This window comes from Lactuca virosa, chromosome 4, assembly GCF_052849685.1.
Source record: "Lactuca virosa cultivar CGN04683 chromosome 4, Lactuca_virosa_CGN04683_v6, whole genome shotgun sequence".
NCBI classification, from domain to species: domain Eukaryota; kingdom Viridiplantae; phylum Streptophyta; class Magnoliopsida; order Asterales; family Asteraceae; genus Lactuca; species Lactuca virosa.
In genome coordinates, this window is record NC_136429.1 from 49,744,352 (window position 1) to 49,816,440 (window position 72,089).

Sequence of the window (72,089 nt, forward strand, 5' to 3'; positions counted from 1 at the left end):
TCAAGGCAAAAGCAAATCAAATTTCTTTTTTTTTTCCTTATTGTTTTTGTTTATGATTTGTATTTCTGAATTCCGATATGTTTCTTATTTCTATTTTTCATAAGATTCTCGAAAATATGATGATTGAAAGGACATACAAATCAGTTTTGAAAATCAGAAAGCCAAAAGTTACAATGAAATCAATTTCTGCTTTTTTAAGGTATACGAAAATCATATTCTGTTTCATTCTATTTTTGTTTTTTTATGATTTATATTTATGATAATTTCTTATATGTACTTCTGATAACCAATAAGCTAACCAGATTCTCTTTTTTTCCTTATTTTGTTTGTTTATGATTTGCATTTCTGATATGTTTCTTATTTCTATTTCTCATAAGATTCTCAAAAATATGATTATTAAAAGGACATACAAATCTTTGAAAATCAGAAAGACCAAAGTTACAAAGAAAATCGTTTTTGGTTTTTTAAGGTACACGAAAATCAGATTTTGTTTCATTATTTCTTTTTTATTTATGATTTGTATTTGCTTTTGATTTTAATTTTGGTTAATGTTATATAACTTGTAGATTTCATTTATATTTTTGTTTTACAGTTTTGTTATACTTTACTACTTGAGTTTAAGAATCAATGTAACATCCTAAAAATTTAAGACTAGGTTCTTAAATTTATAAAGTAAATAATTAAAAAATATTTATATAGTTAAATCATCAATGGATAATTATATCATTAGTTGATATGAAAGTTTAGAAGGTTAGAAGTGAAAATAATGATATTTTAAAAGTTAACGGACCAAAAATGTCAAAACGAAAAAGTGAGTTAACCAAAGGGTTGCCTCATTTAATGGGATGGACTAATAAAGTTACATAGTGGATGGAGGAAGGACTTATTATGTCAAAACTAAAGTTTAAATCACAAAATATGAGTTTATGGTGGAAATTGACAAAATGAGAAAACTTGAGGGACCAAATGGTAAACTTTTGGTGTAAAACTCAGAATCCAGAAGGCTAATTAAGAAAATAAAACCTTGATCAAGAGGGCAACTCGTCGAGTTCAAGGGTGAGAACTCGACGTGTAGGAATAATTGAGCATGCGGAAATTTAAAGGCCAACTCGACGAGTTGGACATGGTTTGGGAAACCCTAGATCCGAGATTTTGCACCCTATTTAAACATCTTATGCTTTAGGGTTTGGCCTCATTTCCAGCCTCCACTGTCCTAACCCTAGATCTCGAAACCCTAATGCTATTGTGAGTGATTGTGAGCCATTTTGAGTGTTCTTGTGGGTGGTTGAAGCTCTTGGAAGGAAGGAAAGTTTGAAGGAACAAGGAAGAGTTGCTAGATCCAGAAACCTCACTCCATTTTCGTCACTTTTTGGTAATCAAGTATCAAACTTTCCTAATAGTTGATTAGATCTCCTTTTTAACACCTTTTGCTTGTTTTTGGTCCAAATGATATGGTCCTTGAGAGTTGAACGTCCCAAATGGAAAGCACTTCAGATCTAGAGTCTTGAAGGACTTTCATAGCATAAAGATGCCAACTTTATGGGCAAGGAAGTCCCATGCAACCTTTAAGCCATCATTTTGGCCTTTAAGCTTCTAATGGCCATACATGTAGAGAAAGCTGGGAACTTTACGTGATATTTTGGTTCTTATGGTCCAGATCTATGACCTCATGGTCTACCTTGTAGTATTGGTGGTTTTGGATTAAGACCTTGGCCCTTTTGGGTTAGGGTTTTAGCTTATTCTCTTTAGGAAGGGAATTATGGGTAAAGTTGGAAACTTTAACCTTCTAAAAGGTATTTCCAGTCTAGATCTAGAGTATTGGGTTTAGATCTGAAGAGAAATGGCTTAATGCATTAAGAAGGAGTGCACAGGCTGAACCACTCGACGAGTTCATGAAGGAACTCGGCGAGTTGATGTGAGTATGACCCGATTCTGTTGAAAATAGAACTCGACGAGTTAAGGGAGAACTCGACGAGTTGATTCGTAGTATCACGATTCTGTGATTTATGGGAACTCGTCGAGTTGAAGGGCAACTCGACGAGTTGAGTCAACTCGGAGCGTTGACTTCGACCACGAATTGGATGTTGACTTTGACCTTGACTTGACTTTGACCAAGGTTGACCCTGGAGGGTTATGAAGTATGGATTGGGTTCAAAACAGTTGTTCCATTTGAGGAGTTGGGCTCAATTTAGAAAATTGGGCCATTGGTGGGCCATTCATGGGCTTTCATTGATTTTATAGTTTGGGGCTTGATTGGTTTTGAGTTTGAGCCAAGGGTGAAACGGTCATTTCACCCCAAGTAAGGACTATGGATTCTGGTTTGGGACCAATTGCTAGATAGGTGATATGTTGGTATTTCCAGCTCGGGGAGTCGGCAGGGCTGCAGCTAAGGATTTCTTACAGTGAGCTTCAGCAATCGAGGTTAGTTTCCCTTTGTGTAAACGGGTCTAAGGCACCAATGCCGGCCCGTATTTATGTTATGTGTTTCCGGATTACGATCTGATGCTGGGCGGTGCCTGAGGAATGTTGGTATGCTTGATGTCTTCGTGATTCCTACATGTGTCTGTATTGTATGATTCAGATTACGGTGCGATGTCGGGCGAGGCCCAAGGAATGTTTGTATGCTTTCCGGATTACGGTCGGCGGGGCCCGAGGAATGTTTATATGTATGTTTCCAGACTACGGTTCGATGTCGGGTGGTACCCGATGAATGTATGCATGTTTAGTTATACTTGTTGTCTTTGTGATACTTGTATGTGCCTGGTAGGGAGGTGAGTGTGGGCGGGGTCCCGTATCTCATCACTAGTTGAGTGTGGATGGGGTTCCATATCTCATCATTAGCAGAGTAAGGGCGGAGCCCATGATAGGCGAGGCCTTAGGACTGGAACATATAGTACTGTGTATGATTCTTTATGTGCTAGCATGATTATACTATATTGTTTGTATGTGTATAGCGGGCGAGGCCCAGTGACAGGTGGGGCCTTGGAGAAACAGATCTGTATACCGAGCGGGGCTCGATGCCAGGCGGGGCCTGATGCCGGGCGGGGCCCGATGAAGGGGTGGGGGCCCAATATATGTGATTATGTGTATGGTATATGGTAGGTTGGGGAACTCACTAAGCTTCATTCTTACGGTTTTCAGTTTTGGTTTTAGGTACTTCCAGTTGCAAAGAGAAGGACTCGGGATGACTGCATTGCACACACCATGATGTTTAGCCTAGGATGTTTACTCTGATGTTTTGATTTAGAAACTCTGGTAATAATGTTTTGAAATACTTTGACTCATATTTGATGAAATGGTTTGATAATTATGGTTTTATGTAATGGTTAAAACGAAATTTTTGGTCATGAATTTGGGATGTTTCAAGTTGGTATCAGAGCCTTGGTTTGAGGGATTCGGGCACACTCTCGTGAGTGTCTGAACTCAAACTGAGGACTTGGTATGAAAATTTTCAAACGAAAATCATTTTTATAAAAAGGATTTCAAAAAGAGAAAAGGGTGTGGTGCATGCAATCAGCCGAGCTCAAGTAAGTTCTCCAAAATTACCCATACACGTTTATGTTACGATATGAATTGTGAATATGTGAATCACATGCTAGATTAGAGCTAAGGATGTAGGAGATATGCCTTTGTATGCTTGTATGAGCTTGTAGATTTGCATCCTAGAATTGATCAGCCAGTGGTAGGATAACCTGTTTAGGTTATGCCTGATTGTATGAGCCTTCGAATTGCATGCTAGTACATATTCCTGATTAGAGAATAGAATGGTTTGATTGGAGTATGTTGGTTAGATTTTCCATTGTCTGAATGTTGCTTTCTTTGTGCTTTGTGGGACTCTTGGCGATGTGAGTTAGCTACTAAGTGAATATGCTAAGTCACATGGGGCACAGGCCGGATAATCTCAGAGTGATGGACTTGACCCTATTGCGCAACTCTTGTCTGAGTCCAACTGTTCTAGGGATGATTATTTTACTCGAAGGACTGGGTTGGTCGGAGATTACCCTAGGGCAAGGCTAGGATGAGATTAGTGGTGCGAGCTGTATTAGGGAAAATGACTTGGTGGAGTCAAGGCAATTCTTGAGGAAAGTACGAATAGATGTGGAACGTAGTATGGGCCGTACTACTGAAATCAGAGGATCCGTACTCGATTCAAGGAGGGCTGAGATAAAACCGGGAAACTTGTAGTGCATGTGTGATCTCTCGACAGTGATGAGTATTCTGATGGTTATTATGATATGTTGCAGCATGTTGACGCTTTGTATTAGACCAATTGGCAGTTCTGGTGCCGACGAGGATCAGGCTTGGGCTCTGGAGCCGGACAGCTTGATGATCAGATGAGAGAGTTCATTTCAGCTGAGGTTATGCGTAGTATCATTAACCAGACTCCTGTGATCTTCGGTACGGTCAAGGAAGGTATATTGGAGATTCTTGATGAGAGGCTGAGTGCGTTCCACACTGAGATGACAACTATGATGAGGGCGCGTACGTTGACATTCCGGGAGTTTAGAGCTTGTGGAGCTCCAGAATATCATGGGGCTAAGGACCCCATTGATGGCAGTCGATGGTTGGAAGATGTCGCCAACGCTTTTCGTACTAACCGGTGTCCCGAAGGGGGACAAGGTCCGACTTGCCTCCTTTCTTCTGAAGGACAGAGCACGTGATTGGTTGGAGGAGGTTGGACATGCAATTAGAGACGGTGCCTCTATTGATGCGATGGCATGGAGTGACTTCTCGGCCATGTTCAGGGCCGAGTTTGCACAAGTGATTGAGGTGCAGCAGCTTGCGCATGAGTTCCAGGATCTCCAGGAGACGACTGAGACGGTGACTGAGATCACCGCCAAGTTCAAGGAGAGGGCCCTTCTTGTTCCGCAGTATGTGGCGAACGAGGAGATGAAAAAGGCCTGGTACCATAAGATGCTGAGGAGCGACATCAGACTGTTTGTGATCCGGTCCAGCTGCAAGACGCTGGAGGATATGATAGCGAGGGCTCGGGAGAGGGAGCTGGATTTGGAGATGGAGAGAAAGAGGAAGCCAGACGAGGTTCAGACATCCTCGGGATCGGGCAAGAGGCCCGAGGTATCAGATTCTAGATTGACGGGTCATCAGGACCGTAGCCACTGTGGCAAGTGCGACAGGACACACGAGGGTGCGTGTAGGAGTGGCAGTGGTGGTGATTATGGCTGCTTCAAGTGCGGCCGGATCGGTCATTATAGCAGGGATTGTCTAGGGGTGAGCGCGGTGCGGTTCGGTGCGGTTATTGGATAAAATCCTCACCACTAACCGCAAATTCGATTAATCCATTTCAAAAACCGATTGGTGCTGTTATTTTACGGTGCGGTTAGGCGGTTATTTTCGTGGTGCGGTTTTGTTTTTTTTGTGTTTCGGTTATTAATCGTATGGACTTGATGCGGCTATTTTGTGTGGTTTTCAACCGCCGTTTAGAGTTCAAACGGTTTTAAGAGTTCAAACATATTACTTGTAATAATAATAAAAAACCATAAGGTATAAAACAATTAACTTAAATCACAAACAACTAATATCTTAAAAACGTCAAATCACTATTAATTAACAATAAATATCTTAAAATTGTCAAATTTCACTTTTTTCCAAAGTTAATCATATAAAAAAACAACAATTTTGTCTTATAGAATTTTATCCTTCTTTAATCCATGAAATTTGTCTTATTTTTAATATTGAATATATTAATAATTAATAAAAAAAATTGTATATAATATATGTGGTGCGGTGCAGGTTTTCTTGTGGTTTTTGAAAACTAATAACCGCACCGCACTGCAAATTTGTAGTTTTTGAAAAACAGAAAACCTCACCATCGGTTTTTATTGCGGTTGCGGTTTATAGGTTGCGGGTTATGCGGTTTTTGCGGTTAATTTTAGTTGCGGTGCGATTTTTGCTCATCCCTAGATTGTATAGCTACCACCACCCAGGGATCAGACGTGATCTGCTTTCATTGCAATCAGCGGGGCCACAAGAAGGCCCAATGTCCGAGTTTGGCTGCAGTGGGACAGGTGATGGCACCTACCCCTGCAATATTGAGGATCACCGAAGGCCGTCAGGGCCGGGCAGAGGCGCCTGCGGCGAGGAGCAGGGCTTTCCAGCTGACTACAAAGGAGGCGCGAGTGGCTTCCGATGTTGCAGGTGTATATCTTTTGCTTTCCTATCAGTTTTTATTTATGATTTTATTGCTATTGTCTTGCATCAGTATGAGTAAGTGTATCTTAGAGTTATATTTTCTGCTTATGTTTGGGTTATATGCCATCTGCATACCATGAATCTTAGAGTAGTAGTGTGAGGTCGTCTCCTTATATAGAAGGTTCCCAGGATGCGGTAACTATAGCAAGTGGGATTGGAACTCGGGAAGTGTTTCGTTAGTCTTCAAAAAGTTGTACTGTTTTGGTATTGGTTGGTTTTGGAACACTAACAGTGGTAAGCGTTGGTTTCCAGCAGATTGATCATTGGATGGTAAGAAGGATTGGGAATCATTCCAGTCTTGTGTGTTGTAAGGTGTTAGTTGAATCAAAGTGGGGGAGAATCGTTCAGGTATCCAGGAACAGAAATAGAGGCGAAACTAGGATGAGTTCGCATTCCCGATGGGGAGGAAGACGACCCAAGTGGCTGTTTGGGTCGAGGAGTGTGTGAGTTGGGAGTTTGGGAAACTTCCCAACGTTGGTTTCGCGTCTTATTGGTGTTGATAGTGTTGGGTTTTGTATACTACAACATCCTATGGTGCACATACAACCCTAATTGCTTTGGATCTATGTTTTCTCTAATTATACATGCAATATTGTTTCCAAAGCATGAAGCCTACAACTAGCATACAATTGACATAAACAACATAGAATTGAGTTATAGAATTACGTCTTTGTTGTAGCTTGTAGTTTTGGCCTTTAAGAACTTAGCACCTCCAATGTGATGCCTCAAATGGTTCACAAACACCATGAACAAAGGAGGACTTGAGAGAGAGGTTTCTTATGCTTCAAAATCGGCACTTATGAACTCTTAGAGCACTTGTGGAAATCGATTTTAGCTATGGGGTGTCATATATATAGTATAGGATTCTAAGAGTCATGGTTAAACCCTAATCCATACCTTTGGGCTTATTCTCCATGATCCATGATCCATATGTCATGTGGGCTAACTCTTCATGGATACTTACATAAACTTAGCCCATCATGGATCAATAGCCCAAACAATATATATCACTGATTTACATAATCAGTCCCCGTTAATTTAATTAGTCTCTTTTGATCACTAAATTAATTCCAAATTAATTCTTGATCAATACTAATTAAATAACATGATTTCATATTAATATATTAGAACTTATAATATATTAATAAATCATAAATAACCTCTTCTCAAAAGTCCATCCTATCAAATTGCTATGGTGAAGACAATCCAAATGGACCATGCTACTCTCGGGTCAAGTACATAATAATTATAGTTATGGGCTTAGACACCTAATCCAACAGTCTCCCACTTGGATAAGTCTAATAACTATTATTGCAAGTACGACTCCAAAATCCCGACTAGCAATCGTAGCTCTTAAAAGCCGTTGTCGAACTCTGACCATGTCAATGACGCGTCCATTAAATAAGGGATCATATATTCCTCCATTCTTCAAGATATCATATGGACTGAGACATGGATTATAATCATTCTCTCTGTCCATCTGTTGTTTCCCGATTTCCGAATTATGATGACTGACTAATTGAACAAATCAAATCAGTCCAGACTTGGCCAAGCGCTTAGGGTGTCATCACTAAATCATCGAGGAGCCCACATATATCGCTTTTATCCCTCTAAGGGTAAAAGGAATGGATAAACTTTGATTCATATGCTTGCTATATTTACTCATCAAATCACACACAACAATGCGTTTTATAACACCAAGTTACTGGTGCGTTTACGCATCATCAATGTGCAACCGATTTGTAAGCTACAACTCACACGTCTCTGTTTTAAGAATATAAGATATTATCGTCTCACAATCACTCGTGATAAAATCCATGAAATGATTCAAGTGAGCGTGGGTTTAATCCAATACTCAAATCTTATTACAGGAGTACTCATGAACACTGCAGCAAACTTGTGCTATGTCTAAGCGCCTTTAGACAATCTACAGACCCATTCATGACAGTCTAGCTTCAATACCTACTTCCAAAGTATGATCGACTGTGGATGGTTTGAATAACCTAGTTATTCGGGAAGTCAAAACATGCAAAGTGAAGCACAAAAATAATCGAATCCAATATGGTCTCAAAACTTTTGAATATAAATAAAACACCTTTTATTTAATCACCATATTGATTACACATTATTCATTGTATAATGTTTCGATTTAATCAACTTAATACTTGAATTGAAACAATAGTCATCCCATGCTCCAAGCGTGCACACTATGTTTACCTATGGTCTTTACTTTGTGAAATAGATCAATTGTAAACATTTCCAATGACACTCATTTCACAATTCTTATCGTAAGTGTAAGAATACCAAGTCCTTGCCACTTACTGTAATCTATTAGATTGTAAGCTTATATGTCGTGATCCTTTTGTAACGACTATGCACACAAGTTACAGAGACTTTGCCAATTAAAAAACTTTCCATTAGAGATTGTTACAAAACAATTCCATAGATACGAAGTCTCATATTCAATGCACGTTTCTTTAAACATCCTTCTTGCATAAAAGTTTCTAACTTACTCATAGATTCTTGATATCCAATGTGATATCCCCAAATTTCTCGGCCAAAAAAAAGGACCGATTTAGTTTATGCTTTTTAAAATAAAATCAGAGTAATCTTTAAAAGATGTTGTGGAATTTGTCCCCAAAACAAAACATGATAAAAATTTATCAAAACATTTCTTATAGAAATATAGTTTTTCATTATATTTCAAAACCTCGGGATGTCATGTTCCAATACAGACCAAAAGCATAAACAGTATATTATAAGTCTTACAACAGATATTTACATCTACTGGCCTATAATCCAAAAATCCATCGTCATCGTCCAACTATGATCTTGTTTCACTACCTGTAATATAAAAAGCTGAGTGGGTCAGACTTGGGAGCCTGGTGAGCATATAGGGTTTTCAACCCACAATAAATAAATTTATTATGTTTAAACTTCAAACAATCAACCAAATTTCCCAACCCCGTTATCTTATTTATTCATAAAGATCTTAAGAATCATTTGTGCTCCATTCATTCATTCCTAAGGATTATCCTAAGGAATATGCACGAAGTCCATCGCCGCCCGAGATTTATACAAGAAACACTAAGTCCATAGTTGCCAAGGTACTAAATCCATAGCTACCAATGTTCATCTATACGGTACTAAATCCATAGCTACCACCATCTATTCATTATCCTGAGGAATAGGCACGAAGTCCATCACTGCCCGAAATTTATACAACAAGCACTAAGTCCACAGCTGCCAATGTTCATCTATATCACCTTTCTTCTCATCATCCAACTTATTTTTCATCACACATCAACTATTTCATCTACCCATGTTTTACCCAACATATTTGTAGATATAAAATACATATACAGTTCAAAACCTGTATAAAACATTCATTCAACATCCATCTTAAATAAACAAACAACATATATACACATAGCACGTGTTTTATATAAAATACTTCATATCTATGTGTAAGATGAAAGTGACTATACACTCACCTTATTTAACGATAATCGGGCAGCACTTCGTTTCTCAAAACGATCGTTTCCGATAAAACCGGGATGTTTTCTTAAAAACCGGGCTCCACGCGGGCAGAGTTTCGACTCGACAAACTCTTTTTCTTGGAGACTTCGGGGCTTCGGGCTTGCTTCGGGTGCTAGGGGTGTTCCCGAGGCTTCGGGGGGTGTAGGATAGGCTAAAAGGGAGTAGAGAGTGAAAGAGAGAAGGATTTTGTAACAATACTTCGGTTGGCTTCCGATCCTATTTATAGGAGGCTGATGCCTCGGATTACGTTTGGCGTAATCTTCACGTACACGGGGCTTACTCCCTTGCGAGCCACTACGCTGGGCGTAACTTCGTACGCTGGGCGTACAAAGGGATCAGCTCAGATGCGTCAAGGCTACGACACGTGTCTTTCATGCGAAGGAGTAGGGAGGGTGACTGACTCCGGATCACTTACACGAGTACGTTGGGCGTACTCTGAATTTTCAAACTTCAAAAATTCGTAACTTTCGCATACGAGCTTCGTTTTTGACGTTCTTTATATCCACGCGTAGGTGAGACTGATGCTCTACAACTTTCATTTAGACTCTGTCGGCTAATTTTGACTTTATTTTTAAAGTTATATTTTTAACAGGCCGGGACAGGAAAAGTCCGTTAAAAATTCATAACTTCTTCATCCGACGTCCGTTTTTGTCTGTCTTTTTACCGTTGAACTACTATCAACAAGATTTTCGATTTTTGTTTAGGTTGTTTTGGCTAAAAATCACTCGATCTAAAATTCGAGTTTCGGGTTGCACACTGCTAAGCCAAAACTTAGAAAAATCATAACTTCCTCATACGAAGTCAGATTTGGACGTTCTTTTTATGCACGCTCTCGGTTTAACGAACACTCCGACTTTCATTTAGATCACTAATGCTAAAAAGCACTTTATCATAAATTCACTTTTTACGTCACACAACGTCGTGCCGGTTCTGTCGCGAAACTTCGACATGTCATAACTTCTTCGTTATAACTCGGATTTCGGTATTCTTTATATCTCTGGAATCCTTGTTCCAACCACTACAACTTTCTTCATAGATATCGGTTATATCTAACATTTTACTTTCGACGCTTATTTTTATCCTTAATTTATTATATTATCATAATTAAATATAAGGCACATAAATTCACATAATTCATTCTTATTACTTCAACACACGTTACAATAGTTGATCTAGACTATTACCTCGTCTTTAATGCTTAGCCCAGAAACACGAGTGTTACATCCAACTCCCATTATGGAAACTTTTCCATAATTGCCATATGACTATCCATTCTTAATAGAATCCTATCTATTCAAAATCATATCAATATGGTCCATTCATTACTATACTTCCAACTGTCCTTAAGCAACCAATCCTTAGCGAACCTCAGATCGTCCTTGACAGTTGTTTAATAACTTAAGTCATATCCGGTTCTAGTCCTTTTTCCCTCTTAATGCCCTAGGCATTTGGAAAAATTAGAACATTAGAATATTATAGCACATGCAATCGATCCTATATCCGAAGCATATGGGACACGACTCATAATGTCTTACATACAGACCTGATACTTTACTGGTCTCTTGCTATAACATTTCCATATATAGAATTTCCTTATGTCGAATCTTTTCAACATAACATTCATATATGTCCTTGACTAAATTTGATTAAAATCTCAATCTAAACTTTTAGAATTGAAATGAAGTATGAATTCCTCTCCCTTAATTATAGCAAAACAACTTTTCAAACCCTGCAACTTTGCGAATTGAAACCTTTGTTTTCTATAATTAACATTGCTAACTCGCAATACTCACTATAATAATTATGCTCCCACTAGCATAATAATTATTATCTTACTAGCACAACACTTATGCTCCCACTAGCTTTGACATGTACCCAGAAATAAGCTGGACTTCTAGAAATCAATACTTGTTGAATTTCTTACCAAAGTTCAATTTTCTGATACAATACGCTTCGATAAGACTTTATTAGGCTTCTCAAACTTATACATATTTCCTTAGATAGCTCACATGTGTGTCTTAAACAAATTTAGAACTTACAGCAATAAGTCTCAAATGTTTAGACCTTTTGCCATTTCTCACAATTCGAACTATGAAGAGGGATTCCGTAATCATAATCAAATTTGAGAATGCAAATATCACAAATGCTATTTGCTTAAAATCTACTTAGTGAAAGCGTTTCCTCACAATCATTTTCATGAATTGGAGAGAAACCTTATGACACTTAGATTTTATGGTGTATGTGTTCCTATCCATGTGAATTTGGCATAACCATAATCATAAGACAAGGTTAGTGACAAATCCAAACTCATATGGACTGAACTTGTTCAATCTTAATTTCTTGCCACCTGGTAGCTCAAGGGCCTACCATTGCTTCCAAGTTGTTATGCAAACAATTGAGCACTTATAAAACTTACATGCATAGTCAACTTTAACTGGAATAGGCAGAGAAATAAGAATATGTCAACACGATAGGTTACAAACCTCAAGTCATGTGCTAGTGATTAATTACAGGTTTATTCTTGATTAGTTTTTGAAACTTTTCAAGATATTTAAGACTCCCACTGGCCTCTTGACATATAATACTCTCTTGTTAAGAACATTACTTGACAAACAAATATTCAAGAGTTAGTGCAGTTTCTTATCAAGACAAAACCTTCACACAATTGGTCTTATTTGGTCTTTGTCTTATCCAAGACATCACAACTTACAAATTTCAAATATACAAGAGCAAGAACATTTTACTATACATTTGATAAGTGTTATAAACCTTTCTTACGATTATGTCACTCAAGTTACAATCTTGGAGTATGACTCTAAGACTTGGTTTTGGAAGGAAGTATGATTCACCTTTTGATTTAACTATTTCAACAATTTACGATTCCTCTTCTTAGCCATACAAGTGCACTAAGGTGTTCTTAGAGGATCAATTGTGATATGGTTCCATAATCACTAAGATGATCATAAACACGATACTCAAGTACTCTCCCTTCCTTTCAGATTGGAGAAACTTTTATCTTTCTGCCTAATTTGATTCTTCTTATTCGTTTTGCTATACATTGAAACCTTTTCAATGGCTCAGAATTACACTTAAACTTGTAAGCACAACCATATTTACTAAACTTTTAGTAAATCATAACGAATAGTCTTATCGTTCTTTGTGGTGGACCTGACCAGTGCACAACCAAGTGTACCCGATCCCCTAGTCCTTCACTTGACTCACATATACATGTGAACAAGGAATTAGTCTTAATTTCCCAAAGACGAAGGTTCTCATTCATCGTACAATACAAGTTGCATGATTCCAAGTTTCTATCCAATTGAGACTTGGTGATGATAATCTTTCCTTATTTGGTAAATTTAGACACTACCACAAACAAAAGAATCAAATCCAATTTCAATATTGCTAATAATATATAAACACCAATTTTCACAAATGTCATTGCAAGGAAATATAAAACAAGATAAAATTCAAAATTTATCTTTATTTATAAAATACGGATAAATTTGTCCTTACAATGCAATTACAAATGAAAACTATGTTCCAAAATATTTCTAAGCAATCTATCATAACTCCTAAGCAGCGGCTCAAAATTCTGAACATCGAACTTTGCGATCGAAATCCATCTCTTCGCGATCAGAATCATCTTACTCTTCTTTCAAGCTTCCTTTCTCTTATTTGATCCTACAAAACATCAAAATGCAATCTTATCACATCATGTATTAAAAATCTATAAGTAAGAACTTAATGGAGTTAGATAGTGAACTTACCTGAAGCAGAGTCAAACCTTTTGACTTTACCATTCTTGTGGTCCTTCAGGTAGATACAACAGCTTCGCAACCAATGCCCCTTCTCTTGGCAATAGAAGCAAATGGACTCTTTTGGAATGGTACATGGGACAATCTCAGACTTAGCCTTTCCCTTTCACTTGGAAAAATAAATCTTTTCTGGACTTCCAATGTTTCCATGATCAATGTCCATGGAGGTTTGGAAAGTAGATCTTCCAATCAAATTTGCATTACCAGTGCGCCAAATATTTTCTGATTCAACAGCAATTAGCAAATAGGTAAGATCGATAAGGGACATGTCGTGGTCTGTCATATAGTAATCTTTAATGAACTCACCATATGACTTAGGAAGTGATTGAAGAACCAAGTCAACAGCCAAGTTCCTCGACACAATGACTCCTAACATTCCCAGCCTGTCAATGTGTGACTTCATCTCCAAGACATGTGCACACACAGACCTTCCATCTTGGTGTTTACTAGCCAATAGGGCTTGAGTGGCCTTGAACTTTTCAAGTCTTTGAACTTGTGGGTTAGGGAGAATAATTGGATGAGGTGTAGAAAGAGAAGTATGATTTTCGGGAACATCATCTTCATGAGGAAAGCTTTTTCCATAAGATTCGGGAAGACCGTAGTTGTCTGACCTAGACATCTATAATGGGAGAAATTCAAGTTAGTTGATTTAAATCCTTAATATAACACCCAAAGTGAAATATTAAGGCTAGGACCCAACACAATATTCTACAATTCGGAAGAGGTATGCCGTAATCTAATTGTAAAATATTTGAAGGTAGCTAAATGACGATTTACCAATTTCCACCATGAAAAACGAAAAATGAATTTTAGGTTTTAAATGAATTGAAATTTCTAGATTCTTTGAGATTCATTGAACTTTTCAATGGCATGTTTAAATCTCGATTATGCCATTCAAGTTTGTGACTGGGATGTCGAGGATCACAAACAATGTGTGAATAACCATGCAAATTAGCTTGGTACACTTAATGTTACAAATCACCCAATCAATGTGTCGGTTAACCACACATGCTCCATTGATCCATGATTAACATCAAGCTACCCATTTCCATCCTTCATTAGTCTCATATTAGTGTGCCGGTTAACCACACACGCTCCACTAACGACTAATAATGTGCAATGTGCATTTTCATGGGTTAGCACCAAATTCACATTTTTCCTAAGTAACTAAGATTGGGAATTTATAAAGGTATTTAGTTACTTAGTATTTCATTATACTTTTAATGAAAATTAATGTCCTATCCTACCCGTTCGGCTAACGACCCTCCACCAGTCAAAGAAATAGTGGGTGAGAGTGGACACCCATTAAACCACCATTTTATAGGCAGTAACCTTATACCCCCTTATAGACCGGCTTCGTAAATGAGGCCTATTAACAGTAAGACTGACCTTTTACTTATACATATAATATATTAAACTTTTAATTTTATATAGTATAAAGGTATATTTTAAACATTAAAATACTAGGTGGTTTAAACTATTAATAAATTATACTCTTAATTTAATTAATCTTAAACCATGTTATTATGGATTTATTAAACTTCTCTTTTAATTAAACACTTTAATTAATTTAATAAAGTCCACAAGGTGTAATTTGAACTATTCAAAAACATCAAGGTTCTAAATAAGAAAAAATTCAAAATTAAAAACTATTTAATTAATTTTTAATTTATGAACTAAAGAGTTACACCTTTTAATTACAAGAGTTTCTTAATTTGAGACTTTTCAAATACCAAAACTTGAGGGCAAGTTTTGTAACTCTTGAAAACTTTTGGTTTTCCATAACTTATGAGTTAATGTGGTTTTTATGAAAAAACTTTTCATGATCCATAACTTGAGGACAAGTTACGAAAGACTTTAAAAAACATTTAAGATCAATTTTACCAAGCAAAATTATCATATAATTTTCATGGTCTAAATTAACTCATATAGCAAGACAATTCATATCAAACAATACAAATAATTATCTTATTATCTTAAAATTTGACAATTGTCGTTTTAATTAGATGAGGATCATCATTACCAAATCAGAAAATACAATTTTTATGATTACAAAACAGTTTGTGGTAATGATCCTAGTCCAATTCTGGAGAAAAACTTGAAATTCTGCAACCAGAAGCACCAACTCGATGAGTGCATGAACCTGGCTCGTCGAGTTGGCCTTTTACTGAGTGGACTCGTCGATTCAGCCAGTGGACTCAGCGAGTTCTTCAGTCAGAAGCCAGAAAATCGATTTTTTGAACTTTGAAAATTAATAAGCATCAAGTATAACAGAAAACAATCCTAGACTCTGATACCACTGTTGGGTTTTGTATACTACAACATCCTATGGTGCACATACAACCCTAATTGCTTTGGATCTATTTTTTTTCTAATTATACATGCAATATTGTTTCCAAATCATGAAGCCTACAACTAGCATACAATTGGCATAAACAACATATAATTGAGTTATAGAATTACCTCTTTGTTGTAGCTTGTAGTTTTGGCCTTTAAGAACTTAGCACCTCAAATGTGATGCCTCAAATGATTCACAAACACCATGAACAAAGGAGAACTTGAGAGAGAGGTTTCTTATGCTTCAAAATCGGCTCTTATGAACTCTTAGAACACTTGTAACAACCGATTTTAGCTATGGGGTGTCACATATATAATATAGGATTCTAAGAGTCATGGTTAAACCCTAATCCATACCCTTGGGCTTATTCTCCATGATCCATGATCCATATGTCATGTGGGATAACTCTTCATGGATACTTACATAAATTTAGCCCATCATGGATCAATAGCCTAAACAATATATATCACTATTTTACATAATCAGTCCCCGTTAATTTAATTAGTCTCTTTTGATCACTAAATTAATTCCAAATTAATTCTTGATTAATACTAATTAAATAACATGATTTCATATTAATATATTAGAACTTATAATATATTAATAAATCATAAATAACCTCTTCTCAAAAGTCCATCCTATCAAATTGCTCTAGTGAAGGCAACCCAAATGGACCATGCTACTCTCGGGTCAAGTACATACCAATTATAGTTATGGGCTTAGACACCTAATCCAACAGATAGCTGGTGTTGGGAATCAGGTTGGGAATTCCCATCAGGATGCGAGTTCAGTCAGGATGTTAGACCGCGTGAGTGCTCGACATTAGAGGTGTTCAGATTGGTAATCATCGGTAAGACCATGGTCAGCAGTTGAATTAGTGTGGGAAGTGTTGTAAGACTGCAGGATAGCCGTAACATTCACCAACAGCCAGATATCATGGAAAGTATAGTATGAATGTGGGGCAGCCGTAGCATTCTTCATGTGGCCAGATAGTGTGGAAGAGTGTTGTTAGACTGCAGAATAAATCGTAGTATTCACAGATTCATTCAGATAAGTTAGGACAGGGTGGGTCAGTTCGTAGGATAGTGGAAAGGCCACAGCAGGATCAGAATCAGGAAATGATAGGTCGTTGGGATTTGAGGTGGAGCTGGGCCTATGTAGCCCTAGATAGGTGGGACATGTGAGCAAGGCCGCTCCGTGATATAGTTTGGGTGGGACCCATGGGAAAGGCCCATGTGCTTATAGCAATATAGGTGGGACCTGGTAGAGACCGTAGGGTCGAGGTATTGAATCGGGGATTCCAGAATTTATGGAGCCGAAAGTGGCAATGTGGATATGGTAGTTTTCGATATCCGAAGTTTTCTTCAGAAATCGTTGGGACCGACTGAGAGGGTGTTCTTTGGTTCAGCGACCGGGTGAGAATCCGGTATTCCAGATAGTTGGCAGATAAGTTGGGACCAGGGAGGTCTCAATTCATTCGGAAAGGCGATAAGAGGTAGTATGATGTTCAGGTAAAAGTAGTGATGTGAGGATTCTTGTATGAGGAGTAGCTTGTTGATCGAAGGTGCTAAGTCACTTACAAATGGATTAAATAATCTCAGAGTAATTTATTTGACCCTGTTGTGCAGCTCTCGTCTGAGTCTAACCGTTTGAGGGATGAATCTTCTATTCGAAGGATTATCTGAGCCTTCTGTCAAGTATAAGTATTCTACAGCTGGTTATGGACATGGATTTTGTTTCTGATGGTAGCATCAAGATAATCAGGATTGGAAGTGTGCGTTTGGTCGGTCATGTAAGGAGGACTAAACATGGTAAAGCCTAACGTGGGTGGTCTGTCAAGAAGTCATACCAATACGCGTTCCAGTTTAGGGAGGTAAAGCTGGTTTCTTCCGAAAGGCTCAGGGTTGGGTATCTCCAGATTGTGGTTTTGATTGGGATGTTAGTAAGGAACAATTTTGAGGACGAAATCTAATTTAAGTGGGGGAGAGTTGTAACACCCGGAATCCAGAAGGCAAAATAAGGAAAGAAAACCTTGATCAAGAGGGCAACTCCTCAAGTTCAAGGGTGAGAACTCGACGTGTAGGAATAATTGAGCATGCGAAAATTTAAAGGCCAACTCGACGAGTTGGGGAGGACCAACTCGATGAGTTGGATAGGGTTTGGGAAACCCTAGATCCGGGATTTTGCACCCTATTTAAACACCTTATGCTATAGGGTTTGGCCTCATTTCCAGCCTCCACTGTCCTAACCCTAGATCTCGAAACCCTAATGCTATTGTGAGTGATTGTGAGCCATTTTGAGTGTTCTTGTGGGTGATTGAATCTCTTGGAAGGAAGGAAAGTTTGAAGGAACAAGGAAGTGTTGCTAGATCCAGAAACCTCACTCCATTTTCGTCACTTTCTGGTAATCAAGTCTTAAACTTGCCTAATAGTTTATTAGATCTCCTTCTTAACACCTTTTGCTTGTTTTTGGTCCAAATGATATGGTCCTTGAGAGTTGAACGTCCCAAATGGAAAGAACTTCAGATCTAGAGTCTTAAAGCACTTTCATGGCATAAAGATGCCAATTTATGGCCAAGGAAGTCCCATGCAACCTTTAAGCCATCATTTTGGCCTTTAAGCTTCTAGTGGCCATGAATGTAGAGAAAGCTGGGAACTTTACGTGATATTTTGGATCTTATGGTCCAGATCTATGACCTCATGGTCTACCTTATACTATTGGTGGTTTTGGATTAAGAGCTTGGCCCTTTTGGGTTAGGGTTTGAGCTTATTCTCTTTAGGAATGGATTAATGGGTAAAGTTAGAAACTTTACCCTTCTAAAAGGTATTTCCAGTCTAGATCTAGAGTATTGGGATTAGATCTGAAGAGAAATGGCTTAATGCATTAAGAAGGACTGCACAGACTGAAGAACTCGACGAGTTCATGAAGGAACTCGGCGAGTTGATGTGAGTATAACCCGATTCTGTTGAAAAGAGAACTCGACGATTTAAGGGAGAACTCGACGAGTTGATTTGTAGTATCACGATTATGTGATTTATGGGAACTCGTCGAGTTGAAGGACAACTCGACGAGTTGAGTCAACTCGGAGCTTTGACTTTGACCATGACTTGGGTGTTGACTTTGACCAAGGTTGACCCTAGAGGGTTATGAAGTATGGATTGGGTTCAAAAGGGTTGTTCCATTTGAGGAGTTGGGCTCAATTTAGAAAATTGGGCCATTAATGGGCTTTCATGGATTTTATAGTTTGGGGCTTGATTGGTTTTGAGTTTGAGCCAAGGGTGAAACGGTCATTTCACCCCAAGTAAGGACTATGGATTCTGGTTTGGGACCAATTGCTAGATAGGTGATATGTTGGTATTTCCAGCTCGGGGAGTCGGCAGGGCTGCAGCTAAGGATTTCTTACAGTGAGCTTCAGCAATCGAGGTTAGTTTCCCTTTGTGTAAACGGGTCTAAGGCACCAATGTCGGCCCGTATTTATGTTATGTGTTTCCGGATTACGATCTGATGTCGGGCGGTGCCTGAGGAATGTTGGTATGCTTGATGTCTTCGTGATTCCTGCATGTGTCTATATTGTATGATTCCGGATTACGGTCCGATGTCGGGCAAGGCCCAAGGAATGTCTGTATGCTTTCCGGATTACGGTCTGATGCCAGGCGGGGCCCGATGAATGTTTATATGTATGTTTCCGGACTACGGTTTAATTTCGGGTGGTACCCGATGAATGTATGCATGTTTAGTTATACTTATTGTCTTTGTGATACTTGTATGTGCCTGGTAGGGAGGTGAGTGTGGGTTGGGTCCCGCATCTCATCACTAGCTGAGTGTGGACGGGGTTCCATATTTCATCATTAGCAGAGTAAGGTCGGGGACCATGATAGACGAGGCCTTAGGACTGGAACATATAGTACTGTGTATGATTCTTTATGTGCTAGCATGATTATATTATATTGTTGGTATGTGTATAGCGGGTTTAGGCCTAGTAACAGGCGGGGCCTGGGAGAAACAGATCTGTATACCGAGCTGGGCTCGATGTTAGGCGGGGCCTGATGTCGTGCGGGGCCTGATGAAGGGGCGGGGGCCCAGTATATGTGATTATGTGTATGGTATGTGGTAGGTTGGGGAAGTCACTAAGATTTGTGCTTACGATTTTCAGTTTTGGTTTCAGGTACTTCCAGTTGCAAAGAGAAAGGGCTCGGGATGACTGCATTGCACACACCATGATGTTTAGCCTAGGATGTTTACTCTGATGTTTTGATTTGGAAACTCTAATAATAATGTTTTGAAATACTTTGACTCATATTTGATGAAATGGTTTGATAATTATGGTTTTATCTAATGGTTAAAACGAAATTTTTGGTCATGAATTTAGGATGTTTTATTTGGAAAATAAGATGCATCATCCTTCCCCTTATTCATGAGAACTTGTTTTTGCAAGAAATAGGAAGTGAAATGGCAATTCAAGATCAAGAGAAACCCTATGAGTCGATCTCAAGTCTTCTTGGTTCATTTGGTGTAAGTTGTGAAGAAATCAAGTGGTTCAAGGTATACTTTCTTCCCCCCTTAATGTAGAATTCGAGTTTCATTTATGGATTGGGAGTTATATACGATTTTCATCTCATTTAAGGATTAGCGTTTGGTTTCCCTTGAGTTGTTTTGATGATCCCAATCTCAATCCAATTATCACATTAATGGATTTGAGGATTTTGGTGAAAACCCTCATGAACTAAATGTGTACAAAAATATTAAGGACTAAATGTGTACAAAGTAAGAAATATATTACTCTATTAAGTCATTTTTACCGGCTAACCCGGAGTAGCCGGTCATAAGGACCGAATGTGTACAGTTTAACAAGTTGAAGGGGTAAATGTAGACGAAAAAAAACTCAGTGACCAAATGTATACAAATCGACAAATATATTACCCTTTTAAGTCATTATCCCTTATCATATTCCTACCGAACGTCTTACTTTTCTTACCTCAAATTCATGAAATTCACTTAAAATGATTGCTACATTAGTACATTTTTGACTTTTGTTGTTAATTTTTGAGATAATGCTTGCATCGACCATTTTAGGTTGGAGTGAGTGGTGTCACACTCAGTCATTTTGCCACACTCAAATACCATACACGAATAATAGTATATCATGAAAAGAGGAAAGAGAAAGAAAAGAGGGAGGAAGAGTGAAAAAGAAAGGAGCACGACAATAAAGTGTTGCACACCCAAACCACATAGGAGAGATGGTGTTCACTACGGTAAAACATGTCACATAGGCTTTTACCGCACTTCAATCACTCTAGTCTTATAACCTAACATTTAATAAACTGATATGTTTATATACAAAAATAATCATTATTTTTGCAATTAGTCTAAGTTATGTCCAATACAAAAAATAATAGAAAAAACTTTTATTCAAAATTGCTAGGACAATTTAAAGTTTACTTGAACAATTTAGCAATTTTAAAAGAGATTGTTTTGATTTTTTTAATGTTTTTTTAGTAACTAACAATTTAGATTTTTTTTTTCATTTATAATTTTACAATTAACCGGTTTCAAAATTGATAATCATTTTACATTATTTGTCTAAAAGGATGTTCATTCATTAACTATCATTGTCGTAAATAATTTTTCAAAGTATTTGTTTTTGACAATTTATTAAAGGGATTTTCTAATATATATATATATATATATATATATATATATATATATATATATATATATATATACCAGCATGTTTTGCTGAATTTTAAGAGGTACAAGGCTTATTGCAATATTTACAATCAGTTTATGCGATATGTACAATGAATGTAAGCATTGCAATCTTATCTGGTCTATATATTCTATCCAAAAATCAAGCAAGTCAACGAGGGAATACCCATTCAAATGAGAATTCCCCAAATTTTTGCTAAAAGTACGATTGACTGATTCATATTAGGAGACTCATTCAACAAGTAAAAAAAGTCAAGAACCTCTTATCACCTTTGTGTTTTTCCCTGAGATAAGTTTCAGACTATTATTTTGACCAATTCATTCCCATATCTCGGCAGACTTTGACCAATTCATTCCCATATGCTTCCTTATCTCTCGCAGACTTTGACTCAATCCTTTAATCTTTGATGAAGTCGTCTTCAACCCGAGATTCGGGCAAAAATCTTTGAATTTTGGCATGCCCTCTCCTTATATCAGGTGCTCTTCTCCTTCGCTATATCATTTTCCATTTCTATTTATATGAAACAGATTTTCTTCCTCTCTCAGTTAAAAAGCCCTAACACCACTTGCCACCTCCGTTTACCCCTGCCATCACCGAACCACCAACGTACAAATGGACAACTTGCTACTCTATCCCGACTAAAAAGAGGTAAAACACCCTGATTACAATTTCTATCTCTCTTTATTTATGTGTGTTTTCAAAAACAGGACCAAACCTATTTGATTTCGGATTTCATGGATCGAGAGGTGGCTTATTTTCCCAAGGGTTGATCTTTATGATTTGGTTATCTGAAATGGCCTCCGACCTCTTGTCTTGACTTCTTCATCGGTGCAACAGTTATGAAAATTACCTCCTACTATTATTTCTTGCTGCATTTCTATTTCTATTTTTGAATTTGTTTGTTTGAAAGATTTCTGTTTTTTGGGTTTTTGACGAATCATGATGGCTAAAAAGAGGTTATATTTAGAAATTATGTTTTCAAAGGTTAGAGTCTACTTCAACCTTTTCGATTATAATGTTTGTTTGTTTCATTTTCATGTTTAAAGGTTTGGAATTCTCGAAAATAAAGGTGTTCAAACTGATGTGTTAAATGACATTATTGAAGATGATACAATGAATGGATTATAAGGTAAATATCCATACCTAATTCTACTGAGAGACATTGACTTTGGATGTTTTTTGGGCAGATGTTTCTAACTCTAATCCATACCTTAGATGCTTTATTATGATTTCGTTTTAAAAGATCAATGGTTGAAGTTATCATTCTAGAGGTACATTGTTTGTTTTTATGATTTTATGTTCTTTTATCACTGTATCATGTGTTGAGTGGTGAAGCCACTTGTTTAGTGGCAGACAAAAGTAAAGGCAGAAAACATGCAAGAAATCATGGCACCATGTTTCACGGATCATGATTAGCAGCTACTTTTGACAACTTGCAATTTCAATCTCTATATATAGTAATCATATGTATTTGTAAACTGTGTACCAAGATCAATAGAATATATTCCCAGTTACCAAGAGTGGACGTAGGTCAGAAATTCGACCGAACCACTATAAATCATTGTGTTCTTGTTTTTCTATAATTTGTGAGCTGAGAGAGAGAGTTTCGTGTTAGTGTCTCGATCCTAACAAGTGGTATCAGAGCGTTGGTTTAGCTCCAGAAGGTGATTTTCAGTTTTTTGGTCGAAATTTGTTTTCGTCAAAAACGATTTTGGTGTATACCGTTGGAAAGGTCTCGTTCTGAAGATTCCGAAAATATTCTTTTCTGAATTTTTTGACCACCGGAAGACGTCCAAATCGCCGGTCAAAGGTTGCCGAAATAGTTACCGGAAAAACCAGTTTCGCCGGAGAAGACGACACTGTAGCACCGAAGTTCCGCCGGAGAAGACGACACTGTAGCACCGAAGTTCCGCCGGAGAAGACGACACTGTAGCACCGGAGTTCTGCCGGAGAAGACGACACTGTAGCAGGCACTGTAGCACGACGTCAGCGGTGACGTCAACAGAAACTGTAGCAAGCACTGTAGCACGACGTCAGCGGTGACGTCAGCAGGCACTGTAGCAACACTGTAGCAGATTTGAAAAATTGCAGTTTAGCCCCTGAACTTTCAGAAAATTGCAGTTTAGCCCCTGAACTTTCAGAAAATTGCAGTTTAGCCCCTAATCTTTCAGAAAATGGCAGAAAACAGTAAGCTTCAGATTGAGAAGTTTGATGGGAAAGATTTTGGTTGGTGGAAGATGCAAATTGAAGATTTGCTCGTGCAGAAAGACTTGGACGCAGTTTTAGGTGAAAAACCGAAGGCGATAACACAGGCAAACTGGGAGATTTTGGATAAGAAGGCCAAGGCATTTATTAGACTGACGTTGTCAAAGGATGTTGCCTTCAACATTTTGAAGGAGACCTCGGCAAAGGGAATCATGGAGGCATTGTCTAATATGTACGAGAAGTCGTCGGCAGCAAATAAAGTCTTCCTGATTCGGGAGCTAGTCAACACGAGGATGAGGGAAGGAAGTTCAGTTACAGTACACATCAACAATTTGAACTCGATTTTATCCAGACTTGGGTCAGTGGGAATAAAATTTGAGGACGAAGTTCAAGCTTTACTACTGTTATCATCATTACCTGACAGTTGGTCCGGAACAGTTACAGCCGTTACTAGTTCCTCAGGATCGAAAGAGCTCACTTTTGAGGGAATTCGGGATTTAATTCTAGGCGAAGACGTCAGACGAAGAAATTCTGGGGAATCATCAAGTGAACAATTGAATGCGGTCAGAGGTAGAAAAAATAACAGAGGTAGTGGGAGCGGGAACAGGAGAAGGAGTCAGTCGAGGACTCGAAATGATGTGACTTGTTGGAACTGTAAAGAGGTTGGACATTTCAGGAATCAATGTCCAAAAGACAAGAAAGAAGTTAACGCTGCAGTAGACCATTCAGATGATGATGTTTTGATCTGTAGTGTGGAGAGCAATGTGGATTCCTGGGTTATGGATTCGGGTGCTTCATTTCACGCTACCCACAGCCGTGAAGCACTGCAGAATCTAAAAGAAGGAGATTTTGGTAAGGTAAGACTGGCGAACGATGAGGTTCTTGATGTGACGAGCATAGGTGACTTAGTTTTGAAGACTCCAGTTGGTCCATGGACTTTGAAGGATGTCCGGGTAATTCCAAGTCTGAAGAAACAATTGATTTCTGTTGGGCAGTTGGATGAACAGGGACACGAGGTTAAGTTCAGGAATGGGCAGTGGAAGGTTGTCAAAGGAAATCTTGTGATAGCTCGTGGACATAAGAAGGGTTCATTATATATGGTCAGATTACCATCTGAGGGAGTAACCGTCCCAGTTCAGAAGAAAAACAAAATCCGGTTCATAGAGTCTCGTGGACAGAAGAAGGTTTGCTTTGCAGATGGCAAACCCAGAGTCACAGGTCAGATTCAGGTTGAACGTGTTTGGAACGGTTCAGAAAAACCAGTCAAGGGCATTCATAGCAGTGGGAGCAAGGGTTGTGCTTCAGCTAGAATACCCAGAACACAGTGGGTTAAGAGAACCAGTATTCCATCTGTAAAAGTCTCTCCAGATTATCTGCTTCATATGGAGAGTGTCGTTTGTTCTCAAGATGTTCCAGGATCGGGCAGTTCATTTCAGTGGGAGCCGGTGGAGACAGAGAACAGGTCAGTGGCAGACTTAGTCATGACTGATGTGTTGGAGCTAACGGAAGCTTCAACTGGCCTTCAGGATAATTGAAGAGAAGGCCGGGTAATTAGGATGGAGTCAAGGTCAAAATCGTTTTACAGAAATACAGATGCACAGTTGAAGCACAGGTGAAAACTGTTTCGTGGCTTCAAGTGGGAGATTGTTGAGTGGTGAAGCCACTTGTTTAGTGGCAGACAAAAGTAAAGGCAAAAAACATGCAAGAAATCATGGCACCATGTTTCACGGATCATGATTAGCAGCTACTTTTGACAACTTGCAATTTCAATCTCTATATATAGTAATCATATGTATTTGTAAACTGTGTACCAAGATCAATAGAATATATTCCCAGTTACCAAGAGTGGACGTAGGTCAGAAATTCGACCGAACCACTATAAATCATTGTGTTCTTGTTTTTCTATAATTTGTGAGCTGAGAGAGAGAGTTTCGTGTTAGTGTCTCGATCCTAACATCACGTGTTATATGATGTATTATGAGTTGCAGGTCCAACATTGGCTCCTTTGAAAATAGATGAAAGGTAAACATATTAACCGTGTAAAATTCGGATAAATAAATGAAAAATATTACATGTGACAATTCTTTGTAAAATATGGATTGTGTGTATGTGCAAAATCCGTGTTAGTATGAAAAAGGTTCAACATGCTCCACTTGATAAAAAAAGGGAAAACATAACTGTGTAAAATATGGATATTGTGTGTGTATAAAACCTGGATATAATAAAGCTAATTTAGATTTAAAGAGGAGTAACCAGAAAACTAACATGAATTTATACAATTTTGTTGTTTCTTACACTGCTATTTCTTATATTTTGTCCATGTTTAAGGTTAAGAAGTTAAAATGTTTCATTTTGGTTTTGTAGAAATCAACTTCGCAGGGTTTTAGCAAGAACAATGATGAAATTAACATGACAGATTGACAGGTACATGTGGCATTTTATGCAATTTTTAATGGGTAAACTTAATATACGATGTCTAACTATGTATAATTAGAATGGTTTTTCTAATTCAGAGGAAGTAAGTTGCTATTACTTGCAGCTAACCTCTCTCTCTCTCTCTCTCACACATAAAGGGGTAAAGCGCCCATTTTACTCTCTCTATGTGTGTGCAATGGCTATTATTTTATTTATTTCAAAAAAACTAATGAATTTTTTATCCATATACATAAACAAATTTGGTAGGAAGGATAAAATCTTCAGTTTTTATTGTGATGTCATGATGCCGTTTTATGCTTTTTATTGTCACTTTTCTTTGTGATGCAAATGTATTAAAAAGCGATCCAACATCCAGGCCTGCAAGATTGACCATTAACAAGCACGATTAATGATTATCAAATTGGTTTTAATATATGTTTGGATGATAACAGATTAGTAGAGTACTGTACTTTATTATTTAATGAGTTGCAACTTTTTTTTTTGACAATAATAGACATGTTAAGGGTGTTATTTAACGGTTGAAACTTTTGTTTTAATAGGGTTATGTTTATATGATGTGCCGAATTAATTTTTGAAAACCAGATACAGTAGACAAACACTGGATTTTTCAGGGAAAAACACAAATAACATTGATAATATTATGTATTAACCGACAATGATAAATATTATTATAATATCTAAACTTAAAGAAATGATTAAAGGGGAAAATCAAACATTCATTGGAATTAAACAATACTTATCAAATATAAAATAAATCATTCTTAACTTTTTTAATCGAAAAAAGTCTTCAAGAAAATTATTTTAAGTATTAAAGGACTCTATATTTTTTTAAAATTGAATAATTGATACTAAATAATATTTTAAATCCATAAGTTTTTTAAAATGATTCAAATGGTGGAACACTGGAACTACACTTTTACTATGAACTAGGGAAGGGTTGCCCCCGCTCTGCGGGGGTCAATTGGTATCATAAATTTTTTTTCTAATTTTGTTGTATTGTTATGTTAATAATAGAACGTAAAGAAGAAACAAAACATATATACTACCAACTTATTTATGATCAAGAATAATTACATAGAAACATTCAGCTGTCTTTGGTGTTGATGTTATTTAAAGCTGCTTCTAGCATCTGAATTTTTTTTTGTGTGTATGAGTGTAGTTATTTGTGTGTTAGTCTGACGATTTGGAATGAAGGCTTATTCTAATTTATGGTCGTTTAATTTTACGTGGCAGGTTAGAGAAGTAATGATAACATTTAAATCTTGTTTATGTTTATTTCAATTTCTGACGTTTGAATGATCTTCGGGTTTGATATGGTGGTTCACAAAAGTTAATGAGGCATGTCTATGCTTTTAGGGTGGCGTTTCTTTAAGCAACTTTTTATTATTTACTATATATTACATGCGCTTATAGGTAAAAACGAAAGACTTAGACATCTGTGAACTTCTTCATCAACTGCTTGTATTTGCCAATTCGTTTGTGAATTGACCCCAGCATAAATGATGTATTGTCTTGCATGGATAGGTTTTCGGTATTTGCATCTTCAAGAAGGTCTTTTATGATTTTGTAATTGCTACTATTTTCTTCTATAGAGAGATTGCTGTTAAAATCGTCATGGATTTTGGCTCCTTCTTCAATTGTTATTTGAACCGCCTCCATCATGTCACTGACCTCTCGTAGATGAGTAATCAGTTGTTGTAAAATTTCTCGAACTTGGACGTCTTTCATATTTGTGTAGTGTAGTATATGTTTTACTGTGTGTATGTCAAGTCATGCTTTGGTTCTTATATAAGTGATTCATATGGAGTTTTACTGTGCTTTTGTAATTCGTGGCATGATATGTAGTCTCATAGTCACATCAGTGTTATGACATGTATGCTTCAATTAACAATTTCGTGGCAATACTATATCTATTTTAGGTGAGTAGGTTATAGGATATGAAACGATGAACGCATATTAGAAAAGGTTTTTTTCTTGTTTTTTTTTATGTTATTTTTAATAACCATCCAACTTTCATTATTTTCATTGTAAGTCCATTAAAAGGATTGAAGAAACAGTTTATTATTTAATTAGATTTTGATATTAAGTGATAAAGACGTATAAAAACATGTTGTTTGTTTTTTTTTATTTGTTATCTAATTTCGTTGTAAGTACTTTTTGTATTTGAAATTTGAATTTAATGGTGTCAGTTTTGGTTATTGAAGCGTTGACATATTATTAAGACTGTGGTAATGACATGTGTGATTAAAGTGACAGTTAGGTGGCGATACTATGGCTATCTAGGATGTATAGGTTACAAAGATCAATTACCTTCTGGTGTATGTAAAAGGAAATTTAATCTTATCGGAATTCATGATTAAATATCTTTTTAAAAAAAAATACTATATAAGGAACTTTTTATATTGATATGTAATGTTATGTATTTGAATAATATACATATTAACATTTAATTATAACAGTGGTTATTTAATTATACAGTATTGTAATATTTTTCGTAAAGGATGCATATATTATTTTATTGGAACATATAATGATCTAAATGTCCTTGTCATGATTTTTATTTTATAAAAGAATTATGAGCTGATGACAAATACTTTTATTAATACGACTGCTTAAAAATAACTTTTTAAAGAAAAATATGAGTTATAAGTAAAGTAATTTTTTTCATTGTATATAATTTATAGGTTCAACAACTGTTAACTCATTTTAATATTGTATCATATTATTGTATCTTATATAAGTCTTATTAATTATCATCACGATATACTAATATAGTACAAAACATTTTAGTCATGGTTTTTTGTTGTTGGTTCATATTATTGCATTTTACTAATGACAAATACTTTTATTAATAAGGATTAACCTATTTTAATATAATATATGTATGACCGTTTTATTATAATACTGAAATTTACAGAGACAGTAATTTTTTTTTATAGTAATTCATTTTATATAACTGCTATTCTCATCATATACTAATAATATAGCACAAAAGATTTTACCTGTGTTTTTCTGTTACTGTTTTCATACAAAATGTGTATTACTTATTCTATTGTACTACAGTGCAAATAACAAAAAAAAAAGTCGGAATGATCATTGGATTACGTTGTTGTTTACTGCACTCTACGTCCTCGCTTTTGTTGTTTTTTTGGTGCAGATTCAGCTGTATATGAATAAAAGGATAGTTAGTTGCCTTTTTTTTATTTTATTTTCTTATGTGAATAGAATGTATATGTAAGTACCGGTAGTGTCATATGATAGTTTCCTTGATGCATGTGGTGTTTCAGCGGTTGTGGAAGTTGTTTCGAGGTTAGGATTGATCTGAACATTTGAAGATTGTGGAAGTTGTATTGGACTGAGTGGTGTTGCTGTGTTTGTAGGTGCCAAAATTTGTGTTGGTGTAACTGGTGTAAGTGTCTTATTTGGTGCGGTGATTTCATGCACATCAACAATTATAAAACGGATGTTTTTGGTGGTAGATCCTCTTAACATTTGAATTGACATAATTTTTGATGTGTCTTTGTGATTCATGATCATTGGTGGCAAGAACTTTCTATCACTTACATGGTCATCGGTTATTATTTTTTCCGGTGGACTGCCAATTAGTTTTCGGGCTGAGGCATCAGTCATTAGGGCAGATATGGAGCCTGTTGGATCCGTTAGATCTATAACTATTTTGTACCTGTATAGAGGTAAGCTATATTAGTAAGAGTGAATGCAGATTGGTTGTTTAGTCATTATAATTCTTTTATTATAATCATACTTACAGGAAAGTAGGCAACTCTGTTTTTCCATGAGCACTACAAAACCAGTAGTTGCCTTTCCTGAAAATTGGATCCTTGCATGTTGGGCACAATACTTGGAACCAGTAATCTTTGAATGTGATTTTTGACAACACGCCTTTTACACAGAATGTTTTATCCTACGGTTTTAGATCATCATAGTGTTATAACTGTGTTAATCATGTGTTAGGAAGTTGTTATTGAAGTATATAACCTACCAGTAGGTCGTTATGATTTTTATTAATCAATTCATGCACTGCTATCAGTGGTCCGGAGAGTGTCGGAGTTGGTGGTGTAGGACCAGTAAACCTGCAGTCAGATTTTAGAAGTAAATTTTTTTATTAACATTTACTAAATATTTTTTAATAACCATAATGGACCTGTCGATTAAAAGTGTTGTCTCCTGTACTGGTGGATTAACATAGACGTGTGTGGCAGGTGATGATCCAAATCTTAGAGTTCCTGTAAAATGTGTGAACAATGTATGTCAATAGTTTTAAAGAGGATAATGTAATTATTTATATAATTGTTATTAAACTGCAAATACTGTTTGGTTATTGTTACCAGCAATTATTGAACTCTTTATATTTGTAATTGCAACAATTGTTGTTGCAGGAGGAGGTGCCAACTGTTCACGTTTTAATTTTTCAGGAACATTAATACATTCTTTCCATAAACTGATTGCTGTTTCATCACCACTGAGTTTTATGTATAAGGGAACCATTAGAACCAGTAAAAATAATTTAAGAAACGATTAATGATGTATAAGTATATATTATGTACCTTTCATCTGCAAGAATTACAAGAATGAATTCCTCTCTATCAGCCTTTGTGCAATTTCTGATTTTTTTTAGCACACCAATGAAATCTGTTGTTTAAAATAAATTTTGGTTACAAATAACGTCTATATTAATATAACATCTTTTCTATAAATACCTGGATAATATGGAGGGTTTTCACCTAGGTCAATCAGATCAGTTTTAGAAACAAATCGAAACCAGGTTGTAGGGATTGTAATAGTGTCAGGAAAGGGAACAATTACAGACGCAAGGCCAACATCAATATAGATTTCATTTTCTAGAATTTTCTGATACTCTGCTAGATAGGGACATGTATATTCTGATATTGTATAGCAGTTGTGAATATGAAGAACTGATTCAATGTATCATTGGTTGCTTCTTTGTCCCAAAATCTGTATTGCATCTCCCTAACGCATTAAAATGTGGGTACATCTTAGTAACAGTAAATAATTTTAGTGTATTGTTTTTATGTGAATTTGTGTGTACTCACATATCTGTCTACAGCAAGATACCATGTTTCATACCGACGGTAGTCTGATTTCCATTTTTGCAAGATCCGCACCTGTAATGGACCTCCTTCGCATGCATACTTTAAGTCAGATATGTTAGTCATAATGCTGTCAAATAAAACAACAAACCATTAGCTGTTTATTATATAAAATAATTATAATACACAAATAATAATTAGTAATGATGTTATGAACCTCATTACTGTTAACTCTGGATAAAAATTCTTTAAATACAACGTTTTTTGTTTGATTCTGGCATGTATTTTCATCATTGTTTATCAGAATTTTTAGTGAACAGGGAGATGTTGCTCTCGATAATGCAACGTACAGTTGACCATGTGTGAATACAGGCTGTGGCAAATAAATACCAATTTTCTTTAATGACTGACCCTGACTTTTATTTATCGTCATGGCATAACAAATTTTAATGGGGAACTGTTTGCGTTCAAAGGCAAATGGTAAGTCAGGAGGTTTGTGAATGAATTTTATGCGGGGTATGTATACACGCTTACCAATGCATGTTCCTGTTATTATTATTGCTTCTACTACAGTTGGAAGTAGTTGTGAAACAATTAACCGTGTACCATTACACAAACCTTCCCTCTGGTTAATGTTTCTTAATAACATTACAGGAGCTTTTACTTTCAGCCTGAGGGCGTGAGGCGGGATCCCTGCAAAAGTTAACTGGTTTAGATATTCAGTTGGATATAAATCTTCCAACTCTGATGTATACTTGCCATTTGGTTGCATAGTGTCTGTGCTTTTATAAACCCTTTCTTGGGTCGTCATCATATCTAGAACTGTTGTATTTAAGGCATTGGCAGTCTCATTTGTGGGACAGACAATAGCTCTTACAGACAAATCAGATGGTGATGGATTGTGCAGCAGATCATTTCCATATACAAAGAGTATTAATGTTTTTAAAGAGTCACTATCTTGAGGTATCAAAAGTGAATCTGGTATTTCTACCCAGCTTGTACTATGTGGATCATCTGTAGCGGGAATTCCTAAAGTCCCATTTCCAATATTAAGTAACCATTCTGCAAAAGCGGATATAGATAAGCCGTTAGTTACATCAGTTTCACAACCTGCTAAACGCATGTTCTGATGCAATTTACAAATCTTAAAACACGACCACAGATACGAATTTGGAAGAGTTAATGCAATGATGTGAGTCCGAGTACTTTTTGGGGAAACTGGAAGTGTCTGACGGAAGTCTCCGCCAAGGAGGACAGAAATACCACCAAAAGGCCGGTTTTCACAATCCAGAACATCTCTAAGAGAGCGATCAAGATATTCAAAACAGCGTCGATCATTCATAGGTGCTTCATCCCATATAATGAGTGATGTCTGTTTTAGTAGATCTGCAAGTATTGTTCTTTTTTTTATGTTACAGGAGGTTTTTTCAGCCAGGTCAATGGGGATATTAAACCTTGAATGCGCAGTTCTTCCGGAAGGTAAAAGAAGGGACGCAATCCCAGAAGCAGCAACCGCAAGTACAATTTTCCCAATAGACCGGAAATATGCAAGCAAAGTAGTCCACAAAAATGTTTTCCCTGTCCCACCATGACCATACACAAAAAGTAACACCTGCTTTTTATTTTGTTCAGATACCACAACAGTGTTATAAACATACATTTGATCTTCATTCAGTTGTAAAACCATTTGTGAATGTTGTTGCTGCAAAGATTCCTTGTCATAACTTGATTCTTCTAACAAAAGTCGATTCTGTAGGATAGCAACAGTAGCTGGATTTGGCATGGGTAAATGGAAATCACCTAATGATTTTGAAGGTGTAGAAGACCTAAGCATGTTCTCCAACTCAAAAAGCAGCTGTTGTTGTACTACATCATCAGCTATGTGATACACTTTATCTGGGAAGTCAATTTTTAATTTCAACATGTAGTCGTCCATCATTTTGCACCATGCATTTTCCCAAAGTAGTTGTGGATTACTTACTTCACAAAACAGCAGCAAATGGCAGAAAAGAGAACGTAATTGTGAAGAAGTAGCCCATAATGAAGCCTCTCCAAAAGCCGTTAACCATTCCATGTCTTCACCTATCAAACCTAATGCATTACATGCACTTCGAAAAGTTGGATGAAGATGACCAGAGACTGTACGAACATCTTCATAAGACTGACATCCCATCTGATGACAGAGCAACATACGAAAATAGAATAACTCTCCTGAAGATGGATGTACAAATACAAGTCTACCTATAGTTTTTGAAGATTCCAAAACTCTTTGTTCCCATTTTTTAAATTGAGGATCCCATGTATATCTGTTGGGGTAGTCAATATAAGTAAGATCACGACCCTTTGGATCTGTTATATTATTATCAAACCATCCAAGTAGTGGTGTCTTAGCAAAATCAGGAATACGAAGAACATCCTCTACTCTACCACTTTCCTTGAATACCACATGCTGCATATTTAGTAAGTGAACAGGCAATGTCATGACAGGGGGATGCCGTCGATGAATGAAAAAGTTTAATATTCTCCATGCAGCTTCATGTGGGCAAATGTAACGTGCATCTAAGAAATTATGAACCTCATTTACAAGTGCGACTTGTGAATCAGAAGTACCAGTAACAGCTGCCTCACTTTTCTGAACAACGAACCTAACACGTTCAACTCCTTTTGAAATATATTTAAACAGATATTTGATCATCATATTCCATCCACAATACTCAACATTTATGTGTGCATTAAACCGACTACACAATCTCTTGTTGTATGGTACTGAATATCCATTATCAATCATAGTGCCACTTTGCATTATGTGATGTGCAATTGAGTTCCTTTTGTAGTGTGCGTACCCTTCTTTATCAAAACTTGTAGCATCATGAAAAGGTTTAGGAAAGTGCTTACTACATTTCCCATCCTTCATACAAGGAGCCTTATAATTCAGTGGACCACATGGGCCATGAATCATACACGTCGTTACCGTGTGATAGAGGGACGCTTCCAAGACAGGATCTGGAAGTTCTGCACTTATAAAGTTATCAATGTCAGCAGGCTGCCGAATACTATCTGATTTGGATACCCATAAAAGCGTGTGGCAATGCGGTAAACCTCTTTTTTGAAATTCTATAGTATACAAATCTGAAATATATAAAAAAAAATATAAATAATTAAAAATCATAAACACAAAATAGAAGTAAAAAAAAAAAAAAAAAAAGAACACACTTACGTGCTTCAACTTTGCCAAAAGTTTTGTCCTCTTTAAGAAATGAAATGAAGGCCTTGACTTTCATTTCAAAAACTCTAGCTATCACATCAGCTCTACTATGAACATCATGTTGACTATAAGTTTCCATATACCGTGTTATTTCCGGCCACTTTACATTACATGTAAATGTAATAAAGTATTGTGGATTTCCATATACTATATCGACAATGCATCTTGATAATGACTATACATATAACGGGGGCCACCAATAAACGATGCAGGTAAGAAAACCCGTTTACCAACAAATTTATTCTCTCTATCCCCTTTAGACAGAGCATCATAAAGACCAGATAGATAGTCAGACCTTAAATGTTCCTGGTTATTCAAAATAAACTGTAAACGATCTGCTTCAATACAGGTATAAGCATCAACCAGGTACTGCTAGAAAAGTCGACCCGAGTTAAGGATAAGAGAGTATATATCCCGACGCGCATGAATCTGATAACTATAATACATGTTTACTGTTAGGTTTCTAATACGCGCAGCTGCATCACCCCGTAATTTCAAACGTGGACACCAGCCGTCCTCACCAAACGGAAACAGCAAAGGATATTGTAATGGCATATAACTGGGATGTAGTTTACTCACTCGTTGAGGACGACCGGATTTAGAGTGAACAATAATATCATAGTTGGCTGAATTACTATCATCACCAGTAACAATACAACCTAAAGTGCCAGGAGCTGGTGAACCGTATCTACGATCATGAATGTTATTATATAAACGAACTGCATAAGACTCCATATTCATAACCTCAGCCATCTCCTTAGCTGTTTTAAATGTCTTAACATATTGATTGTGATTAGAAAGGGATTCCATCAGAACACGCACAATACCAGCATCCTAATCTTTCCTAGCAGGATCATGAAAGGCCTTTAATCGATTGGAAACCTCATTAGCAGTATCAACAACATACAACTGCAAAAATCTTGGACCTTTAGAATCATCAGGACATAAAGACCCTATCCAGTGATAAACCTGACCTGAAACCTTAAAAACATAAGGGCCGCGACCATTATTAATATCCTTATCAACAACAGCTCCAAAAGATGTCATGGAAAACATACTATTATAACCTCTTATATCAGTAAAAAACTGAATATCTTCATAAAGTTTAGAAATTTCAAAAGGAGGCGTTAACGAAAGAGGCAAAACAATAGAACCCCCCTTACAACAGTGATTATACTTAGGATGATTGGTTTCATAACGATTTCTAAGTCTTTCCACAAACCAGAAAAGAGCTCCACAAAATTCACAAACACAAACACAATCACCACAGTCATAGTATGTAGGAAGACCACCATAAGAAATAAGTCGGGACCGTTTACTTGTACGCATAACAGGAGTAGCAGACACAGAGCACTCCCCAGACTCAATAATGCTACGCTTCTGACCCTTACGCATATGAACCAAGAAACGAAAGAAACAGCAAAAGATAATGAACCGCAGTGAAGGGAAGCAAACAAAAACCCTAACAGAGGAAATACCAAAAACCGGGAAAAGGAGAAGCAGAAGTAAATTACCTGGAGCAAAAGATGAGGAAAAGGGAAAAGAAAGAAGGTCGGCTAATATATTCAAGGAAGAAAAAGAAAAAGAAACGTAAGTTTGAGTCAAAGCAAGGGAATATGATGGAAATAAAGTGGTCAAAGTAAAAAAAAAACCCAAAAAAGTACCCTGGAGCAAAAGATGAGTAAAAGGGAAAAGAAAGAAGGTCGGCTAATAAAGAAACGTAACTTTGAGTCAAAAGAAGGCAACATGATGGAAATAAAGTGGCGAAAGTAAAAAAACCCAAAAAAGTACTGTAGACAAGTCTCCCCACTTTTAAGTTTATATATAATGTGGTGATTGCAATTATTAAAATATGTTGGGTACATTATTAAATGATAAAAAAAAATTGTTTCATGAGTTCATTAAAATAAGCTAAAAAATAAAAGAAAAGAAAAACCGTATATCTAAAGAAGAATGGAATTATGTGGGTCTTTGTTATTATTGATAATATATAGTTGTAACCACACCATCCAATATCAAATAATGTCATACATTTATATTTATGTAAGATTTAAATATAATGTAATATTACAATCGCATAGTATCAAATAAGCGCACTTATTTTTCTAAGAATACAAGTATTTGTATTGGAAAGTTATTTATAAATGAAAACCAATTTTAATTATTTATCCATGGTAACTAATTTTTACATATTACAAAAAATAAGATTAGATTGTCAAAAAATTTTATTAATTTTTTTTTTTTTTTTTTTTTTTTTTTTTTTTTTTTTTTAAGAATGGACTACTATGAGAGATAAACATTTTTAGACCACTTCACCGAATTAACTACTCGCCAAATGTGATGTATAGAGAACTGTTGTACGATTAATAATACACAATCAATCATGTGCTCATGTACATTTGTAAATAATCTTAATTTTTCATTTTTAATTCCGATTGATTTTGTTTCTGCAAGCATAACTCTTATTGATAATTGTCCAGATGTAGAAAACTATTTGCGCAAAAAAAACCTAATCGTTTCTTGAAATTAATTTCTGAATGAAATTATTCGCACCCGTTTGCAAGATTTCAAGACAAAGTGGTACTGCTAAACTACTTCGGACTGTAAAAGTAATCATTTGGGATGAAGCGTCTATGGCTAAAAGACATGCATTGGAGGAGGTTGACCGTACAATGAAAGATATCACTGGGGTAATGCTCCCGTTTGGTGGAAAGATAATGGTTTTGGGAGGTGATTTCAGACAAGTGTTGCCGGTGGTTAGACGTGGAACACAAGCAGACTGTGGATTCTAGCATACGAATGTCGCCTCTTTGGTCTGCGATTATCAAGTTGCGGTTAACTATAAATATGAGATCACTATCTGATCCATGGTTCTCAGACTTTCTATTACGTGTCGGTGATGGAGTTGAAGAAACGATGCACGGAAACTTTATTCGCATCCTTGATAATATGGTAATTCCCTTCACTGAAAAAGAAAAGTCATTGCATGCTTTGATTGATGCAATCTTTCCATCCTTTGAAATTAATAGATCTGAACCAGATTATATTATTTCGCATGCAATACTATCCACAAGAAAAGATAGTGTCGATGAGATTAATGATTATTTGATCGGCCGATTCCATGGAGAAGAGAGAATTTACTATAGTTTTGATGAAGCCGTGGACGATATAAATAACTTCTATCCCGTGGAATTCTTGAACACGCTCAGTGTTAGTGGTTTGCCCCCTCATTACTTAAGACTGGAAGTTGGATGCCCGATAATACTGTTGCGGAATCTCGACCCGTCAAATGGATTATGTAACGACACCCGATTGATATGTAAAAGTTTTCAGCACAATGTCATTGATGCCGAAATAGCTGTTGGTCAACATGCTGGAAAGAGGGTATTTTTGCCAAGGATTCCTCTAAGTCCGTCTGAAGATGACCTGTTCCCGTTCAAGCTTAAGAGAAAGCAATTTCCAATTCGATTATGTTTTGCAATGACAATAAACAAAGCTCAGGGACAAACAATTCCAAATGTAGAAATTTATCTTCCAGAATCGATTTTCTTGCATGGCCAACTATACGTGGCATTATCCAGAGGGATATCACGTGCCACTACAAAAGTATTGGTGAATCCCGATGAACAATTCAACGGCAGTGAAGTCTATACGTCAAATGTCGTGTATAAAGAAGTGTTGTGCGATCAATATTGATCAGCCAATCATGTGTTCGTATTCATTTTTAAAGAATCTCAACTTTTCATTTTTGATTATTTCTGATTTCGTTTCTACTGGCATGACTCTTATTGATAATTGTTTATGTGTAGTAAACTATTTAAGCAAAAACAAAAATCCTATATACGAAGTAATGTCTGAAAAAAAAACCGCACCCGACGCTTGGCGCGGGTAGACGGTTAGTATATATATATATATATATATATATATATATATATATATATATATATATATAGGGTTAGGTTCATGTGAGACCACTAGATTTTGTGAGACGGGGAGACCAAATCTTGACCACTCATCTTGAATAATCAAAGGCTGATATTAATTTAGATTAAACCATAAAATAGGCGGTGGCATTTTTGTAAATTAATGGAACTTTGGGATTAGATCAAGACATGGAGGGGCAGGTATGGAATTTTGCATTCTTTTTCGTTCAGCACACAAAAACACCCGGTATTCTTCCTAAAAACCCTAGATACGAACACTAAAACCCATTTGATACAAATCTCGGTCATCGACATCTTCTGCTTCCTTCAAAAATTTGTTTCGGATTAATCATAAAATCGGATCAAGTTCTCGAGCATCAACATTCCTGAATCAAACGAAATCGAAGCTTGGTTTTACAATATATGGGTCATTCAGAATCGGATTCAGATTTTGCATCTAGAGTTAATCCAGGTGACGTATAATACTATAATTTCTTCTTGATTTTATATCTGTGAGTGATTTTGAGTTAAAATATTCTAATTTCTTCTCGTTAAAACCCTAAAAATCGATTACGATTCACTATCATTTTGATTTTCAATGTTCTGATTCATATTCTGATGTTGAATCGTGATTACATTTTGCTTTCATCGATTCAAAGTTCGTTCATGATTAAACTTTGTTTCCAATCTCTCAATAAAAACACAAAGAAATTGATTCTGATTCTTATCCTAAAAACTACGATTTCATTCAACCAAATCAAATCTCGGGTACACCAATTTGAAGATCTTTTTTCTAATAGAGCATTAATCGTGGCTCATTTTGCTAAAATTGATTCTAATTCTAGCTCTGGTTTGTGTGATGGTCCGTTAGAAGTAGTTGATTCTCAATCAAAGGCTTCAGATCTAAGTTTTCATACAAAAAACTTCCCCTGGTGACTTAAAAGATCCAGAACATGAGGAAATTACATCTATTGCATGTATTTTAGGTTTCAATAATTGATAAATTAGATTTTATCTCCTTGTAATGTCTTAATAATATTGGATTTGCTTATTTGATGAATTATAAATTTGATTTTAGAAGTAGATTTGTTGATTAATGACATGACCTGGAACTAAATCTGTATAATATGGGTTGATATGTTAGTATTCCAAATGTTCTTATATGATTCTGATTTGTATATGATTTTGATTTATATTAATCAATGGATTATCACTTTAATTTTTTTATTTGGTATTTAATTGAATCTCTTGTATGTTGTAAAGATTTAGAATGTTACTAATATTTGATGTTTGTAGTTAATTTAAGTTAGTTAGTTTCATATTCATCACAACAAAACTCTAAAATGATCACAAAAATGGCTTATTCTACACAATCATATTCTGATTATATACATGATGAATCTCCACTTTGCAAAACATGAACTTTTATAATTCCACTAAAGTCTATATATTCTGGAATGTTTTTATGTGATATTCTAATTCTTATATGAAGTATAATGTATGTTTTAGTTGAATACTATGTATATTTTGGATTGCTATTTATTTTATATATTCTTGATTGTTATTATGCTAAATTTTAACTATTCTAATTATTATAATGTATGTTCTAGTAAAATATTCTAGATATTCTGAAATGTTATTACATGGTATCTTGTTAGTCTATGAATTGAAATGTGTGTTTTAATATAAAATTATATATATTATGATTGCTATTATGTGTTTTTGTAAAAATTCAAAACCCTAGAAAACAGAATCGCCAAGCTCAATTTTCATCTATTTCTGAATCAACACGTTTTTCGTGATTATAATTTGTTTCAGATTTCATCACGATAAACACTAAACCAGTCATAAAAATGCTTCATTCTATCAATTCATATTCGTATTATACACCTGATCATTCTCCAATTCACAAAACATGTAATGATTTTTTCTATATTTCGACTATAACTTGGTAATAAAATTATTCTGATTTACATAGTTAGGGTTTATGATATAGTTATTTTGATTTATAAATCAACAACAATTCAAGCATTTGTATTCTACATGCTCTGGAGTTATCCTTGATTTTGATTCTGATTATTCAACGATTATGATTTATGAAGCATTTTTTATGAAATTTTGTACACTAGCTACATTTAACAATTAATTTATAACATCATATAATTTTTTTTCTAGATTTTTTTACAGGTGTTTGGACTATAACTTAATCTGATATGTTATTGTTATTTTGCTTATTAGTTGATATTCTAGAAAAAAGTTTAATAAGTTGATGTTTCATAAGTTGATATTCTCGGTATTCTGATATGATTTCATATGTGAGTTCATAACTTTATTTTATTATATGATATAGTGTTTTATAACATTGAAGTCTAATTGTTTACGATTTCTTTAGAGTTTATGATATTGGTTTGTTGTATATAGGTTTTGCTATGAATTTTAGAATTGTCTAAGATGTTATAAGTGTCTGAACTATAATATAATCTTAGATGTTATTGCTATTTTGTTGCTTATTTGGATATTGAAGAAAAGTTTAATAATCTGATGTTTCATAAGTTTATATTCTAGCTATTCTAATATGATGTCATATGTTACTTCATAACTTTATTTCATTAGATGATATAGTGTTTTATAACATTGAAGTTTAATTGTTTTTGAATTCTTTTACATTTATGATGTAGTTTTATTGTCGACAGGCTTAGCCATGAATTTCAGATTTTCAGAAAATTCAATACCAAAAAGTTGAGGATAAAGGATTCAAAGAAAGTTCTCAAACAAAGTAACATTATGATTTCAGTGAGGACCATATGTGAGTTATTTCAGGTAATATGTTAATTATTTATCTTCTGGTATAAATTTAGTAAAAAGGTTTTTTCAATTTTGATACTCTACGTATTCTTATTAGTATAATCCAAGTTCAACTGTTATTGTATTATTTAATTGGAAGATGTAGTACAAATAGAGTGATATGGGTTTTGCTATCTAAATATTCTGATTTTGTCTAAACTGCTTGATTTGAACGTTTTCGTGAACTAATGTGTAATATTCAGAGAGCATTTGATATACTATGCAGTTATGTAAAATATTTCAAAATTATATGTCATATTCTAATTTCAGACATTTTGATTTTTGTTGGAAACAACTTTCTTTCAAACTTCTTGTTAAGTAATATGTAATATATTATTTTAGACATCTTAATTTTGTTGAAATAACTTGTTTTGAACATTTTTGTTAAGTAATGTGTAATATATGATTTTAAACAAAATGCATTTAGTTGGAAACATGTTTAGAACATTTTTAAAAATTTATTGTTTATATCCTACTTTATTGTTTTAACAAAAATATGGTTTATTTTTTTGATGCAGATAAGATAACGAAATCACCAAATCAAGGGAAAATGAGTTTTTATCCTAAAGAAAAGAATGTACGACAACGTCTATAAAAATCTGTAGTTCATGGTGTCTCGTCAGATAGCTCATCAAGTGATCAAATAATAGTTATGGTTTAAATGTTTGAAGATTGGTGAATATTTAATAAAACAATATTGTGGTTGAACAATAGTTATGTTTTAAATGATAATACATGTAATTTTGTAGTTTATGTCGTGTAATGGTAGTAATATCTTTCACATATTAGACGAGTTTAAAATTAAAGTCTCTATGTAAAATATTCCATCAGAATAATATTGTATGTTTTATGTTATAATAAGTATATGTATAATATTCTAATAGAATAATTTTATGTGTTGTTGTTATCGTCAATTAATGTTTATGTCTTTTTTAGAATTTAAGTCACTATTCAAGGTAAATTTTATAAGTAGAGTATATGATGTTTAAAATCATTAGAATGTTGTAGTTTATGATGTATGATGTTTATAGTCTAATAAAATAAAGTTATAGGTTTTTATAATCTATATGTAGAATATTTTAATAGAATAATATTCTGTGACATTCTAAGTTATATGCAAGATATTTTAATACAACAATGTATAATTAAATTTTGGCTTTTTAATACTCAATGATATGATATTAATCTAACTATTCAAAATATTCAATATTTTTATAATGTGTTGTTAATATGTAATATTATGAAGTTATTTGTAATATTATGAAATTTAAGCGTACTATTCTAAAATTATGTTGTAATGTGTACAATTAACTTACATTATGTAAGATTCTAATATTATATGAAATATTATGTAATACTCCGAATTTACAATTTATAGTGTTATAGGAATATATATAATAGTCTATATAAAAAAAATTTATTTATAGAAAAGAAAAGTTTATAATGTTAATGTGTAATAATCTGAAAGATTTGTAATATGATGTAATATTATATTATAATATGAAATATTCTAATTCAAACCATCATTCCCTTCGAGGGTGTAGGAAACCAAATAATATGTAGGAACCTAGACTAATAAACTTTTTAAACGAATGAGAAACATGTAAGTTTATAAAATGAAATGAATACTTTTAGGATAAATATCAAACTTTTCTTTGGAAGTTGAAACGTATTCTAAAAACCTCATAGATTAAAAACCAAATTTCAAGTTTGTATTATAAAAAATATATCACAAGGTTACAGTATTTATTAATATGTTGTTAATTGATACGTAATATTATGAAATTGTATGGAATATTCTGATATTAAAGTGCAATATTCTAAATTGTGTTATAACATATAAAATGAACTTATATTACATAAGATTCTAATGTTATATTTAATATTCTGAATATATATACCATTCTAACAAAATAATTTAATTAGGTTGTCTATATTCAAGTCACAACTTAATATTCTTATAGAATAATGCTATAGGATGTTTGTATATGTAGAACATTCTAAATAGAATGTAACACTAAATGATTATATGAACATCAAATATCGAACTAGAATACAACAATATATATGTAAGAAAATTAAAATAATGTACAGTTTATTTGTAAATACCAATGTAAAAGTAAAAACTTAAGAATATAGTGTTATCGTTTTATTCAATTACCTCAAATACATCACTTGAAACCAAACAAAAAAAATATAAGCAAATTTACAACATCCCACTACATTGAATGAGACACTCCAGGAAATTATTATTGAACCACATTCTCTACAGTTCCATTCAAGACTTACCTAAAAAGTTGTAATGATAGAAAACATGAAAGTTTTATCTAATTTCATAACTGTATGTACCACTTTACACTGTGAAAGGGGTGAAAGGGGTTTGATGGGTATTAGGATACATATCTGCTGCAATAACAATGTTTAAAGTTGCACAAATGTAGAGAACAATTTCATCAAGAAAGAAATAAAGAGAGTGCATGGAGTAAATTAAACCAACATCCTCATTACATATTTCGATTCTAAAGATGAACCAAGTCCTCATCATCCATCAACTTCTTAGCCACTTTAACTCTTTATGGACCAAACACCATTGAAACTAACATGTCAATATGCTTCTTGAAGTTCTCATCATTAATTAATGGTGGCAAGATATGGATGATATGCTTCTTCCAACATATGCACTGAACATTTGCATTGATGACAGTTGTATGTCCTTCAATCACTGACAAAAAGAAGTACACCAGTCATCACTAAGTTAAGAAAAATCAGCTTGGAATTTGGGGTCAATATCATTAAATAGTAACAAAGTTTAAGGGTGGGAAGGAAGGAGTGATATATCAGACTCTACATCACACTCTTTATTCATTCAGGACTTTCATCAAACAGGTAGAGTGTGTGTATAATGTAAGATAATTGGCTCAAGAACAATAATAGTTATGTACATATCTCATTGATTTTATAGAATGAGCACAAAATAACACGAAGATACGTTATTTTTGCTTGCTTATCTTCATTTAATATGTGCTCGAATGCACAGAAAAAACCAAAAGCTTGAAATTGATAATCGATGGCTGAAATCAAATACTTGAAATGGTAATAGATTTAAGATGAAGTTAAATTGATAAAACACCTGATTTGATAGTAAACTCGAACCATCAATCTGATGGAAATTGATATCAGTTGATGATTGATTACCAATGTTGATGAATGGCTAAAAATCGTTGATCTGAAAGCGATGAAAACTCAGGGGAATAAAACTCAAACCTTGATAAATTGATGAAATCATGATGTAGAGTAAAAAGTACAGCTTGAAAGATCGTTAGCAATTGTTGAAGATGAAGATTAGCAGAAATCGACCGAACACTTGAACTTCTACCTTGGATGAAATCGATGATCACAGAGCTAAAATCGATAAAAATCTTGTAATAAATTGTTGATGTCGATAGATGAACATAAACCTCAATCACCCAAATCAAAGAAAATAAAAGATTGATTAGCGCGAATCGAAGTTGAAGGAATGTTGATCGATTGTTGTGAATTGGTAGAAAGAATCAAAGCAGCTGGGTTTTGTGATAACGTGAAGATAACAGATGATCTAAAATTTAACCTAGTGACTAATCTACCCCTAATTAACTAATCTTTTAGATTAATTAGTGTTAATCACGTTTTCTTATGAGCCACAAGATCAGTTTTGATCAAATGCTCAGATTTGGTCCCCATGTCTCACAAAATATAGGTGGTCTCAAATGAACCTCTACCTATATATACATATATATATATATATATATATATATATATATATATATATAGCGCTAGGTTATAATGTGGATGGACAACTATTGTGCGGACGTGTGGACAATGTTATTCTATGAGAATTACTAAGAGAATATTTTGTTTAGTAATGTGAATACGTTCAACCTCACACAACTATTGTTATTTTCATGCATTCTCACTAATTCTTATTCATTTTTGTTCCCACACATCGTTTTTCACTCATTTCCATTCTTACAGAATACGACTCAATAAACATTCTAACAATATTCTGACAGAATGAGAATAAAAATAAAAAGTCTATAATAATCTTATAGACGATTTAATTAGTGAGAATGTGTGATAATGACAATAGTTATTTAAGATTGAACGTATTCATATTATCAAACAACATATTTTCTTTGTCATTCTCACAGAATAGCACTGTCTACACATCCGCACAATAGATGTCAGTCCACATTTGAACCTAACTCTCCCCCCCCCCCACTATCTCTCTCTCACACACACACTCTCTCTCTCTCTCTATATATATATATATATATATATATATATATATATTAAAAGAGAAACCTGATTACATCATCTTCAACAATCAGACCCATTGATTGCATTTCATTCTTAGATTTTGCACCCTTGGATCATTTTGCTGACATCATCATTTGCTCAAACTATTTTACTTTTTGTCCACCAATTTTATAAAACGTATCTTAGGTTTAAAATTAGGAAACCTACTAAAGACAATTAAAATTCACCAAAAATAAAAGGTTTAAAATTAGAAAACCTAATAAATACAATTATAACTCACCAAAAATAAAATGAATAAGACGAAAGTGACCTAATTCAGTCATGTTCTTTCTCATTAGCACGCCTCCATTGTTTTCTTCTCATCGACACACACACGGATGTGTCGTAATCCTCCATCCCGAGATGCTGAAGCTTCCTTCCTCCCTGCCAATCGCATGCCACTATGTTCATGTTTCAAATTTGATGAACAAAATTCTAATTCTACTCTTACTTTTAGGATTCCTCTTTCTCTGTCGGGATTTTCGTATCAACAAGTCATCATCATTATCAGTAAGCTTTTTGACCATCCCATAATCGTATTTGTGTTTCCTCCATCAGAAAAATTTGTCTTTACCAACAGATGCGTCCTATGATATCAGATGGAATCAGAAATTCAATTGTATGTTCATCTTCTTTCTCCAACCCACTCCAAGTTAGGTTCGTCATCCCTTTTGTCAATGGAGGATTCATTTTTATCATATGCAATTATTGTGGTTTGTTTGAAGATTTATCCCCCTGCAATCATTTTTTTTTAAATTATGACTTCAATTATATATTTGTGTGATGTTCTTATACAAAAGTTACATTATGGATGTTGTATTTTATAAAAAAAAATTATTTCAAGATTCGCCAACCACCTGCTTGATGAAATGTTTAATATTGTCGGTAGAGATTATATTCAAGTAAACATTTTACTCGATTCTTATGAAATTGTTAGTATTCCGCTTCCTTTTTTGCTTCCTTTGTTGTTTATTGGAATTAGTTTAGGTATTGTTTCAACTCCTGTTTTGAAAGAGATTATTACCTATAACCAAAAGCATACAAGATGAAGATAATAAGTTGATTAGTTTTAGGGATAGATAGATAATGATAATCATATGTTTTTCTAATCATTTTTATTACAACTTCTTACCTGTCCATCCACATCCTAATTAAATCTTAGTTTCCCAATATAAATTCATTAATCAACATGCCTTAGTTTCTAGATTGAAGATTTAAACAAAATGGGTCTTATGCAAGTATACCATGCCATAGCAAACATTTAGAAAACAAATAGTGTCACATTTGTAGTCACGTCACATTACAAACTAAATGGCATTTAGTGGCATATAAAAAGTGCCACTAAAAACCGAAAATGTGCCACTAGGCCCCCTGGGGAATCAGCAGCACAAAAAAAGTGTCACTAAAGGTCTTTAGTGACACTTTTTTGTTTTGCCGCTGCAGCCTTATTGGGTTTTAGTGGCACTTTTTTATTATGACACTAAAGAACTTTTGAGTTTTAGTGGCACTATTTCTATGCCACTATATAATTGCTAAAATAAATATTATTCCATGCTTTTAGTGTCATTTTTTTTACCATAAAACATTATATTCAAAGATTTGGTCTAATTTTTTTTAAAATTTAAATAGAATATAATATAATAAAATCCAATTAAGATAATAAATGAAAAGCATGATATCATTACTTTAACTTAAATTTAACGTGTTTGACAACAATATTATACAAAAAAAGTCTAAATGTTGTGGTAGTACTCAAAACATAAAACTTTCAAACTAAATAAAACTTGATTGACCTCTAACTTTATATAATGCTCCTCTTGTTCATCCAAATTACGAACCACTAGCAAAACCTGTTTAATCACAATATATTATTAATTAACTCCGTTTATGCAATAATCTAAAGAACATGAAGATTAAAAGAAAAAAAATCAACATATTAGATGCTAACAACAAATTCATTTATAAAGCAATAAATCAACACTCAACGGGGCAACTTATTATTTGAAACTCACTGGTGGAAGACTTGAAAGTCACCAGTGGAAGACTTTGTGGGTTTTACTGGTATATTTTTTAGACCCAAATACAAGAACAAACAAAGCTAAATTTTAATCAGTTTTTTTTTAAAAAAAAAGATGTGTTTACCTGTTCCCCTATGCCTATAAACTTCAGTGTAATCTCTTCAAATGACAATGCATAGTTTATCTGAAACAAAGTAAACAAATAATCTTAACACACCCTCATAATATTGCTTTAGCCACATAATCACTCACTTTAGCAAACAATGATGTTGCTCTAAAGAAGTCCTTTGATGAAAAAGCAGCTTCAGCCTACAATACAAACTTTTTAAGCTAAGTAAATAATAATAATAATAATAATAATAATAATAATAATAATATGTATAAAGATAGAAAATAGAAGAAGAGTTGCTCACCTATACTAAGTATACTTGGTCTCTCTGGAAAGGATGAGAGCAATATAAACTATACGAGCATCAGGTCCAACAGCCTACAAAAAATACAACAATCCAAATATTATTACAACTGAAAAAAACAAGAAAATACTTATTATTATTATTATTATTATTATTATTATTATTATTATTATTATTACCTTTTCATTGGAAAATTGAACAATCCTGAGAGATGTTGGAAGAAAATGAGAGACACGGGTCCCACTTCCTGAACCACCATCATCAAATTTCTTTTGGCCATGGTTATGGCTAAACTGTCTTTGCAAAGAAGCATGACTAGGGCTATCTCCACTTTTCCTCTCCCTTACACAAAGAAGCATCCTCCCTATATTTCTTACATTCACAAACAACCAAATATTACAAAAAGTAAGATAAGATGATGCTTCTTTTTGACTTAATATGTTAAGTTATATATGATATATGCATACCAACAATGTCTGTGCTTGAGACTCCCTCTGTTCGTTTTATTTGCTTATATCGACCTGCTTTCTTTGCAAGGACATATTCGTCAGTTCGATCATGGAGAATGCAGGGATCATCTCCATGAATGATATAATCTATGTTGTATTCATCAAACAGTTTCCTCATGAGTTCTTCTATTATGCCATATGGTGCATCAGGAATGACTTCATCTACCCACTTCATAGCACTCACCATAATCATCCTAAGATACCAAAACCATATCTCCCCCTTCATCAGTTACAGACACCTGGAAGTGCAAGTTCAGAGAAGATTTAATCTTTTATAGATACTTGAGTACTTGACATCAAAATCCAAATTGTCTAGTATGAATCATCTTGGCATAAAATCTTAAAATCATATAAGAGTGTATAGGGTTAAGTAATCATACAAGCTCTAAATTCATTGCAAACTTCATTTTAGTTCAAAATATACCTAGACATTACAAAGTTGGAAAATATAGTTTAATCCCACTGTAAAATGATTTTTTTTTATTTGAGCATTTCATCAAACACCTTCTCTTCATCTTTTTTTCAATGATCTCAAAAACAAGATACCTAACACTGTGATAATCTATAAACATAATTCTTCAACATAAACACAACTATATAATAACAGAGCATTAAAATCTTGCGAAAGAAAATAATAAATTAGAACAAGAAGAAGAATGAGAAATCGGTGCCTGATGTTGATGAAATCGCAGGAGAAGAATGAGAAGCCAGCCGCATATAATAAAGTCGATGAAGGCTGATGTGGCGTAAGCTCCCCTGACAAAAAAAAACTACAAGTCCATTGAAGCTTATACCAGAATTTGAATTGAACTGTAACACCCCGACTCCCAGGTATAGATTTTACAGCTTTATATTCATTTTTAAAGGCCTACTCGACGAGTTGGATGCCCCAACTCGTCGTGTAGAATCGAATGTGGCCGCGTAACTTAAGGGACCTACTCGACGAGCTGGAGGACCCAACTCGACGAGTTGGAGTGGAAATATGAAACACTAATTTCCAGGGTTTTACACCCTATTTAAATGATTATTAGCCTCCCTCTGCCTCCCTTACCGTCCCCCTTGAGCTCAGAAAACCCTAATCGCACCTACTCTACATTTTTGTGTGTTAAGAAGCTTGGGATGTGGATTTTGTGAAGAGAACTTGAAGTCTAAGGAGCTTGGAGCAAGGAGAAACTTGTGGATCTGATTTCTACTTCATCTTAGCATCATCTTGAAGGTAACAAGTCGTTACCTTGACTTCTCTCTAGCTAGATCTCTTCATGCAAAGTTTTAGGGCTATTTCTAGTTGGTTATGGAGTTATCTCTAGTTTTGGGCATGATCTGAAGTTGTAACTTCAGATCTGGACTCCTCTAGCCCCTTATAGTCATAAAGTTCTAGTCTTTAGCAAGTTATGGCCTTATCCTTAACTAAAACCTCTTCCTTAGCTTGGTTTTGGTCTTTAAGACCTTGCATTCACGTAAAGTTTGCAACTTTACATGGAAACTATGCCTTACGAAGCTAGATCTACAATTTAGAGCTTTGGGGTAGCTTAAAAACGTCTGAATGAGAAATGGACTGAAGGGAATCGACGAGTCAGATGAAGATTGGTCGTTTTTGGTTTCTGCATGGACTCGGCGAGTCAGTGAGATGACTCGACGAGTTAGTTAGGGTTTTCCCGGCATTTGGACACCACATGGACTCGACGAGTTGTCTGGAAACTCGGCGAGTCAAATAGGGTTTTCACGATTTCTCGAGTTCTGGAAAAACTCGACGAGTCAGTAAGCTACACTCGACGAGTTGGGTCAACATGGACAGTTGACCGTGACCGTTGACTTTGACTTTGACCAAGGGATTGACCAGTTGGACTTCTGAGGGTATTTTGGTAATTTGGGATTTTGATGGACTTGGTCCTATGGTGGTTATAGGTGGTTGTGTTCGTGGCTGTGATTCGGGAGTTTGATCTTATCACCACAGTTTGACATCGTAAGGTGAGTTCTTCTCACTATATCAACAGGGTCTATGGCACCAAGGCCGGCCCCTTATGATTTGTATCATGGTTATAGGATGGTTGCTATGTTAGTGATCTGTTAGATCGGTATCCTGGTTGTAGGATGGTTGCTATGTTAGTGATCTGTTAGATCGGTATCCTGGTTATAGGATGGTTGCTATATTAGTGATCTGTTAGATCGGTATCCTGGTTATAGGATGGTTGCTATGTTAGTGATCTGTTAGATCTATATGACTATCTATACATGCTAGCTAGCGTATGATATTTATGTGCACATGATTGTTTTATTGGGGGTTGGGTTGAGGCGGTCATGCTTTGTGCTTGTGCCAACAAACCCATGGCAGACCGGAGAGACTACAGACCCGGTTAGGGCATACTTGTCAGGCCGAAGGCCCGACGAGCGGTCCGGATAGGCTGAAGGCCCTGAGAGGCGGTCCAGACGTGCCGATGGCTCGGAGAGCGGTCCAGATAGACTGATGGCATGTGAGGCGGTCTAGTCAGGCTGATGGCTCATTATGCATGATGTTTATATCATATGGTTATATTTGTATGGCGTTGGTATTTTGGGGAAACTCACTAAGCTTCGGGCTTACAGTTGTTGATTTTGTTTCAGGTACTTCTGATGATCGCGGGAAGGCGAAGGCGTGATCATGCGCCTCCTTATGTTTTTATGATTTGATTCTGGGGATACTCTGACATGATACTATTTTGAAAACAAAGTTGTAATAATTGATGTTTTTAAATGTTTTAAAAAGTTTTTAATTGGCATGAATTTTGAGGGTGTTACAAGTTGGTATTAGAGCCTTGGTTTGAGTGAATTGGAAGAAACACTTGTATGTATTCAATCTCAAACTTAGGACAAGAACTTTAAAAGGTTTTCAAAATAATAAAGGAGGGTGCAAGTATACGATCAGCCGGAGCCATTAAGTAGACCCCAAAATACCTTACGGATTATTTGATTTAGGTGATATGTTAGAACATCATGCTAGTACTAGGCTAGGGATCTTCAGGAATTGCATGATAGAATTGCCTGATTATATGATGCCTAATAGCCTAGGGTTTTTCCTTATACGAAATTGACATCATTACTGTAGTTGCTTAGTGTATGCATCACGGTTGTACATAATTAAGATCTTATAGCCTGAGAATGTTTGGTTTGGCCTTATTTCCTGTTCTTGTCTGATGAGGGGCTTAGGGTAGGATCAAGTATTCGAAATTCTATAGGGTCCAACGTTATGTATGGCTATCATACACTAGTGGTGCAGGGTTGGTGGAAGTTTCATGGATGAGTTGTTTGGGATCAGTCCACCAGTTATGAGATATGTAACCTTCCTCTAGGAGTGAGGATTGAGCGTACGTCATGCTTACGTATAGTGTTAGGGCGTTGTGATGATACTTGAGACAAATATGGGTAGGTGTGGAAAGTAGTATGGGCCCGTACTACTGAAAGCACAAGACCCATATGCGTAGCAAGGAAGTCACAACCCCCTAGGGTTTTGTTGGGAGTTGGTTCCCGTATTATTATATGGAATATCTGATATCTTCCTGTTATATTTTCAGCATGGTGGTTACTAGACGATTTGTGACTGGATCCGGATCAGGATCAGGAGATGGCGGACAGGAGGCACCAGCAGTGCCCAAGACTATCGGCCATATAGGGCCAGACGAGATGGACGCCAGGATCCGGGAGATCCTGCATGATGAGGTTGCTGCGATGTTCCGGGCTCAGCTGCCGGAGATGTTTGGGTCTATCAAGACCGACATGATGGAGTATTTCGATGAGCGTTATGCAGCCCTCACCGAGACGGCTACCGCAACAGCTGTAACGGTGACAGGGGGAAGCTAGTCGGGCTTTTCAGTACCGGGACTTCGATAACACGAAGCCTCCGACTCTTTATGGGACTCAGGACCTGATTGTAGCCATGAGGTGGCTGTCATATGTGGAGGGATGTTTCTTCAAATGTTCATGTCCTACTGACCAGAAGATCAGATGTGCCCTGAACCTGCTGAGGTCTGGGGCGAAGGACTGGTGGAGGTTGATGACGGGGTCGTATACTGATAGGCGGAGAGTTGCAGTTACTTGGGAGCAGTTCAGGGATATGTTCCACACTCGCTACATTCCGCGGGTCGAGCGGGAACGGTTAGCTCAGGAGTTCTTGGATCTGAGACAGGATGCAGAGTCGGTGACGGAGATCAATCGTATGTTCACTGAGAGGGCGATGTTTTTCCTGGAGTTTACTTCCGAGCAGGCTCAGATGACACGTTATCTAAGCATGCTCAAGGCTAACATCCGACAGTTTGTGGCTACCCAACATTGCAATAGACTTTTGGAGTTACAGGAGGCCGCTAGGTGGCATGAGCTAGAGATTGAGTTGCGGTTAAGGGAGCAGCGGCAGGCCTCGACACAGTCACAACCGGCGCCAAAGAAAGCGATCTAAGACCGTTGATTCTAGGTCGGGAGGCCAACATGGCCGCACTTGTGGCAAGTGTGGAAAGGGTCACTCTGGGGTTTGCAGATCTGGTAGTGTATGCCACAAATATGGAAAGGAGGGGCACTTTGCGAGGGATTGTCACCAGCCGGCCCCGGTTCAGGATATGAGGATATGCTACCACTGCCATCAGGTTGGTCACGCGAAGACCAACTGCCCACAGCTTGCTGCCAGGCCGACGCAGGCTTCAGCGCCGGCTACACTGAGGATTACTGACAGGGGTCAGGTAGAACAGAGCCTCCGAAGGCTCAGGGACGTGCCTTCCAACTTACAGTCGATGAGGCCATGACAGCACCGGATGTGGTTGCTGGTATGTTTCTACCCTTTTCTTATTGATTATATCTGATTTATGCTTATATGTGGTACCTATGATTAGGTACGTTCTTAGTGAACTCTTTACCTGCTTTGGTATTATTTGAGTCGTGCGCGATTCGGTCATTTGTCTCTCAGTCATTTAGTAGGGAGTTCGGTTTGCCAGCAGGAGAGCTAGAGTGTCTGTTGTGAGTTTCTATCGCCAACGAACACGGGATTTCCGCTTCTTCGGTCTATCGGGGTTGCGTGTTGAAGATCTTCGGGGTATCTTTCCTGATAGACCTGATTTCGATTCCCATAGGGGAGGTATGTGTGATTGTGGGTATGGACTGGCTTAGTCGCTTCGGTGCCATGATCGACTGCGAGGGTTAGTAAGTGGTAGTTCGAACGCCAAGTGGGGGAGAACTGATTATCTACGGCGAGGGAACCAGATTGGGATCAGAGTTTTGCTCAGCTGCCAGGGCTAGGCAGTATATTCAGCACGGGTGTGCGGGTTACTTAGCGTATGTGGTGGATACGCGGGTCAGGGATCAGACCTCGGTTTCAGAGGTTCCAGTAGTCAGGGAGTTCGCCGACGTGTTTCCGGAGGAGTTACCCGGAGTGCCTCCGAAGAGGCAGGTCGAGTTCAGGATCGACCTTGTGCCAGGTGCAGCCCCTATCGCCAAGGCGTCGCACCGATTGGCACCACCAGAGATGCAGGATCTGTCATCACAGCCGAAGGAGCTGCTAGGCAAATAGTGCATTCGTCCGAGCAGTTCTCCGTGGGGAGCACCGATACTCTTCGTGAAGAAGAAGGATCGTTCACACCAGATGTGTATTGACTACCGGGAGTTGAACAAGTTGACGGTGAAGAACCGTTATCCACTCTCGAGGATAGATGATCTTTTCGATCAGTTGCAGGGAGCATCTTGGTTCTCCAAGATACACCTGAGGTCCAGGTACCATCAGGTCAGGGTTAGGGAAGAGGACGTGGAAAAAACCGCGTTTCGGACTCGTTATGGACACTACGAGTTCGTGGTGATGTCGTTTGGGCTCACCAACGCGCCATCTATATTTATGGACCTGATGAATCGGGTATGCAGATCGATGCTCGATCGCCCAGTCATTGTGTTCATAGATGATATCTTGGTGTACTACAAGACCAGAGAGCAGCACGAGGAGCATCTTCGGAAGCTATTGAGAGTTTTGAGACTAGAACGACTTTATGCCAAGTTCTCGAAGTGCGAGTTTTGGTTACGAGAGGTTTAGTTCCTTGGACATATCGTTAACCAGGAGGGGATTTTGGTCGATCCGGCCAAAATTGAGGCGGTTATGCAGTGGGAGGTTCCGAAATATCCCTCGGATATCAAGAGCTTCTTGGGATTGGCAGGGTACTACCAGAGATTCATACATGATTTTTCCAAGATTGCAGTACCCCTCACTCGTCTGACGAGCAAGGGGGTGGATTTCCAGTGGGGCCCTGAGCAGAAGAGGGCATTTGAGACCCTCAGAAAGCGACTTTGCGAGGCTCCAATCTTGACTCTCCCGGAAGGAGTCGAGGATTTTGTAGTGTTCTGTGATGCATCCATCACGGGATTGGGAGCGGTCCTCATGCAGAGAGGACGAGTGATAGCCTACGCGTCGAGGTAGTTGAAGCCGCATGAGACGAGATACCCTACTCGTGATCTGGAGTTGGGAGCGGTGGTATTCGCTCTCAAGATTTGGAGGCATTATCTCTACGGGGTCCGCTGTACCATTTACACAGACCAAAAGAGTCTGAGACATATCATGGATCAACCGAACCTGAACATGAGGCAGCGTAGGTGGCTGGACATAGTCAAGGACTATGACTGCGAGTTCCTTTACCATCCGGGTAAAGTGAACGTGGTTGCGGACGCTCTGAGCCGCAATTCAGCTGGATCTTCTACTCCAGTGACATGTATGAGGATATTAGTGGATTCTTCACTTGTGAGTTTGATCAGGGAAGCTCGGGCTGAGGGTGTACGGTAGGAGAACTAGAAGCTTGAGCGGATTAGAGGCGAGATCACCCGATTTTTGCAAGACAGTCGGGGGTTATTGACCCGTTGCGGTCGGGTCTGGGTACCGATGTCTGGTGGGGTCAGACAGATTGTACTGGAGGAGGCTCACAAGTCTCGTTTCTCTATTCACCCGGGGGCCACCAAGATGTATTGGGATTTGAGCTTGAGTTAATGGTGGTCGTGCATGAAGCGAGAGATCGCTTGGTACGTGGAGAGGTGCTTGACCTGCAGGATGGTCAGGCCGAGCACCAGATGTCGCATGACAAGCTGCAGCATCTAGAGATTCCCATGTGGAAATGGGAGCAGATCACGATGGACTTCATCACCAAATTGCCGAGAACGGCAAAGGGTTTCGACGCTATATGGGTCATCGTGGATCGATTGACCAAGAGTGCCCATTTTCTGCCAATTCGGGAGAGCTCATCGGCCAAGAAGCTGGCCGATGTGTATATACGCGAGATTATCGCTCGCCATGGGGTTCCGGTCTTTATCGTTTCAGACTGTGATGTTCGGTTTACCTCCCGTTTCTAGCAGAAATTCCACGAGGAACTAGGCACGCGACTGCATTTCAGCACAACTTATCCTCCGCAGACTGATGGTCAGAGTGAGCAGACTATACATACCCTCGATGATATGTTGAGGGCTTGCGTCATTGACTTCGGTGGGAGCTAGGACTCCTACCTACCCCTTGTAGGGTTCTCCTATCACAACAGCTTTCATTCCAGTATCGGTGCTCCACCTTATGAGTTGTTGTATGGACAGAGATGTCGCACCCCAGTCTGTGGGGGCGAGGTTGGTCACAGGGTGATTGGTCGGATCGAGGTAGTCCTGCAGACTACCGAAATGATTCAACATATCAGACAGCGGTTGCAGACCACACATAGTCGACAAAAGAGTTACGCCGACTGGCGCCGATCTGAGTTAGAGTTTCAGGTCGGTGACATGGTACTCCTGAAGGTCTCACCCCGGAAGGGTGCGATGCGCTTCAGGAAGAGGGGGAAGTTGGGTCCCCGATACATCGGGCCATTCAGGATCATTGCCAGGGTTGGCATGGTGACGTATAGACTAGATCTCCCTGAGGAGCTTAGTCAGATTCATAGCACTTTCCATGTTTCACAGTTGCGGAAATGCATTCTGGATGAGGAGGCAGTGATGTCGTTAGATGATATCCAGGTTGATGAGCGCCTGAATTACATGAAGAGACTAGTGGCTATTCTGGAGAGGAAGGTGAAGGTTCTACGGAACAACGAAGTGCCTTTGGTAAAGGTACAATGGGAGCATCAGAGGGGATCCGTGTGGACTTAGGAGGCGGAGGGAGAGATGCGGGAGCATTATCCGGAGTTGTTCACCACAGCAGACTTCGAGGACGAAGTCTAGTTCAAGTGGGGGAGAATTATAACACCATGATTCCCAGGTATAGATTTTACAACTTTATATTCATTTTCAAAGGCCTACTCGACGAGTTGGATGCCCCAACTCGACGAGTTGGAGCTAGAATATGAAACCATAATTTCCAGGGTTTTACACCCTATTTAAAGGATCATTAGCCTCCCTCTGCCTCCCTTACCGTCCCTCTTGAGCTCAGAAAACCCTAATCGCGCCTACTCTTCATTTTTGTGTGTTAAGAAGCTTGGGAGGTGGATTTTGTGAAGAGAGCGTGAAGTCTAAGGAGCTTGGAGCAAGGAGAAGCTTGTGGATCTGATTTCTACTTCATCTTAGCATCATCTTTAAGGTAACAAGTCGTTACCTTGACTTATCTCTTGCTAGATCTCTTCATGCAAAGGTTTAGGGCTATTTCTAGTTGGTTATGGAGTTATGTCTGGTTTTGGGCATGATCTGAAGTTGTAACTTCAGACCTGGACTCCTCTAGCCCCATGTAGTCATAAAGTTCTAGTCTTTAGCAAGTTATGGCCTTCTCCTTAACTAAAACCTCTTCCTTTGCTTGGTTTTGGACTTTAAGACCTTGCATGCACGTAAAGTTTGCAACTTTACGTGGAAACTATGCCTTAGGAAGCTAGATCTACAGTTTGGAGATTTGGGGTAGCTTAAAAACGTTTGAATGAGAAATGGACTGAAGGGTCCCGACGAGTTGCATGGTCAACTTGATGAGCCAGATGAAGATTGTCCGTTTTTGGTTTCTGCATGGACTCGGCGAGTCAGTGAGATGACTCGACGAGTTAGTTAGGGTTTTCCCGACATTTGGACACTGCATGGACTCGACGAGTTGTCTGGAAACTCGGCGAGTCAAATAGGGTTTTCACGATTTCTCGAGTTCTAGAAGAACTCGACCAGTCAGTAAGATACACTCAATGAGTTGGGTCAACATGGACTGTTGACCTTGACCGTTGACTTTGCCTTTGACCAAGGGATTGACCAGTTGGAATTCTGAGGGTATTTTGGTAATTTTGGATTTTGATGGACTTGGTCCTATGATGGTTATAGGTGGTTGAGTTCATGGCTGTGATTCGTGAGTTTGATCTTATCACTACAGTTCGACATCGTGAGGTGAGTTCTTGTCACTATATCAACAGGGTCTACGGCACCAAGGCTGGCCCTTTATGATTTATATCCTGGTTATAAGATGGTTGCTATGTTAGTGATCTGTTAGATCGGTATCCTGGTTGTAGGATGGTTGCTATGTTAGTGATCTGTTAGATCGGTATCGTGGTTATAGGATGGTTGCTATGTTAGTGATCTGTTAGATCGGTATCCTGGTTATAGGATGGTTGCTATGTTAGTGATCTGTTAGATCTATATGACCATCTATACATGCTAGCTAGCGTATGATATTTATGTGCACATGATTGTTTGATTGGGGGTTGGGTTGAGGAGGTCATGCTTTGTGCTTGTGCCAACAAACCCAGGGCTGACCGGAGAGACTGCAGACCCGGTTAGGGCATACTAGTCAGGCCGAAGGCCTGATGAGCGATCCAGATAGGCTGAAGGCCCTGAGAGGCGGTCCAGACGTGCCGATGGCTCGGAGAGCGGTCCAGATAGACTGATGGCATGTGAGGCGGTCCAGTCAGGATGATGGCTCATTATGCATGCTGTTTATATGATATGGTTATATTTGTATGACGTTGGTATTTTGGGGGAACTCACTAAGCTTCAGGCTTACATTTGTTGATTTTGTTTCAGGTACTTCTGATGATCGCGGAAAGGCGAAGGCGTGATCGTGCACCTCTTTATGTTTTTATGATTTGATTCTGTTGGGTCAAAATATTGGTTTATACTTTGCTTTTCTAGTTGATTGTATTTTTCTGTAATGTTTTATGAGTTTACGGTCAGGTTTACGACCAGGTGGGTGTTTACAGCCGTAAACAGGTTTACGGCCGTAAACAGGTTTACGGCCGTAAACAGGTTTACGGCCGATGTTTCTCATGTATATATAGGGGTGAGGGGTGTGAGGAACAGAGAGTGGATAGAAGAATAGAGAACGAGAGAAGAGAGAGAAAAGAGCTTAAGTGTGTGTATTCTAAGGTGTGTTCTAGAGAGAGAAACAAGAGAGAAGAAGAGAGTGTGTGTGAATCTATTGTAAGGAACTTCATTCTTATCATTAATACATCATAGATTCAAGTTATTCTTCTTCTCCTTCTCTTCTATTTTGATCTAGCATCATCCGTTTGATTGGGATTCCGCACCATCAAACGGATCTGATTGATACACAAGCAGATTGGGGACTTACAATTGGTATCAGAGCTTGGATTGTATCAGTCAATTTTGTCAGATCTGGAGCTTATTTGATCTTATTTTTTAAGGATTTCTGCATTTTTGGATAGATCTTGGCAAATTAAGGGGGGTTTGTTCTTCGCGTTTTTCATAAAAACGGGTTTTTGATCGAGTTTTGGAGCAAAAAGGGGCAAAAAAACGTTGTTTTTGGTCGTAACCAGCAAGGGAGTGGCGGCGTGTACGGCCAGCAGCTAGGGTTTCCGAGGAGTTTACGGCCGGAGTTTGCGGTCCGAGATTACGGCCCTCGGAGTTTATGACTCGCACGTGTACGCCTCGGCTTGCGGCCAGCCTCGCACGTGTACGCCTCGGAGTTTCCGGTTCACCTCGTGTTCTCGGCCAGCAGACGTCCTCGCATCTCGTCTTCGCAAGCAGCACCCTCGCACGCACTTCACAAAAAATAGGAAACCCTTTGGATTTGCCGGGGATCGAACCCGGGTCCCCAGGTTCATCAGCAAGGCGCCTTACCAGTTGATCTAGCTTGCTAGATGCTACAAGCCTTCGAAATTTAAATGAAATATTAATCTTTCGCTGCCCTTATTTCGCATTTTTTACACTTTTAACCCCAAAATTCAATTTCTTTCATTTTTAAATTACATTTTCAACCAAAAATTTTAGTTTTTAATTTTTGACTTTTATTTTTGACTTTTTACTTAAAATTTTGACTTTGACTTTTAAAATTTGACAATTGACTTTAAACTTTGACTTTCTCATTTAACTTTTAAATTTTCAAATTTAGCTTTTCAGTTTGACTTTTGAGTTTGACTTTTTAAATTTGACTTTTAAGGTTGACTTTTGAGGTTTTTAGTCAAAGGGTTTGACTTTTAAGTTTGATTTTGGCTTCTAGTTGTGCTTTTAATGGCTTTTGAGGTCTACGAGGGAAATGAAGACATGAAAGAGAGTCAGGATATGTTAAGATAAAAATTCAACATGTTCAACTATATCCATGGAGAAACCCTGGAAGCTCAGTTGCAGCGATTTACTACACTTACTACTGAGATAAATATAGCTGGGATCTTCTTAACTAAATATGAGATAAACAAAAAGCTGCTGAATTCACTTCCGAAATCGTGGGATATGAACGTGGCTGTCATCAAGAAGACAAAAGATCTCAGTCGTCTTAGTCTTGCTGCTGTAACTGAAGAACTTGACGCTTTGAAGTGTGGAAAAACAATGAGTTCCGCAAACATCCCGGTCAATGAAGTTTCATGTACTCCATCTTGTGAAGATACGATTAAAATTCTTCGTGAACATAATGATTTGCTAAAAAGGGAAGTCGAGGACCTAAAATATGAAGGATATCAACTCAGGAAAGGACAGAAACCCCTAAAGGCTGAATTAGAAGCAAAAACCAAAGACTTTAGGAAGCTTCAGGAAGACTATAGCAACAAATGTGAAAATTATGACTATGTTAAGAGACAACTTGCTGAATTAACTGCTGAGCTTGACACATTAAAAGGCAAATTTGAAACTGCAGATTTTGATTTCAGAAAATTTGATGTGTCAAGCGAAGTAGTTGCAAACATGATAGACCATTGTTTGCAATTTAAAAATAACCAGCAAAAAGGTCTAGGGTATGATAGTGTTCCTCCACCTTTCAATCATAACTACACATCCATCCCTATGACACAGGAAGAAATTGACAGGGAGGCACATCTTCAATATGGCAAACCAGCTGGATTTGTGTCAGGAGGTATTCAGGTTGAAAATACTAATGCTTCTACTTCCTATGCAGATCAACCACTAAGCCAATCCAAGCAAGTAGCTGAAGAGAGTGTGTATGATAGTAAAGTAGCAGAAGATGAGAACAAGGAGAAAACCATTGAACAAACCAACATCTCCTTGAGCTCTGAATCTGTTGCTTCGAACTCAGCTGCTTCTGATCAACCTGTTGTTGAGAAATACAAGCCACCAATTCCAGTGAAACAGAGTGCCTGCTGCAATTGTGCTTGTGGGAAAAATAAAAGACAAGGCAAGGATTCGCCACCAGGGGCAGGAAGAAACAACTTCACAGTGAAGAAAAAGACATGTTTTCACTGTGGAACACCTGGACACATTGCCAGAAATTGTCCTAATTGCGCATACGTTCCCTACTATGCAAAAGGCTGGCAGAACGCGCCAAGAGGGAGATACTCCAAAAGAAACCCCTCAAGGTCACGTTCAGACAATGGTGACTGGAACGCGCAGAAGGCCAATAATCATACCCACAAGGCCAAGAATCTGAATCCCAAGGGCAAGAAGGGAATGTCGGCCAAGAAGCCCAATCCAAGAGATGCTCCAGTGAAACAAAGACCGGTTAGGTCAAAGTCATCTCAACGGCCGACATCTATATCAAAAGCAAGTACTGAGCCACCCATCGGATCGAAAAAGAAATGGGTCAAACCCAACTACAAATGGGTTCCGAAAGCTCAATCTCCCAAATCAACTAATGACTCTAATATTTCTACATCTTCTGTTTGTGATAAACAGGACATGTCATGGGAGAATGTATCTTGGGTAGATGACAAAGGTCGACCCAGTTTCAAAATGGACTGGGTTCCAAAGACCAACTAATCCCGATCTGTGTCGGAGCAGCTATGGAGGCATATCATCATACTTCGGTTTGTTGGTAGTGGCTGTTCCAGGCACATGATAGGGGACATCTCTCAACTGTACAACACTCTGAACATTATTTGAGAGTATGTGTCCTTTGCGGGAAGGGAAGAAAGGAAGGGATCACTCATGGGGTTAGTGCTTAACGATGTGAAGAATTTTTGGATCTGTTCTGAGATTACGCGTGCTGTTCTCAGACCTTCTGGATGCAAATTCAATCAGTGACTTACGATTTTAGTTTTCTTCTCTATACTCCTGAGTTTTTCTTAAGCTGATTCGCTTTAAAGACTAATTTTTGTTTTAGGATAGTTTAAATTTGCGCATTTACTTTTGTTTCTCTCCTATGCACAAATTTAGGGGGAGAAATAAAAACAAAACAAAAAATTAGAAAATTTAATATATATATATATATATATATATATATATATATATATATCCAAAAACATTAGAAAATCAGAAAATCCAAAAATATGGTGTTAATGAAATGTGCTTGAGGGAGATGTTTTGGGAAGTGATATAATCATGTGATAACAGGCAATCTGAATCTGTGTAAGGGACTGAATCTGAATTGTCTAGGCTCTGTGTTCGATGCGCTGGTAGGCACGAAAGATTAAAATGGACTTGACTAGGCATTAATGAACTTAAGGAATCTAGAGACTTGAAAAATCTTGACCTAGATAGATCCATTTAGCCTGACAATACGACGCCCAGATAGGTTGAGCAGGGAGATATACATGATAATCCACCAGTCACACTAAAATAATATGTATCTAGAACTGTGGTTTAACTCTTCCTCGATGTACGGACTTTGTCCTTAATTCCGGTATTGATGGGGCGACTGGGGAATTCCGATAAAGTAGGTCAGTAGGAAATTATTTTCTTGCTTTCTTTCTGTTAGTCATATGTTGCCTCCTCTGCGTGATTGAAATACATCCGACCTGGACTGTAACATATGCAATTCTATTTCTCTGCATCTTCTATCTATGCAATTCTTCCTGTCTGTTAGTCATATGCTGTCTCCTTTGCGTGATTGATATACATCCGACCTGGTACACAGCATATGCACCATTCTACTTCTCAATCCCTCTAAATCTGGTTAGTCATATGTTTCACCCTCTGCGAGATTAAAAGAGATCCGACCTGGGTGTATAGCATATGCATTCTAAATCTGACTTCTCTCATAATAATTGTCTGCTCACCTAAAGTAAGGAGTACTTTGGAAGTTCCTGATTATTGGGGTATGTCAGGAAGCGGGAAACATGTTTTAGTACATTTAAAATTGAACAATCACTAGGTTGTCTGTAGATCTCGCTGCTCAATTTAGGTGGACAACAATATCTTTGGTCTTCGTCAGCTGAATGGTCCTTAAGGAATATTATCTAGGATCTTAGGATCACATTGTCTTGTCACTTATAGTATGTCCTAATTTTGTCACAATCTCTCGTGTTTAAGTGGACCACAATATCGGCGATTGACCAGATCTATTCATGAAGGGAGAGGTACTGATAAACGGATAAAGGCTGTTTAAAAACTTTGATCCCAAATCACTCTTAAAGTTAGATATCATTTTTATTTTTGTTAAATTTGTTCATAGTTTCTTCTAAATTAAATATTAGGGGAGAATTAAAAATTTTAAAAAACCAAACCAAAATCAGAAAATTAAAAATCCAAAAAATTAGTGTTATTTCTGTTTTATTTCTTTTTCAGAAAATATGAAAAATCCAAAAAAAAAACATTGTGTGCTAAGTTTTCTTTTAGTTTTGTTTTGTCTTGAAAAGTGAATTCAGATGTAGACGAGACTCATGGAGACTGTATCGGAGAATTTCTGAGCCAAAGCTTCATCCGTGAGCATCGAAGAATTCTCATTCGAAGGAGCAAGAAATAAAGATTATTCTTTCAACATTCAATCCTTCAACCCCAGTAGCAAGGTGAAGCTGTACTTGAAGATTATGTGACAGATTGCATTGAAGCCTCCTCAATCAATTTGCTGCTATTCTTGTACCTGCTGAAGTGATCCAGAAGATTGTTTCTCTCTGATATTCTCTCTAAAGATTCTCAAGCTGAAAGCGCTATCTTTCAAGAATCTTATCAAGAAGCCTCCTCACCCAACGTACGTTCAGAGTCAAATCTTGAAGAAATGCCCAACTACTCAAGATGAAGTCAATTATTGAAGATTCATCATGTTCATCTTGAAGCTGTGAAGAATTTGAAGATTAATGCTGAAGCCAAGCTCCCAATGAAGATTAACAAGAAAAGCCAGCTACTTTTTAGGAGGAGCTTGTTGGGTCAATTAAGAAAAGAAAGCTATAAACCAAGGGGGAGATTGTTGGGTCAAAATATTGGTTTATACTTTGCTTTTCTAGTTGATTGTATTTTTCTGTAATGTTTTATGAGTTTACGGTCAGGTTTACGGCCAGGTGGGTGTTCCTGTTTACGGCCGTAAACCCTGTTTACGGCTGATGTTTCTCATGTATATATAGGGGTGAGGGGTGTGAGGAACAGAGAGTGGATAGAAGAATAGAGAACGAGAGAAGAGAGAGAAAGGAGCTTAAGTGTGTGTATTCTAAGGTGTGTTCTAGAGAGAGAAACAAGAGAGAAGAAGATAGTGTGTGTGAATCTATTGTAAGGAACTTCATTCTCATCATTAATACATCATAGATTCAAGTTATTCTTCTTCTCCTTCTCTTCTATTTTGATCTGGCAACATCCGTTTGATTGGGATTCCGCACCATCAAACGGATCCGATTGATACACAAGCAGATTGGGGACTTACAGATTCTAGGGATACTCTGACATGATACTATTTTGAAAACAAAGCTGTAATAATTGATGTTTTTAAATGTTTTAAAAAGTTTTAATTTGGCATGAATTTTGAGGGTGTTACATGAACAAGAAAATGTCAGATATGAAGCAAAGATTGGCTCGCCTGAGCTTCGATCTGATGAGTTCCAAAGAAATAAAGGAAAGAGTGCAAGATGACATATTTCCAGCTATTAAGAACCCAATTGTTGTCATCGGTGCATGTAGAAACTGAGGCCATCTTTGAACTGATAATAGTGGGGGGAGGGGGCTGAGGGGTTTTAATGACCAGAAGGGGTTATAAGGAAGTGCTTTGGATGGTAGAGTGGTGGTGGTGTTGGGTGGTTTTGTTGTAAACCGGAAATGAAGGGTGGAGGATTTAGAGAGAGTTTTATGAGAGGTTTATGAGGAAGAGATGTTGGCTGAAGATTTGGGTGTTGAATGGAGTCTCCCAAACCTCCTTTTTATAGCTAAAACACATACACACAGCCCACATGAGGCCATACCTCCAACTAAGGGTGTGTCACACCCCCGAACCAGACGGCGGAAACGTCTGGGGGCTCGTGTGACTTTGAATTGAAATATCATCACAATGAATATATATGAAACATAACATCATCATCACCATGCATTACAATATTACAATTGACATTGTTCACATCAAGTATTATGTTTGAATATTACATGCCAAAAGTTCTAAGTATGATGAAACATAAATATAACAAAACGTCCATTAAATTGATCCACCGAACCTGCTTCAACGGTTCCCTGAGAATACAAGTTAATTTAAAAAGGTCAACATAAAAATATTGGTGAGTTCATAAGCATGTTTGTGAAAATGATTTGGATTATTCGTAAAACCCAGAAAATCCGATATTTTCTGTAAACAGTTTAGCATGTTTGTGTCAGATCTCGTATTAATGTATGTGTGTTATTGTTTATTAGAATGTATAAAGATAATGCAGAAAACGTTAAGAGAATGCCCCCAGACAACCTGATGTTGTCTGTAATAGAGAATGTTGCCGTACCAACCCTCGAGGTTGAGTACCAGTACATGTATGTTCCTGAGTAATCCAAAGAGAAAAGAAAAGAACGGTCTTCCGTAAATTTATAACTTTAATTCCTCTAAGTGAGCCGTTACAACCATACTTGATAATGACACTTTCGCCTGTCTTGACGTCTGGAAGACGTCGACTTGTTTAAGGTACGGTTTGTCACCCTAGACTGGACTAGTCTAACTGTAGCGAACAGCTCAAGTGTGGGGTGTCACCCCCGTATAGATCTATACACAAATTCGCGCTCTCCCTCCAAGAGATTCTGGTTATAACTACAGAATACGATCGTACACTCAATAGGTGTCAACCGACAAAAGTCACTAGATCCTTAATCGAATTTACGCGAAGAAAAATGTATAAAACTCATTCCAGGCCCAATGAACCCTGTAAGTGAGCCACTAGGGCATTGCTAAACATGTGAGTCATTTCAAGACCTAATAGGAATGAGATTCATATAACATGGGCCCGAAATATATGTGAAAGGACAACTAAGGTCCATTTCACATGTAAGGTATTTACAGGCCCAAATAGCACGCAAATAGTATCCAAGGTCCGTCACACATGTTAATGGGTCAATGAGGCCCAATAAACATACAAATAGTATTCAGGACCCATCAAACATATAAATGGGCCACTAAGGCCCAATAACATGAAAATAGCAAAATTTAGCCCGTTTGTTATTGTATTACTCGTTTTAGCCCAATTATTTACCAAAAAGCATAAAAAGCCCACTTTTTGTAAAAATGACATTCTTGGCCCAATAAGCCAAAAATTTACAATTAAGGTCCAATCTCAGTAAAAATAACACTTTTGTCCACATTTTGTTCAAAACTTGTATTTGTGGCTAGTTTTTGGTAAAAACAACATTTCTAATCCATTTTAGTCAAAAATATCATTTTTGGCTTGATTTTTGTGAAAATACACATTTTTATGGTTTGATACTTTTCTGACCCGGTTGTTGGAAAATTTGTAGAAAAATCATCGTAAGTCGAAATTTGGATCCGTAAACTCTGGAAGTTTGGAAATTTTGTCTACTTTGTTCACAATTTTTCTCATAATTTATAATGGCCTCTATCCAGTGTGAAATTGCTCACCTTCACAAGCTGGTCCGAGATTATTTCAAATATGATAGGCAGTTTTGTAAAATTCGCCAAAAATTGTAGAAAATTCGTATGAAAACGTGAGAGTAGTCATTTTAAAGGTATAAACCTGAACGTTTTTCATGTAAAACAGTTTTGAAAAATATTACCATTAAGGTGGTCAAAACAGTTCGAGATTGGACCAAAACTTTTCTGTTAAGGGCTGATTTTTGGGTTTAAGTTATCCATGTTTGTACACAACACTTGTTTTTGCTATTTTAAGTGAATAACTCCCAGATCTACAAGTTTACATGTATTATATGTGACAACACATACTTTTCTCAAGGTTTTCATGTAGATCCAAGTGATAAACTTCACATTCTTAACATATTTTTAGATTAATGAAGTAAGCAACACATAATCACCAAATAATTCATGGAAACACACATAGTTATGCATATACACATAGATCTACACAAAACAACTTGTATTCTCCCCCAAAACCAAGTAAAAATCGAAAACAAGGGGGTATGAACTTACTTGGCTTTGAAGTTTCGGTTTTGATGAAGAATAAGGTGAAGATCTCGGCCCTAGCAAGTTCCTTGAGGTGGTTTTTGAACTCTATAAAGTTCAAGAGCATAGATCATGCAATGTTATGATTTAAGAAGAGATTTTTGAAGAAATCAAGGAGTTAAACCATAGATCCAAGTAAGTACTTACCAAAGATGATGATCTAGATGAAAATCTTCTTGAAACTACACACCAAAACTCGAAAATTTTAGAGGAAAGAGGATGAGTTCTTGAGAGATTTTTGGAGGTGTTTGAAAGGAAAAATGGAGGTGTGTGGTGGGAATCTCGGCCATGGGTAGAAGAAGAGGGAAGGAGAAAGAATTGAGGTGATGTTTGCATGGATATCCACCATGCAAACATGAGGTGTCATGTGCACAAAGTCCCTTCATTTCTCTTTTTTTTTGTCTAATATGCATAATTATCTCTATTGGGCCGAGATTTGGGCCAAGGAAATAAGAATGAAATGATTTGGGCTCAACCTTGGCCTTGTTCGAATTTTTTTAAGAAGTCTAACCATATTTTCGGCCCATTGGGCCTTTATGAAAGTTCATGGCCCAATATAGTAAAGAGGAATGGGTTTATGGCCCATTTTGACCCATTAGGAATAAGATGAACCATTTTAGGCCCACATGGCCCAAAATGTTAAGTTTTATAAATGTGGGTCAATTTAGAACCCAATTAGGGTTTCTAGGCCCAAGATAGTTAAGTTGGAGGTTTATTGGTCCATTAGGCCCAATAAGAAAACCCTAGTCCATAATAAACTTGAACTGGGACTTGTGGGGTTTTCAACTCATTTTTGACTATTTGAAATACTTTTGTGTAGAGTTTTGAACTTTACTAATGAATCTTGATTAAGTTTGTTTTCATAGAACGAATATAGTGCATAATATCATGTTAGAGGTACAAGTATTATCATAGATGAAGTTTACATGAGCACAAAATTTCCTAGCAAAAATGCCAGTTGTGAGAGGGTGTACCCTAAACTGATGTGTGCAAGCAATGTGGATTAGATGGTCACATGGAAAAAGTGAGGAGGGAAAGAAATCTGATCATTTTTAGCTTCTTAGGTCATATGTGGGCCCCACATGGGGTTATACCCCATTAAATGCCAAAAAACACTCCAAACCAGGTGCATCGAGATTCGAAAGTCGAGAATTTTTTTTGAAAATACTGTTAGATAGAGTTTAATTCAGGATTCCGGAACATCAAACAGATTAATTTTTAAAGTTACGGAACTCCGGAAAATTGCGTTTGAAGTTTCACATATAAACGGCTCGCGATGTCCGTTTTCGCGACTTTTATAAATATTTTTGCTAAAAATATTTTGAATATTAAATTAAATATTAGACTACAGCCTGAGTCCAAAAACGCTCTCGGAATTCCCGTTGGCAATGCGGAATGCCTCAACGGATCGATTCGGTTTTACGCGATTAAAGAAAAACAATGTTTTAGTGTCTGTTTTCTTAAAACTGTCGTATCTTTTGCATACGAACTTTGTTTTGGACGTTCTTTATATTTTTGGAAACAGGGGAACATGTACTATAATATTTTAATTTTTGCTTTGCTCAAAACTGCTTAATGCAAAATTTCAGTTTTTCAGACGCATTAATCTGCGCTGCAGTTTGAGCGGTTTGATTCGGTTGTCAGTTTACACATTCGGAAGTAAAGTATCATCTGATATCATACAATAATTGAATTGAACTCTTTTATTTTACTTTGGATGCACTAAACCTGAACGAGTTAAATTACAAACAGGTTTACTGTAAATTTAGTCGTTCGTAGTCTATGCTCTAAATTCCAGGATGTCACACTTGATAAACTTGAAAAGAATTAAATTCATAATCGGACTCTAGGATAGGGAATGTGATTATGTTTCTACAATAGCATGTTTTTGATTTGGATTAACTCAATGTTTCTTACTGAAATATTTTTTTGAGTTTTTTCCGAGTTAATTGCAAGATACAAACAAAGCATGTTGCTATTTTTTTAGTTAAATGCAAGAAATGTTCAAATTATGTTACTTTTTTGGTAAAAGAGTTATCCCCATATAATTAGTTGTTTTGTGAAAGTTAGGCACGGATTCTACTACATACACATGTTGATACAAATGCAAGGGGTATCCAAATTAAAGCAATCAACAATTACTATCTATCTTGATTCTTGAATCTGGTTATGTGTATTGTATGTTTCTAGATTCCATATAAAATTAATCCCATGCTACGTCAAGTAGAACGCCATAACAAATTTTTGACTTTAGCATTTTGTGGAACTTATTGGTTTTTAGAAGCGACCACGAGTTTTTAACTTTTATGATTTTGTTGAACTTAATGGTTTTTCATATATTGTGATGTTTATGTGAAACTTAGTGAAAATATGGAATAGTACTTATAACAACTACTACTTGAAGTGATCTACAAAAATATAGTAATTTACTTATTTATCTATAATTGCAAAGTACTATCATTTTTCTAACATAAAATGCCAACATATTTATAATTTTTTTAACTACAAAACAAAGTATTTATAACAGTTTGTTATAACCTACTTCATATAACAGGTAAAATTTAGTTATGTATACTCTTTTAATTTGTTCACATTCAATCAATAGATTCTAAACACACATCGGAACAAATGCTAGACATAATTGTGTACATATATTATAGATAGCTTAACGGAAATCATTTTTTTCTATATATTGTGTTGTTTGAAATATGATATTTTTCAAAAGAGAACTATTTATTGTTGCCGTTTATATAACTATGTGTCCGTTGCTTAACGAAAATAATATTTTTTGATGTGTTACATGTAATTTTCAGTATGACATGTTTTCTCAAATAACTATTTGCTAAAAAAAATATATGTTCTTAAAAAACTAATTTCTAAAAGGAAACATGTTAAATATGATACTATGTTTTAACATTACACAATTGCAAAAATCATCTTAGTCTTCACATTTATAAAAATCTAACTATAGTCAAAAAGTTCCCCTAAGTAATTTGGTTTTATGATGTTTGATTTATGAATTAGGTTTCTGGAAAGAATTTATTGATTCGAAAAAAATGACTTGTCGAACGAAAAACAAATATGGACCAATCATTTAATTGAAATTTCCCTAATTATATAAAAATTAATCAATTAATCAATTTCTAAAAATAACTTCTAAAAAATTATATGAGTTAGGTCAATGTTATGAACTATCATTGTTGGGTTTTATATAAATTATAGCCTTGTACTTCCATTTTTTTTTCATACAACGAAATTATGTTGTTTTTCCTTTCGTTTAATTCCGAAAAAACTTAAATGAAAATGAAAAATGACAGATAATTCAACTAAAAAGACAACTTATGTGACGAGAAAATCGTCCAACTAATACAACAAAAAATGTTGTCTTCAAAGATATCATTCAACGATTATATATATTCATGCATGTCATTGTATTTTTTTATACATTTCACTATAACCAGTAACACAAACTCTCTTTATGTTACTTTATCTTATTTATTAATTTATTGTATCGTCTTTTATAATTTTATATGTATATTTTTATACGTTCTTCCGTGTTTTACACGGGTCATAATCTAGTATGTACACATATAAAAGACATTAATTATAAGAATATTATCATAATTAAATATAAAATGCATTAATTATATGAATATTTCTTATTGAAAAATGTAAAATACATTAATTATGGATAATATTCTCTATAATTAATAAATTTCATATTTAATTATATAATATGATCCATAATTAATGTTTCTTGCTTATAAAAAATAAAGTATAGCTTTTAACCTTTTTTTATATTATAAGGCATTTACATTTTTTATGTATTTACTTGAAATTCATTACGAACTTTATTTTATAAAAACTATCGATAATTTATATTTATTAAGCATATTATTTACCTACTAAAATATGTTAGTAATTTATAATATTTATTATTATTTCGGACCAACATAACGTATACCATATTAGGGGGTGTTTGGGAGTGTTTTTTGAACTCTAAAAGTGTTTTTAGATAAAAGTGTTTATTGGTTTATAGTGCTAGTAAAATGATTTTTTAAAAAATGTTTGGATTAACTTTTATGGTGAAAAAACCAATAAGTCGATAAGTTAAAAAGTATTAGACAAAAAAATATTTTTAGAAGTTATTTTGGTTAAAAAGTCATAAGGAGTTTCAAAAAGCCAAGTTTTACATGTTTATTAAAAAATGTTCTTTTGAAGCTTATGGAAAAGCTATTTTGAAAAGTGCTTTTAAGTTTGCCAAACACTTTTTTTGACTTATTAACTCTTCAAAAAGTCAAAAAGCCAATAAGTTGTTTTAAAAAGCAATCTCAAACACCCCTAGATTGCTTTTAGGGTGTAAAACATGTTGTTTTGAAGTAAATTGTTTTTAGAGTAGACTTTTCTTTTGATAATAGGAGTCAGATATGATAATAAGGGCAGGGGCGGACCTAGAGGGGTCCATGGTGGCACCGGCAACCCTTGACTTTTCTGGCCGTAGTGGAAAAATTTTCAAAAATATTCAAAATTTTTATTTTTTCTACTACCGTGCAACCCCTGACTTTACCGTGCAACCCCTACTGTGAAATCCTGCATCCGTCCCTAAATAAAGGAAAGTTAAATGGTTGGAAGAGTTTTTGTTCAATAGTTCACATCCCATCTGTACTTTCATAGACATAAATTAAAAACAAAAAAAACAAATTTCTTTGTCTTTTTTTGGTTGATTCTTCAATTTGAGAAACATTCCTTGTCTTATTCTTCCGCATTTGGCACTACACATTCATAGAGTTTTTTTTTTCTCCTCTTCTTTTTTACGGTGTTAATTGGA

The 72,089-nt window shown here is 36.4% G+C and overlaps 2 protein-coding genes and 1 long non-coding RNA gene across 4 annotated transcripts; 2 read left to right on the forward strand and 1 right to left on the reverse strand.

Annotated features, from left to right (window-relative positions):
• The first annotated feature begins 22,024 nt into the window (after nucleotides 1-22,024).
• LOC145109819 (uncharacterized) lies at nucleotides 22,025-22,894 on the forward strand. 2 transcript variants are annotated; one of them, XR_013709234.1, is made up of 4 exons: nucleotides 22,025-22,089; nucleotides 22,159-22,261; nucleotides 22,660-22,742; nucleotides 22,829-22,889. It is a non-coding gene; the product is annotated as an uncharacterized LOC145109819 (long non-coding RNA). The 2 variants fall into 2 exon arrangements; XR_013709233.1 differs by having other exon boundaries at nucleotides 22,660-22,894.
• A 6,573-nt stretch (nucleotides 22,895-29,467) lies between these two features.
• On the reverse strand, nucleotides 29,468-35,341 carry LOC145104412 (uncharacterized). The gene is made up of 9 exons (XM_079041661.1): nucleotides 35,042-35,341; nucleotides 34,541-34,688; nucleotides 31,858-34,452; nucleotides 30,820-30,904; nucleotides 30,601-30,734; nucleotides 30,417-30,498; nucleotides 30,255-30,345; nucleotides 30,022-30,176; nucleotides 29,468-29,936 (listed from the first exon to the last, which is right to left on the reverse strand). Exons 1-9 carry the CDS (start codon nucleotides 35,339-35,341, stop codon nucleotides 29,468-29,470), a joined length of 4,059 nt encoding a protein of 1,352 aa, XP_078897787.1.
• A 1,880-nt stretch (nucleotides 35,342-37,221) lies between these two features.
• On the forward strand, nucleotides 37,222-38,284 carry LOC145104413 (uncharacterized). Its single transcript, XM_079041662.1, has 2 exons — nucleotides 37,222-37,369; nucleotides 37,467-38,284. Exons 1-2 carry the CDS (start codon nucleotides 37,222-37,224, stop codon nucleotides 38,282-38,284), a joined length of 966 nt encoding a protein of 321 aa, XP_078897788.1.
• Nucleotides 38,285-72,089: the final 33,805 nt, after the last annotated feature.

What these genes read in the sequence shown, in the direction of transcription:
- LOC145104413 (XM_079041662.1), top strand. Translation starts at nt 37,222, where the DNA reads ATGGCTAAAAGACATGCATTGGAGGAGGTTGACCGTACAATGAAAGAT. An exon ending in ACGTGGAACACAAGCAGACT is followed by an intron (nt 37,370 to 37,466) that starts GTGGATTCTAGC and finishes CATGGTTCTCAG; the next exon opens with ACTTTCTATTACGTGTCGGT.
- LOC145104412 (XM_079041661.1), bottom strand. Translation starts at nt 35,341, where the DNA reads ATGGCTGAGGTTATGAATATGGAGTCTTATGCAGTTCGTTTATATAAT. An exon ending in CGCGTATTAGAAACCTAACA is followed by an intron (nt 34,689 to 35,041) that starts GTAAACATGTAT and finishes TGTAATGTAAAG; the next exon opens with TGGCCGGAAATAACACGGTA. An exon ending in ACAACACTTTTAATCGACAG is followed by an intron (nt 30,346 to 30,416) that starts GTCCATTATGGT and finishes ATCTGACTGCAG; the next exon opens with GTTTACTGGTCCTACACCAC.